This window comes from Siphateles boraxobius, unplaced genomic scaffold, assembly GCF_051911475.1.
Source record: "Siphateles boraxobius isolate OS27281-9 unplaced genomic scaffold, OSU_SipBor_1 19, whole genome shotgun sequence".
Classification (NCBI taxonomy): Eukaryota; Metazoa; Chordata; class Actinopteri; order Cypriniformes; family Leuciscidae; genus Siphateles; species Siphateles boraxobius.
The window spans coordinates 27,891,107-27,952,684 of record NW_027508799.1 but is presented as its reverse complement, the minus strand read 5'-3'; the positions used below and the strand labels follow the sequence as shown (position 1 = coordinate 27,952,684).

The 61,578-nt window shown below is 37.3% G+C and overlaps 2 protein-coding genes and 2 long non-coding RNA genes across 5 annotated transcripts; 3 read left to right on the top strand and 1 right to left on the bottom strand.

Annotated features, from left to right (window-relative positions):
• The first annotated feature begins 1,091 nt into the window (after window positions 1-1,091).
• stab2 (stabilin 2) lies at window positions 1,092-35,901 on the top strand. Of its 2 annotated transcripts, none has more exons than XM_077234663.1 (68): window positions 1,092-1,286; window positions 2,017-2,144; window positions 3,173-3,279; window positions 6,847-6,932; window positions 7,020-7,086; window positions 7,178-7,273; window positions 7,360-7,482; window positions 8,298-8,494; window positions 8,611-8,741; window positions 8,839-8,972; window positions 9,811-9,893; window positions 9,980-10,127; window positions 10,324-10,463; window positions 10,604-10,666; window positions 11,071-11,187; window positions 11,269-11,322; window positions 11,413-11,493; window positions 12,023-12,175; window positions 12,910-12,969; window positions 13,161-13,256; window positions 13,383-13,469; window positions 13,550-13,661; window positions 13,748-13,925; window positions 14,694-14,787; window positions 14,865-15,023; window positions 15,507-15,602; window positions 15,707-15,802; window positions 16,013-16,060; window positions 16,877-17,013; window positions 17,131-17,239; window positions 17,351-17,428; window positions 17,675-17,764; window positions 17,875-17,982; window positions 18,085-18,216; window positions 18,305-18,433; window positions 18,514-18,576; window positions 18,976-19,071; window positions 19,200-19,395; window positions 19,474-19,569; window positions 19,699-19,744; window positions 21,209-21,288; window positions 21,383-21,502; window positions 21,667-21,743; window positions 23,223-23,294; window positions 23,586-23,705; window positions 23,784-23,828; window positions 23,912-23,992; window positions 25,896-26,048; window positions 26,122-26,262; window positions 26,403-26,462; window positions 26,649-26,825; window positions 26,920-27,009; window positions 27,118-27,264; window positions 29,647-29,706; window positions 30,640-30,763; window positions 30,947-31,096; window positions 31,175-31,279; window positions 31,400-31,507; window positions 31,596-31,789; window positions 31,898-32,039; window positions 32,737-32,870; window positions 32,971-33,136; window positions 33,229-33,335; window positions 33,572-33,688; window positions 33,852-34,001; window positions 34,092-34,340; window positions 34,593-34,706; window positions 35,278-35,901. In XM_077234663.1, the coding sequence occupies exons 1-68, from the start codon at window positions 1,200-1,202 to the stop codon at window positions 35,335-35,337; spliced, it is 7,644 nt and encodes a 2,547-aa protein (XP_077090778.1). In that variant the 5' UTR covers window positions 1,092-1,199; the 3' UTR covers window positions 35,338-35,901. The 2 variants fall into 2 exon arrangements, with proteins under 2 accessions (XP_077090778.1, XP_077090779.1); XM_077234664.1 differs by having other exon boundaries at window positions 1,121-1,286; window positions 9,980-10,123; window positions 10,320-10,463.
• A 3,588-nt stretch (window positions 35,902-39,489) lies between these two features.
• Window positions 39,490-41,500, top strand: LOC143742035 (uncharacterized). Its single transcript, XR_013205326.1, has 4 exons — window positions 39,490-39,690; window positions 40,322-40,405; window positions 41,346-41,377; window positions 41,408-41,500. It is a non-coding gene; the product is annotated as an uncharacterized LOC143742035 (long non-coding RNA).
• Window positions 41,501-41,772: 272 nt separating this feature from the next.
• On the bottom strand, window positions 41,773-57,719 carry ppfibp1a (PPFIA binding protein 1a). Its single transcript, XM_077234662.1, has 25 exons — window positions 57,540-57,719; window positions 53,278-53,359; window positions 52,161-52,366; window positions 51,095-51,184; window positions 50,822-50,935; window positions 50,583-50,693; window positions 49,937-50,029; window positions 49,411-49,528; window positions 48,504-48,565; window positions 48,195-48,279; window positions 46,450-46,526; window positions 46,082-46,158; window positions 45,730-45,781; window positions 45,033-45,189; window positions 44,802-44,931; window positions 44,576-44,707; window positions 44,331-44,481; window positions 44,105-44,216; window positions 43,846-43,934; window positions 43,421-43,540; window positions 43,199-43,324; window positions 42,920-43,108; window positions 42,642-42,800; window positions 42,445-42,510; window positions 41,773-42,347 (listed from the first exon to the last, which is right to left on the bottom strand). Exons 2-25 carry the CDS (start codon window positions 53,339-53,341, stop codon window positions 42,270-42,272), a joined length of 2,658 nt encoding a protein of 885 aa, XP_077090777.1. The 5' UTR covers window positions 53,342-53,359; window positions 57,540-57,719; the 3' UTR covers window positions 41,773-42,269.
• Window positions 53,252-55,100, top strand: LOC143742036 (uncharacterized). The gene is made up of 2 exons (XR_013205328.1): window positions 53,252-53,380; window positions 53,612-55,100. It is a non-coding gene; the product is annotated as an uncharacterized LOC143742036 (long non-coding RNA).
• Window positions 57,720-61,578: the final 3,859 nt, after the last annotated feature.

Here is a 61,578-nt window from a genome sequence, read left to right as displayed (position 1 = left end):
AACATACTAACCTACCTATATCCAAATATATGCAGTGCACACACATGTAATTCCTAAAGTTCTGGGACTATGAAAGGAAAGTCATGATGCAGCATTACATACAGGAAGTGTGTGTGTGTGACAGGGTATCTTCACCTGACCACTTGGCTTATTTATGAGTGAGGACATCCTGTGATTCTTCTGCCTTCAGTTTTATTTGTTCAGTTCATATAAACACATGTTTTCAATGCTTCTGGAAATCGGACCAGCTTCTTCCCAGCCTTCTACTGGGTCAACTAGAATTCAATAAACCTATTCAGCAAAAAGTTGTCATTTTGTATTCAGAATCGTAAACGTGTTGCACCAATGCCAAAATCATGGTGTTTCTCTCTTCTTGATGAGACACAAATTTCATGCTGCAAAAATCATGGTCTTAATCAGCATGTTTTTTTCTGGCATTTTCTGGTTTTCCAGTAAAAATATGTAGACATCTTTCAAATTAGATTGATTATACTTCAAACTCATAAATGTGTATTTCTTGAACTCATTTTATTTTTTTCCCCTATTGTTTTCCGCCTCTCTTTTTTTTTATAGTACCATAAGCCTCACTATATTTAGCTAGATTGTTAGAAAAACAATATTCTTAAAACAAGAAAAAAAAACTATTTACGACAAACATTAAACCATTCAAAATAAACTTAAGTATATATTCAGAACAACACATTAATAATTTAGAGGGGGGAAAAATACCAACAACAACAACAACAACAAAAAATCCTCAAAGAACTGCAAAATAGGCTATTGATGCTGATGCTTTGTAACCTAGAAATGAGGAGAGTATGAAGGTTAAGAATGAGATAATTGTTCTGAAAAAAAAATGATATAATATTTTATTTTATTTTATTCTTCATCTGCAGTGCACTTGACATCTCAACACAACATCATATCAAATCTTTCTCTGTTTAATGTCTTTCTCTGGTCTACGTGTTAATGAAAGAGTGAAGGATTTATTTGTAATGTGAAATGGATTTAGGTAAGTGTCCGAATTTTTAGGGGAAGGTGTCGCCCTCTGACTCTCATGTTGCTTGTGGTACAGGAAAGAGAGAGGGAGGGATTGTTGAAAAGGCAGAAGGCCAGCATGTGTGGCCACAGTCTGGTGAAGGACCTCAGAGAGCCAGAAAGAAAGAGTGAGTGAGACAGAAATAGAAAGTATTAATACCATGAAGTTGATCTTAAACTCAATCTGTGGAGGTCTGATTCTACTGCTGGGGTCTGAGATACTCTGGGTGGCTGGTGCAACATCACAGGTGAGATTCGCACATACTCGTGCAACTAATATGTGATTGCTTGTAAATATCTTAGTGTAATGTAACATTTTTAACAAATATTTTTGAAAATCAAGTATTTTGAAAAGGAAATATAATTTGTCTATTTTGGACTACTTCCTGTTGGACAATTTGTACTTATACATGTGCTTTCCAGGGTTAATCGGTAGAAAGCTGTCTCATTTGGGATTATCAGCTCGTTCTACTTCCCTTTCCTGTTTACATATAGTAGATACCACTCAGTCTACAAGCTGGCAGAACAACATAAACATGCAGTTTGCTTTGATATGAATGTTCATATCCACGGACACTTTATAAGAGAATGTTTACATTTCTGTGGTTGCAGTTGAAAAATGTTCATGTATTGCTTTAAGATGCATGAACTAGGCCTATATAAGCAAATCTTCAGTTAAAAATTCCTTGTTTTGACATGTATCTTTTGGCATGTCCCGTGGAATGCTGGATAAAATAATCCTGAGAATGTCAGAAGCTGTAAAGTCATGAACGAATCAGGTAAATCTCCTTGGAAAATCAGTGGCAGGTGTTAAGATCCAGCATGTTTTCCAGCTTTACTGTTTAAAAAAAAAACGATACCATATTTAAGAGAACAATTGCCTTTCTGTGAGAGTCGGCACTGAACAGTCTTTTTTTGTGAAAACTAATGTGCTATGGATGTGTGTGTGTGTGTGATTGTGTTGGTGTCTGTGGTCAGAACCGTTGTGATAAGAACATCCAGGTGGTGACTAAATCGACCTGTCATTCCTGCTCGATAACGCTTTTGGTGAAATGTCCCAGTGGCTACACCAAGAAACCACCAGGGAAAAGCACAAAAGACTGCAGGTACAGTATATTATGTTTCAATCATGACGACTCATTGAGTGAGTTATTTAGTTTGCATTTATTGGCATGGGGAATGGAATGTTCATATGCTTGATTTTGGCGGACGAGATCTGCTGAGCAAATACAAGAATTTGTTCAGCTTATTTAAAATAACAAACATAAAGGTCATGCTGCTGCAAGATTATATTAAACGCCCTGTGGCAGATTTTTACAGGTGGCGCTGGGGAGAAGGAGGGGCAAACAGACGTTTTCATAATCGTGCAGCAGGGCAATCGCAGCCTGGGGCATGAAATATATGCTTGTGTGGATTTACTAGGAAGTATGTCTAGATGGTGATAAGGGAACCAATCAGCGTTCATGACTGAAATATTTATTTGTGTGAGCTACATTGTGGGGACCAGCCAGTCACTATGAGGAAAAAGACACGATAATAACTAAATAATGTCATTACGGGTATCTCAGTTATAGATGGAAAGTTTTGACTTAAGGTCGACATGAAACGGAAGTGGCGATAGTCTTTTCTTCTCTATTATAACGTATATCTGAGTGAAACAGCTTCTAGAAAAAAAACAATGTGGGGCGGGTCTTGATTTTGTCCTTTGGGAACTGATTGGATCGTTAGATCGTAAAGGAGTAAAAAGTCTTTGAATTATCCTACATTTTTTAATTGTAATTTTTTTATGTAATTAATTTTGTGATTTTAAAGAGTTTTAATGTAAGTCTCTTATGCTTACTAAAGCTGCATTTTTTTAAATAAAAACAGTAAAACGGTAATATTATGAAATATTATAATTTTAATATATTAAAAAAAATATTGCCTTCAGAGATCCAGACAAAGAATATTCTGCAATTTGTGTCAAATCTCTTTTAATTATCCTGAATTAAATACCATACTTTGATATCAGACCAAAAAAAAATTTAAAAAATTTTTAACGACAAGATTAGGTGTTTCCCTTGTGCATAAACAATGATATATAGCATGAATACAAAGGCAATAATTACATAATAATCTCTCTGTTTGTGTCTAGGTATGAAATCACACCTAATTTGTCTGTGGCGGGCTGTTCGTATGAGTGCTACAAAGACACGGTGGAACCCCAGTGCTGTCCAGGTTACTGGGGCAATGACTGCGTTGGTGAGTTTCAGGTCTTTGAAGAGGAATTCTGTTTTGTGTAGAATTGTGTTTGAATTCTGTTCCATAGAAGATGGCGTCAATAACCTCTTAAACCAGATAAATATGGCCCAAAAGTCATTGTTGTGTTCTTATCTGATTATCTAACACATTTTAAATGGCATTTGTCATTTCCGTCATTCTGTGAGGGAAGATGCACTGAGGGAATATTTTGAACGGATGAGTTAGACAGGAACTATCTTTATGTGACCGCAAAATCTGAAACGCAAGTAAGGGGAAGCACGGCTCCTCTTGGAGAAAGAAGTGGAAAAACATAACTTTAATATTATCATTTCTTCTTCAAAAAATCCCAAAGGAATGCTAATAAATGTTTATCATAATTGTTTTTTACGACGATTCATTATAATTCTGTCAAAAAAAAAAAACAATCACAATGTGTTGTAAATAGATAAAATTACCATTAAAAGCGGCCATCCTCTAAAAATAAAATATGATCCTACTGGATTAACTGAACTTCCAGAAGAAATAAACTAAAGAGTTGGAATTTTAGTTAATCCAGCAGGATCTTATGTGACTCTTGAAGAATTATTATTTGATCCCAATAATACCCTTTAGGATTGCTTCCAAATTATGATAGAAATTCTATTAGCATTCTTTTTGGGAATTTTTGACTAGGGATATAAATCCTATATGCATGAATGTGACCTTCCACAGTTGTTGATATTTTGGAGTCACACTTTATCCATTTTTAACATTTTATGTGGTTATGAGACCATGACGGTCTTGTTTCTCACAGTTGTTTTTCCTGTGGGAGCTGTACAGTCAATAAGCTGACATGTGACATATTATTGTCTTGTCACACACTGTGAAAGGAAGTTTTGAGCCGCTGTGGAACAAGGAATTTATGTACTTCCTTCCCTCTGAGAGGGATATGGCAGACCTGTGCCTCCGTACCAATGGAATGTGCTGACCAACAAGCTGTGGAGGTCTCATTTCCAGTGTTTCCTCTCCCTGTCAGCACTTACACAGATACCACAATGAGTTTGCTGAGTCAAGCACTTAAGTTACCAAGCGTTGTCTTGGTTTCTTTGGTCTCTTATCAGCAGAACTTCCTGCATTGTTCTTTGAGAGTTAAATGATTTGACCTTTGCGTCTATGAGACGGGTCAGCGGGGCCGGATATAGGCATGGGCAAGGAGGGGCAATGCCCCCCCAAATGCCGTGACTGCCCCCCCAAACGTGATGGCATGCAAAGATCCCAAATTTAAAAAAGATTTCAAGAAAAATGGTCAGAGTGAGCGCTCTCTGCTCTCTATCCCTCATTCAAAGTAGCTACTGATTGGTAGATGCATAGGGAGGGCGTGGCCGCTTCTCCGGCTTGTGGTGAACCTGCTGAGCTTCACGTCTCAGTCAGTCACTGCAGAGCGGAGCACGCAGACACACTGTGACAGTGACAAACTTTCCAATGAGATTCTTGTCGCAAAAATTATGTTGGAAAAATAATTCAAAAAGACTAATGATGATGAGAACGTAGAGTTTGTAGACCTCTCCACCATTTGCACATATCTACACGGGTATAAGAATGCCTTGTGATTGGAATATCATCTGCATCATGCGAGAGCTCTTTCTCCACTTTGTCTCGTGTTCTTACCCCCTTCCGCCGCACTATGCTACATGAGAAAAAAAGAAATTTAGTTATTCTGGCTCACGAGAAGGCCATAACAACAGGTCTAGATATGGACGCATTTGTTAGGACTTTTGCACAGAAAAGCAGACGACTGATGCTATAATGACTGATATAAGCCATGCGGTGTACAGAGCTAAAAAAAAAAACAATTAAAAAAAAAAAAAAAAAAAAGATTGAAACAAAAAACGAAAGGACAGACAAGACAGACAGACAGATAAAAAAAAAAAAGATAAATGTAGCCTCAACAGGGCACAAGCCAGTGTCCTATTTGTGCCGGTCCCAAGCCCGGGTAAATGCAGAGGGTAGTGTCAGGAAGGGCATCCAACATAAAACCTATCAGACAAATCAAATACTGATAGCTGATAGCTTTGAGCTTATAGATTAGAGCTGGGCGATATAGGATTTTTTCATTTCACAATACATTTTTTCATTTCTGGCCATATCGATATATATCACAATATAAATCAAATCACTATATTTGTCAAATTTAAATGTTCCGTTAAATGACTTGCCCCCCCTGATATTCTACCTGCACCCCCTAGTGGGGCTGGCTGAATCCGGCCCTGCGGGTCAGCATTATGAAAGCTTGGTGAAGCAATGCATTTGTCCCTGTATCTGATTTCATATTTAACAAATCCAGAACTCGATTTATCTGAATGGCAGAAGGCAACATTTTTCCAGAGATTTATATTGAACCTGTTTATTTGAAGATTGTTACTTAGATCTACCAACACAATATCATGGTTCACCATTGGTAGCTAATTCCTGTGAATTGTACGAGCTCATTTTTACTTTTTTGTTCGATCTGCTACTCCCCAGTGGATAACGGGTGAGGTTTGGGGAGGACCTTCATGCTTATTTTTTGCTAAAAATCATGCATTTTCGTACGATTCACATAGTATGAATTCATACAAAATCACCACCTGTTAAAATAGTTACGTTTTCCAATGAGATTGAATTGGATCCACCCACAATTTCTCAAAATTCAACAAATGGGACCTTATTGTAAAGTCTTACCAATTTTTCTTCAGAGTAAGTGCAGAAAATGTGCAGAAAATGTAAATTTTACAAGTGCTGAAAGGGGGCCTTGCTCATGAGGAACTGTCTGCATATGCTGGCTGCTAGTGTGATTTTCTATTTGTGTTGACACGTCTGTGCATAGTGTGTCAATGTGTGTGCTTGGCCGGGAAGGATCTGATCCGATGAAGGGGTTTTGTCAGGCCTAAGTGGTCAAACTTACAATGGCGGGAAGGAAAAGAAGAGTGAGGGTCAGTGGAAGAGACGAGGGGCTGTTTGAAGATCAGAGGAACTCTGCTAACTCATATCCTCTTGTAGAGACCCTACCACCCCAAACCCACTGACCCAAGATCAGTCCTAGAAAACAGAATGATCTCAAATCCGTCTCACTCAAACTGAACACAGAACAGTCATAGCAAACATTTGCCCTCAAATCAGGTTCACGCAAACTCGCTGATCTCAAATCAGCCTCAACAAAGCTCAAAACTAAGATGAACTACATTAGAAAAATACTGCTTCTACAGCATTTGTTAATCTTAGTTAATGTTAAGTTCTACATTTACTAATACATTTTTTAAATCAAAAGTTGTATGTTAACATTAACTAATGCACTGTGAACTATAAATTAATAATTGTTTACAATAACTACTGTTAACAAATGAGACCTTATTGACCTAAGTGTTGCCATTTTTTCCATTAATTCCCTGGGAATCAAATCCATGATCTATGAGTTATTAATGCCATGCTCAAGTGGTAAATGTGTGATTGACATCTCCAAATTGGCCATTTTATCTGATTGAAACAGAAGTTTAAACAGATATCTTCACTTTAAAAGTCATGAAATCTAATCCTTTATTCTTTCTATAGAGTGTCCAGGATCAGCGGCGAACCCATGCAGAAATAATGGAGTCTGCTCTGATGGTATAGGGGGCAATGGGACATGCACATGTGCAGTAAGTTTAATTTCCTTCTCTTTCTCTGTCTGAATCAAGCACGTAGTTATTGAGCAACCCTTTGAGACTTTTTGGGTGTTTTTGCAGCCAGGGTTTAAAGGAACAGCTTGCGAAGAGTGTAAAGAGAACTTATATGGACCCACATGCAACAATGGTAAAAAGCCCCGCCCCTTTTATTCTGTAGCAGGATTAATTTTTGTTTTTGTTTTTTTGGTGTTGATACCATGCTCTCATGTGCTATTCAGTGTGTAGCTGCAAGAATGGCGTATGTGACAGCGGCATGAAAGGCGTAGGAGGGTGCACATGTCTGTCTGGATACACTGGCATAGACTGCGACCGAGGTAAGGCCTTGTATTATTATTGTGTATACAATACATGTGACATTGGATATTAAAGCTGCATAAGTGAATGTTTTTTCTCTCTTCAGAGCTCCCAGCATGTGCTGCTTTGCGGTGTGGGCCAGATTCTCGTTGTGTTGAGGACATGGGCACAGGGCAGCTTATGTGCAGATGCAAACCTGGTTATCAAGGTGATGGAGTCCAATGTACATGTAAGTACTGCACAAGCAAACAAGGGTTTGTAAAGCTTGATTGATGATTGGGTTAGATGTGACATTTCATCGATAGTTAGTTATCTATAAAGACCATTTGAAATTAGTCTATATGAGATATATATAGTTTCAAAAGTTTTATAGTTTCGTAAAGATTTTTATAATGTTTTCGAAAGTCTCTAATGCTTACCAAGGCTGCATTTATTTGATAAAAAAAAGTTAAAGAGTAACATTGTGAAATACTATTTAATATAACTGTTTTCTATTTTCTATTTTAATATATTTCAAAATGTAATTTATTCTTGTGATGGCTAAGCTGAATTTTCAGCATCATTACACCAGTTTTCAGTGTAACATGATCTTTCAGAAATCATTGTAATATGCTGATTTGGTGTTATTAGAAGTTATTTGTAACAATTTAAAAGTCTTCACTTTCACTTCTCACAATCTCACACACACACACACACACACACACACACACACACACACACACACACACACACACACACACACACACACACACACACACACACACACACACACACACACACACACACACACACACACACACACACACACACACACACACACACATATTAGTTAACAGACTACTAAAAGCAACACAGCTCTAAAACTCTTTATTTTGCACGGCACCAAGCTCAAATATTTTGCACCAAACCGGCAATAAACACTATAAACCATCTCAGTCTAGCATAGAAATGTATTCTGTACTGGTTTAATCTGTTCATTTCAGCAGAGGAGGCCTTGTGATCTCACAAAATCTATTGTTTTCCTTTGTTGCATTGTCTATGCAGCAATTAACCCCTGCTTGAGAGGTGTGTGCCATGCAAGTGCAGTGTGTGCGCATACTGGGCCTAACAAGCATATCTGCACGTGTACAGAAGGCTACAGTGGAGATGGCCGTGTCTGCGTGCCCATCGACCCCTGCCAGACTAACCTGGGAAACTGCACATCTGGTTCTACCCGCTGTGTGTATGACGGCCCTGGAAAGGTGTGTTTGTGTGTGTGTAAACATTGTAACACGCTTTGCACTTATGTGAGCCACTTAAATGTACCGATTGCTTTGATTATGGTTTGCAATCTTCACAATACTGAAGTTTTCCACAGGCTCACTGTGAATGTTTGGAGGGGTTTGAGAAGTTTGTTGAAGGGGTGGGCTGCAGCATAAAAGAGATGTGCAAACCAGACTCCTGCCATAAATATGCCACTTGTGCCACAGTGGAACCAGGAACAGTCGAGTAGGTGAACATTTTCAATTGTTTTATTTTGTTATGGATTTTGTTCACACTCTTTCTCACATATTCAAAACCACGGCTTCAATTCCAAACATTTTAGATGTAAGTGCCTTGAAGGTTACCTTGGAAATGGAAATGTATGCTTTGGGAACATACTTCAGCAGTTGCAAGACTTGAATTCAAAGCCAGGAGGGGAGTGGACGGGTCAGCTCTCCAGTGCCATCACACTGTTCAGTGAGTGACTTATTGGGTTTTCACAAAAATTTTTTAGGGTTATTTTTTTTAGGGTTTCGATATTAGCACAGAACAACTTGATTTGACTTGCACTGACTTGAAGCACTGCGTGCCGCTTATAAACTTGATTTGAGATGTCACTGATGCCATGTTACTGGAACGTATGAAATCAAAGTATCGCAAGAGCAAATGAAGAGCAGTTAGCTGGCTCAGTCAGCACAGCTTCTTCAGAGTAGCTGCACGAGCTCTGATGACAACACAGCTGTTTCACGATTGGCTGGAATCACCAATGAGAACACTGACGTGTGTTTTATGTTTTTTCTGACACTGTTATTCTGCTAATGCACACAAATCCGTGCTTTTATAACAGTAAAAACTCTTTTCATGTAATCCTAATGTTATATTGTGTCATGGTTATCAAAACAAAACTGACAAAATACATACACCCCACTTTATTGGTATTTAAATAATATAGGCTTATGTTGAACTTTATTATTTTTATATATATCTTTAGGCATTTAAGAAACACTGCATGAATGCCATTGCTTTAGATAATAAAATATGAATCAAAGTGGGATTCATTTGGAAGACAGACAGCACAAACACACTGTTTAAGCATCTAATCCACTTCATTTGGGATAAAGTATGCAAACACTACATGAGATTTCAACTCCTCCCCAGACTGCAAGCAACAAATCTCGCAGATCGGTTAAATCCAGTCGAAGTTGAACACTCCTAGAGTATCAGCATTACCTGAGATGTTCCTTGGGATGAATACAATTAGACACAAATGAGGTAGAGATGCAGTATAGTGCTAATTTTATTTCTACTGTTTCAGATAAAGTCATGTTGTGGCCCCTGACCTCGCTTGGACCGTTTACTGTGTTTGTGCCAGTGAACAAGGCTTTTAAAGGCACATCTGTAAGTTAGACAACACAAACACACCCACATATGATACGTCCATCTAATACATTCAAACAAATGCTAAAATCATGCTTTTGTTCCAGGTGAGAACCCTGCTGGCAAACGAGATGAGAGCTCGCTATCTTGCTAAGCTGCACATGGTTGCGGGAGAGGTGAACTCTGACTCTCTGAAGAAGGGAATCCTCGTCTATACTCTGACCGGCATGGCTGCCGAATCACTGACAGATGTAGGTGATTGAACCCAGGTTGTGTGTGCGTGTCCCAATTGTTTTCAAGGATGTGCAAATGCAGATTACAAGAGTGGAATCATCATATCCTGTTTCATTCCCTAAACTCTTTCCTGCTCATATCTGTTTATGTTTCACTATGTGTGTGTTTAATGATGACAGAAAATCATTAGATTTTCAAACTTTTATTATAAAGGCAGAGCAGGTAAAAATCCGTCTCCATGGTAGCCGTAAGAAAGGAACGCTTGTGGAGACAGACATCTTTGCCTCAAATGGAATAATTCATTTGGTTGATAAGCTGATGGATGCAGTTCCTTCTACTGTGATAAGCGAGAAAGAGGTTTGTGAAGCTGAAGGATTTCTTGGAAATTTGCGCTATATAAATGTCATACACTAAACAAAAACAACTCCCATTTGCATGTTTTATCAATGTTGTTTTTGTTTGTTAGGCGTGCCAATTTATTTATCTCTTATTTTCAGGAAAACTTGTTGCAGATTCTCTCAGACAATGGAAAGTTCTCCCAGTTTAAGTCTCTGCTTGAGGTAACAAAGTTTTAAAGTCAATTAAACCCTAAATTCATGCACTTTAAGACATCTGACCAGCTCTAGAAATGATTTTTATAACAAGGGTAAATATTTGCTTACAAGATTATTGTAATGTTTTCGGAAGAGGTCTCTTAAACTCTCAAAGGTTGCATTTATTTAAAAAGAAATACAGTAAAAACAGTAATGCTGTGAAATATTATTACAATTTAAAATAAGTGTTTTCTATTTGAATATATTTTAAAATGTCTTCAGTCACATGATGCTTCAAAACATTTTTTATTATTATCGGTGTTGAAAACCATTGTACTGCTTATTCTTTTTGTGAAAACTGATATTTTTTTCAGGATTCTTTGTTCAATTTGTAAAAAATTGCTGACCCCTTTAATATTTCTGTTTCTCAGAAAACCAATGTGGCAAAAGTTTTAGAAGAAGAAGGACCTTATACACTATTTGCTCCAACAAATATAGCCTTTACCCTCCTAAAGCCGGGCTATTTAGACTTTCTTACTTCTGAGGAGGTACAATGCAAATATATCATTTAATGATGTTCTGTCACAAAACCATCACTTTACATTTTCTTTTCATTTCTCCCAATTTAGGGTAAGACAAAATTACTTGAACTGATGCGCAATCACATAGTGTCCACTTCTCAGGTTTGTGTGTGGATGTGTGCGAATATATGTGTGTTCAAATCCATTTCTAGATCATCATTGATTAGGTTCTGTCTCTTGTATCGTGTACAGTTGAGTGTCAGCTTCATTGTGTCGAACCCTCGCGCTGTGACCATGGCGAACCAGGTCCTGACATTTAATGTGACGACTGCTGTGAGTAATAATCATTCATTAAATAGAAAATATTTGTGCAATGCTCAGACATACTCCTAAATCCACATGTGTCTTTAATGAAGTAGTAGCATATTTCAGCAAGTTTATTTCAGTGGCCATCAAACGTATTTGTGCATTTAAGAAACACTGCATGAATGCCATTGCATTAGATAATAAAATGTAAATCAAAGTGGGATTCATTTGGAAGACAGACAGCACAAACACTGTTCAAGCTAAATAAATATGTTGCAAAATAAAATTGTACTGTACTATTACAAAAGGTAACACAAAAATTGTACCTATTTGTACACATTCTAGTGGTCAAACGATGAAGGTTAATGTGCATACTAGTTAATGTGATGAACTACACCTGTGTTTACTCCAATAAGACACCTGTGTGAATTTGAGAGTAAATGAGACCACTAAAAATAATGTTACTGAAAACAATGCAATGAAATTCAGACATTTTAATTGTGATTTAGGGGTCAAAATGCTTGTATTATAAAACCACTGATTTTGTCTCAAATAGGGGCAGATCCTGGTCAATGGGGAATCCGTGCTGGAACTGGACGTTGAGGCAAAGAATGGCCGTCTTCATTCACTGGAGGGGCTGCTGATCCCTCCATCAATAGAGCCCATCCTACCTCACAGGTGTGACACCAAAGAAACCAATATTTATAAGGTAAGCCGTATCTCCACTTGTGTCGACCAACCATAGCTGTAACAGACACACATTTCTGTCTTAACGGTATTTCTATGTCAAAAATACACCAATTTATCCCAGTTTTATGTATAAAGACATCTACAAATTAGCCATTCAAAGGATGATTTGCTGTAAACACTGTGGTGCTACTTGAACAATTCCAGAGGGGGACAGTGTTCAAGAAACCTCTTAGGAAACAACAAAAATCACAAACTTCGTCTTTAAAGTTGTTGTTTGCACTTTTACATATAAAATAGATAAGCCTTTCATTTAAAGTGATTGGTTGTGATCAAAATCACATACTTTCTTACTATATATAGTACGTAAAAAACATTGTGACAAGAGTAGTATGATTGTCCAAATTCACAGGACTCATTAAAGAGTAGGCAAAAAGTACCTAGATGACCTGCTTCTGAAGTGTGCATATAATGAACACTTTACTATCCTTTGAGACCATGGTAGAGTGGCAGTGAAGTGAGGTAACTGACACTGGTCGGTCACATGAGATTGACAACATGGTGAATGTAGTATATCTGAATTACATTCATACTACACATATTCATACTATATATAACTATATACTTGTTTAATGGTCGCGAAGTAATGACTTAATCAAAACGAGTACCTACTCGAGAGTATTGAATTTCGGACGCAGCCTTAGTTACCATACTGACACGAGAGTGTGTGTGTGTCTTCTCTTCTCTTTGTCACAGGGTTCATGCGTTAGCTGTACACTTGTCTCCAAATCTACCTGTCCAACTGGTGAATCATTGGTAACCTGTCACATATAATACTATTAATGCATGCTATAATTTAATACAATAAAGCTTAAGTTAAAAAATGTAATCTTCCTAACTTTTAGTCTCATTAGGGCTTTGTATCAGGCTGGCGTTAAATTGGAGTGAAATTGTACACTGATTTTTTTGTTTTTTTGTTGCTCTTTTTTTGGACTTCTCATACTCAGGATATATTCTCCAGAGGCTGTGTGTTTAAAAAGAGTGCTTTTGGCATGACCATACCCACCCACGGCTGTGCCCTCTTCTGCAATGAAACAAAGACTGTGAGTATTTGTTTCTCTATATGTAATGCATTCAAACCAGAGTATATGACGTAATTTGCAACTGCATCTAGTTTTACTGGTCAACCTGATTAGCCAACCAAATTAGCCATTATTTGTCTTCACCAGACCCCTCGCTGCTGTAAAGGTTTTTTTGGACCAGACTGTTCCCAATGCCCTGGTGGTTTCACCGCCCCCTGTTCCTCTCATGGGAAGGTAAACTGCACGCACACAATGCTCATACTGTACAGGTCAGCATTTTTCAGTTGGCATAACTGTATTTCTTTTGTTGTTAGTGCTCAGAGGGCATCGATGGAAATGGCACGTGCCAGTGTGAGCCTAATTTCAAAGGATCACGCTGCCAATACTGTGCCGACTCCAACAAATATGGCCCGTTTTGTGACAAAAGTATGAATTTATTTTACAGCACAATGTTTGAGAATAATTCAGATGTTTAATAACAATATTTACTTTGCGTCCCTCCCTTATTCCAGCTTGTAGATGCATCCACGGAGTGTGTGATAACCGTCCAGAGGCCAGCGGTAAATGTAAGCAGGGCTCCTGTAAAGACGGTTATGCCGGAGAGTTCTGTGAGCAGCAGACCCAATCGTGCGGGCCCAACCAGCCCTGCCATGCCCACGCCAACTGTGTGTCCAATAGGGAAGCGTTCATGTGAGTGTTCTACATCCTTCCATGTTTTAGAGGGAGACAGAGACAGAAATCACCTGTCCTTCATTTACTTATTACATTTTATACTTTAGTCATAGAGATTTCAAACTGGCGTTTGGAGACCCCTGTGGTCAAAAGGGGGCCAAAAAATGTAAAGAAAATGCTTTAGACTGATTTTTTTATTCTAAAAAAAAAGTGGCATACAAATAAATAAATAATTATAATTATTATTATTATTATTATTATGTCCAGATTGAATTATTTCATTATTAATATCACACTGTTTTTCTAACACATTGAGTTTTTCAAATACAAAAAAAAAAAATTAAAAATGTAAAAAGGAAAAAGACCATTTATTGTGAAAAGTTCTATACAAATAAATATCATAAAAATATTATTATGTAGAGATTTAATTATTTCATTTTAATAGTACACTGTTTTTCTAACACATTATGAGTCTTTTAAAGAAACAAATATTTAAAAATGTAAAAAAAAGAGAAAAAGTTACTTTACACCAATATTTATTGTGAAAAGTGCTATACAATAAATTATGACAAATATTATTCTTATTTCCAGACTTTGTTTAATTTTTATCATCACACAATAGAAATTAGTCTTACATGTATAGCTGTTTTTTTAATTGTGGGAAGGAAGTCCTTTACAAGGCGACCATCATATTTAAAAAAAAAATTGCAGAAAAAAACTAAACAAATTAAGAAAGGGGAACGCATATGCTATATGGCTTATTCTTGTTATGTTGTTTTAATTTAGGTGTGTATGTAAGCCTGGTTACCAAGGGGATGGATACATGTGTATTGAAAGTGATCCGTGCGCTTTACCACATCGCGGAAGCTGCAGCGTCAATGTAAGTCAAATGCATCAATGTGCTTGTGTTTTATGTAAGCATGTCATGATAACATGTTTATTCTCGCTTACTCTCAGGCCAAATGCATAAAGACCGGTCCAGGCACACACACATGCCAGTGCCTGAGTGGTTGGAGGGAGGATGGAGATGAGTGCCAGCCCATCAATAACTGTCTGGATCCATCCAAAGGAGGGTGTCACCCCAATGCCACCTGTATCTATGTGGGCCCAGGACAGGTGAGGGGGTCGTTGTGATTCCCAAACCCCGTCTTCCTAGATTTAGTCAAGTCAAGTCACCTTTGTTTATATAGCGCTTTATACAATACAGATTGTCTCAAAGCAGCTTTACAGTGATAACAGGAATGCATTTATGCATTTCGGCTGTTGTTCGGCATTGTTGATTCAATTCTATTGTAAAGATCATCAATAATTAATTTATTTAATTTAATCTTTAAAGCAGTTCTGGATGATGTCATCATCCAGCTCAGTTCTCATACAAAAGCATCAGTTCAGTCCGATCAATAATATTGTTGAATATTAAGTGTCCCCAAGCAAGAACCCAAACTCCACTGGTGACAGAATGGAGAAAAAAATCATGTGAGAAACCAGGCTTAGTCGGGGGGCCAGTACTCCTCTGTCCAATAAATGAACAAAGTGTGATTATGAATCAGGCTTCATCAAAATATTTATAGTATTTTTGATGATTGATATTCTCCCTAGAGTGATTGTGCTTGCAAAAATGGTTACAATGGAAACGGGAATCAATGTGAACCTGTCAATCAGTGTGTGGATCAGAAGGGTGGATGCCATTTCCTGGTCAGTGTTCGAACAAGTCATCACACACCTGCACAGATCTTTACATACAATGTATACATGTATGCACATCAGCTGCTTCCTTTCATTTTGCCGTTTTCTCATAGGGTGCATGCAAGTTCCTGAACCCAGGTGGATGGCAGTGTGTGTGTGAGGACGGCTACGATGGTGATGGAAAAATTTGTTATGGTACCCTAGCACAGGTATCGTATATGTTATTTTAGGACTGCATGTTATAGTTGGATACTTTTTGATGTGGTTATGCAGAGGCACAACTAAATAAAAAAATCTATGCAATTTTTGTACATTTTAAATCATCAAACTGTATTTGTATAAGCTATTTACTTATTTGTAGAACCTATTTGTACTTAAGATTTGTATAATCATAAGTATTCTTAATTTTTTTTTTGAAGGAGGTGGCAACAAACCCAAATCTTCAAGAATTCAACCTCTGGATTGCTGTAAGTTTTACATTAAAGTGTTCTAAAAGTATTTATGCAACAGCTAGTTCAACTTTAATTGGTCAAGCAGAGACTGCTGATATTTAGTCCTCGGATATGTTTTTTTATTTTTTTATTTTTCACTGTTTGAATCACTCCACTTCACTGTTTGCACATTCCTGACAGACTGTTTACATTTAGTGATGGGGAGTTTTTCTGCAGGTTACATCGTACACCAGCAGCTGGTGACAATTGACTCTTTATTAGTGAGTCAATGAATCATTCACTCAAGGGATTTGCTTAAAAAAACACTTCCTGCTTCTGAAATCGCATACTATCTTGCATAGGTAGTTATTAAAAAAAAAAAACTTACTTCATTAGTGCTAAAAAAGTATGTTATATATAGTGTGAATGTAATCCAGACATACATTCACTATGTTCTCATTGTTAGTTGTCCCTTCACTGTCATTCACTAATCCTCTCCCATGGCCATAGGGGATAGTAATGTGTCCACCATATACACACTTCAGAATCTCACCTGAAGTAGTAGGTCATCCGGGTACTTTTATGTCTACTCTTTTATGTCAAATACTGTTTTTCGCCTACTACATAGAAGGGAAGTATGCTATTTTGGAGGTATCCACTGATTCATTCAGAACCTAAATGAGTGAGTCATTTAATCATTCACTCCTTCAATTCGTTCAGACAAAAAGAAAACTGATTAATTCAGTAATGTCACTACCCTAAAATGTGCAACAGTTTTGTTGTGGCTTCGTTTTGGAGCAAAAACAGAGCAAAAATGTTTGATTTCCTAATAAGTTCTGAAATATTCCATAGCGAACAGATCTTTCTCAGCTACTGTCAAAGGCAGAAAATTTCACACTCTTCGTGCCATCGGCTCAAGCCACAGAGAAACTAAATAAAGAAGACAAAGACTTCTGGATGACCCGCAGTAATCTTCCTAGTCTTGTAAAGTAAGTGTGGTCATGCAACCACATCAGCTAATTTGTCATTTGTCAATATTTTTGGTTACAATTAATGCTTGTTTCAACTCCTTTACTTTAATACATGTTGCTGTTTTTTTCTCACAGAAATCACATGGTTTCTGGGATATTTGCTCTAAACGATCTTCGTTCCTCCCCATCCCCACGACTGATTTCCCTTTTGAAAAGGACACTTCCTGTTTACACAACCAATGATGTGAGAAGGAAACATCTTATGTTTACCATTAGTCCCAGTGCAATTTTGCCTGTCTTTGAACTTTGCTATGAGATATTGTATATTATTCTGTGTTTCTCTCTTTTTTTTCAGACAACCAATGTTGCAGAAGGAAATATAACTTTTGGAGATATGGCAGCAAAGAATGGAGTTATACATCTTATTGACAAAGTAAGCCTCTAGAGTCTTTCAATTTTGTTCTCAAATAAAAACACATACAATTTTAGTTGTCATTTACTACAAATTGTATACAAGTTGCCAATTATGCAAAACGTGTGTGGTTTCACATTTTTATCCTAAATTAAAAATAAAGGGCAAACTTATTGTTGTACTGATTTTGTGTGAATATGAACACGCAAATGCAGAACAAATACATATGCACAGATTGAAGAAATGTGCCACTGTTGTCCTCTCCAGGTGTTGATTCCTGAGCGCCAGATGAGTGAAGGTTTACTGGAGGTGTTGAGTCAGAGGTCTGATCTCTCTCTCTACCGCAGCTCTCTCTTGGTGAGTGTCCATTCTTGTAGGCCTGCCGCACCTCAAATGACAATAATCGTACTCTGCATATGGCTTGGACTATTGTGAATTGTGTTTTTGAATTGTACTTATTTTGCCAGAAACATAACCTCACTAATGAAATGGAGGAGTCTACGGGCTATACTGTGTTTGCTCCGACAGACACCGCAATCCAAGAATACCTCAGAAGAACGGGCAAGGAGTCACTGGTATTATATTACTTATAACCATTAAGGCTTTGTATATTTGTCTGTTTGTATTACGCATATAATATCTCATTCTTGTGTGTGTGTGTGTGTGTTTATTCCCAGGGGTTAAACGTTACCCAGTATCACATTATACTGAATGAGACTCTAAAAGATGGAGATTTGGTGGATGGACTGTATAAAGATACTATGCTTGGCTTTTCGTACCAACTGGGAATTTTCCGGCAAGATAAGAAAGTAAGTAATGGGTAAATTATGTTGAGTCAACCTGGTACAGTAAATCAAATGCTCCGTCATGGATATATAATGGATTTCTCTGTCATAGGTGCTTGTTAATGAGGCTGAGGTGAACGTGACCGATATAGAGACCAGTAAAGGGGTAATCCACACAGTGTCTACTGTCCTGAGCATCCCCCACAACCGCTGTGACAGAGCTACCTCCAAAATCTTCACGGTGCAATATATTTATTTAGCCTGGTCATTTTCTTCTTATCCTTTAAATATCCATTTTAAATATGTATATTGTGTCTGTAGGGACGCTGCATGGACTGTTTCCAACCACCTGAGAACTCTTGCCCTTCAGGAACAAAAAAACTGGTGTGTGCACGCTTAAAGTGGTCCCAAAAATGCTTATGTGAAGATTTCATTTTAAGATATGGTCATTTTCACGATTCACTTTTATACCTAAACTTAAAAAAAAAAAATCAAATCTGTTATTTTTTTAAAAATGCATTTATATTGTCTGATATCGGTTTGACTGGCTGAGACAGTCATATAAATTAATACATTTGTTCACCAATACATTCATTTAATATTGTTATTTTATTAGGTCAATTGTAATCTTTATTTGAAATATTGATATTTTAAAAATGAAAATTATTTTCAAGTAACTTCTGTTTTATAGATTTAGCAAAGCAGTAGAAATCTGTCCACATTCCTCTTTGTGGTGCACTAACTGGGTGAAAATAATGTTTCCTATTAATTGTTTTTCCTCAGATGAGGCCGAAGACAAGATGCATGTACACTCGAGTGTATCATGAAGAGACACTGCTGACCATTGGATGTAAAGTTTTTTGTGAGAAAGTCAACATTGTATGTACATTATACATTCTCTTTTCACATTTATTCTTGCATTATTCCCAAGCGCCAGGAGCTTTTTGGAGTTTCAGAATGGAAGAAATGGGTTTCAGTATGATATCACTGTTTCTCTCTGTTTGCAGGAAAGAAAGTGTTGTGCAGGGTATTATGGTATCAACTGCGAGAAGTGTCCGGGGTCAGAAGGTCAGCCCTGCTTTGGCAATGGTGTGTGTGTAGACGGGATCAACGGCACAGGGGTCTGTCAGTGCAACAAGGGTTTTAACGGCACTGCATGCGAATCTTGCCAAACTGGCAAATATGGAATTCACTGTGATCAAGGTATCAGAGATTTAAAAGCTTATACAGCATACTCTGTGAACAGTTGTCTCATACAATATGCACTATCTTTCTGTTTAGAGTGTAAGTGTGTTAACGGACTCTGCAAAGACAATGTGGATGGAGACGGCAGCTGTGCCTGTGATCTGGGCTGGAGAGGAATAAACTGCGCCATTGGTATGATTCTCACCTGTCGCAGTATTCACTGGCTTTAAGTATTTGGATGCCTTTCACCATAGTATATACAGTATATATAAATATATTGTAATATGTAAATAAAAATAAAGATATGTTAACTATTTTCAGCTATTACATCAGATATGTGCGGTGGAAAGTGCCACAGCAGTGCAAAGTAAGTTTGCTTTCAAAATACCTACTACCAAACAGGTAGCATGTTAAAACCATATTATTTTGAAGTACCTTGGAATAACATGTACATACCAAAGTGTAGGAATATGGTAATCATTCAGTACCATGGTTTAAATCGAAGTTCTACAGTACTGCTATGGAGTCTTTTTTATTCAATCAAACATACTGTGTTTGAGAGTTAAACTAATTATTTTGTCATTTAAAAAAAAAAAGATAGCAAAAAATTCTTCTTAAGGCTCAAAAATAAAGTTGATGATAAATTAAGTATTTAAATGGGAAAGCATAAGTAGAGAATAATTAATTTACTTGTCACTGAGTTTATGATATTAAATCAGAACTCAGTAAACAACCTGTTGCTCGACATGTTACAAGTTCACTCACTGCTCTCTCACAGAGTGTCTTTCCCAAGGCAGCAGCGGGAAAACGAGTTGGGCGTGTTCAACCTGTCATTTCGATCCAGGGTGACCAATAGAAAATGGCCTTTAATCCTGGTTGATAGAGACCGCCCACTGAGACACAGCTTCATTCGCAAGCAAACGATTTAGACCCCCCAAAAAGAGAGCAAAATCTGTGTGTTTGTGATGAAAAAGTGTTTGAAATGCACAAATAAATCAAAAGATCAAAGATTTATACGCACTGCAAATCATTTTATCATCAACTTGTTTATTTTATGGCTTAAGACTTTTTTGCAATCTTTATTTTATTTAATAATGTATGTTTGATTGAATAAAAAAAGACACATAGGAAACTCCATATACTACTACTGTATCTGCATTGACAGCATTCTTGGGTGAATCTCATGAAATCTATGGAAAACATGTCATATCAAAATTTTAAATTGTTATTTCACAAAGTCTTAAAAATTAGAATTTATCTAAATTTAAAATAATTTTTCTGTTTAAATATATTTGAAAATGTAATTTATTCCTGTGATATCAAAATTGAATTTTCTTCCAATCATGATCACTTCAGAAATCTTTCAAATATGCGAATTCATATCACGTATTATTTATTTGGAATGGGAATCTTTTGTAACAATGTAAAAGTCTTTGCTCTGTCACCAGGCTTTTGCAATTTGGGGTGAAATGTGACCTCTTTGAAAAAACAATATTCACTCTGCAGACATAAACTTGAGCTTTTTTCCTTTGAATATGGTTACAGATAACTTTTAGAGGAACTGCTACAATTAACAACAGGTGCACCCTCTAATTGAGGGAGTGGTTTGAAATTAGTCAAATTGGTATCTGAAAAACTTTTTTTTCTAGACCTGCTTCAGAAGAGGTGTACACCTATTGCCAATTTTCCTCATCTACAGTTGGCTGACCACTTGCTTTTTAATGTTTTGTGAAATGTTCCCCCCACGTTTTTGTGACCCATACATTCTATGGACTTTAAATATTGTATTTACATTGAACTTGAGTTGACTTGTATTTGATGTGGGTTGTAGCTGCTTGCTGAACGTAGTGGACAACACATATTACTGTAGTTGTGCTGCAGGATTTCAGGGCAATGGCACGTATTGTTCAGGTAAACATCTCAAGAAACCTTCAAACGCTTAACTGTTGTAGCCAATGATTTAAAATGTTGATTTAATATAATATATGGTGTTATCTCCAACAAGCGGTGGATGCATGTGCAGAGAAAAATGGTGGTTGTTCTGGCGTGTGCAAGCGTACTGTCCCAGGACAAAGAATATGTATGTGCCTCCCTGGTTATGCAGGCGATGGAAAAGTATGCGTTTGTAAGTGTGCATTTAATACTCAATTTGTAGACTAACGTACTCATAACACCACTGTCCTAGGTTTAAATGTCCAGAAAGACAAAATATATTGTGAAAGTACTGTTGTGCATTTCAGAAGAAAGGTAAACAATTATATTTATGTGTCAATGTGTGTGTGTCTGAAGCCATCAATCCATGCCTGGATGGTAATAACGGGGGATGCCATGCAGATGGTGACTGCATTCATACAGGCCCTAATAAGGTAGGAGGCTATATGCAGGCCATCCACTAAGCCAGTAAACATAATTGTATAAATGAATCTCACAAAACCATGTCTACAAATTTCACTCAAATACAACCCCTCCCCCCCAAGAAAATTGCACCTTGAAGGCCACAGTGCTGAAGAGTTTAGCACTAACACACATGCAGTTTAAATTTAATGTCTTGATTGAAGGCAGCACAACATACACTACCATACTGTATAAACTTAATACATAAAAAAATAAAAATCCCTTTAAGATAGGAAATCAACAGTACGACTTTCTTCTGTGGAAGACAAGATGACAGAAATATCACGGTTTTATGTATATACACAATGGAAGTCAACGGCCATGAGAGTTTGGTTTCTAACACTTCTAAATATCTTTTTACAGGTATGGGGGAGTAAATGACAAAAAAAGTTATGTTTGGGTGACGATACAAAACTGTAAAAAAAATAAATGCCTCTCCAACATAAACATTTCTAGTGACCCTTTGCACCTAAAATTTTTAGTTGGCCCAATTTAAGTTGCGGAAACCAAATTTTTGTGATGTGCTGACTACCCCTGCATGTAGACTGAACTTGAAATAGAATGTTGTCAATTAAATATTTTCTGTTGACTAAACATAGCTTGTTGGGTTTGGCCAACTAAATTTAAGTTTTGAAAATCGATTTAAGCCACCATTATGGTGATCAGTATTTGCTTTAGTTGGGCTCGTGACCCTTAAACTGTTAACATTAGATTTTGTTTGGCAGTTGTATCTGAGTTATAACTGGCAGATGATCAAAGACAAAAGATGTGACGATGTTGCTTATGTTTTGACATTTATTACTTGACTTGCATCACAAAACTCATTTAGAGCCTAATCTCTGACTTTAAATGTATAATGTCGATTACAACATCACAGTGATTCTACAGTACAAGATCTAGAAATTTCTAAACAATCCAAAGGATTTCTTAAAAGTTGTTCTAATAAAAAAAAGCTCTTTTTAGGCACAGCCATAAAGAATCAGTGTATTAATCTCAACAATGGTGACAAACAGAATATTCAATTAGGAAAAGGATATTACTAATACATTTCAGATCATAATTTATTCATACCGCAATGCATGATGGGAGCCATGAATGACTTTTGATTAGTGGCACCCAAAATCCACTGCAACATGCTTTATTGTCACCATTGTCGAGATTCACAGGCTGATTATTGATGTCAGTGTGTCTAAAAAAAATTTTTTTGAGTGAATGGTTTGACTTAATTCAGCTTCAAGTAATAATTAATACTACCATAACTTATATACAATACATTTTCATTAATTTATTGCATTAGTAAAGAGAACGGGACAAAGTCTACATTCGTATGACAATTAAGACCATTAAACAAAATATTAAATTTGATTTTGGAATGTATAAAGACCTGGATATGATTTTGACAGACTCACCCTTAGAATAACTTTGAAGCAGAGTTTCTTTTTTTCTTCCAGTCAGCATGCTACTGCAAACTTGGCTTTTCTGGGAATGGAAAGCAGTGTGAAGCCATCAACGTCTGTAAAGAGGTACATGCCGTTTTTGATAGCTGTATTAAAATAACTATTAGTTCTCAACTGGTTTCACTGCACAACCTTAAACGCCAATCATCCTTTAAGTCAAATTATTTAATCTATCATTGGTTACTAAAGGTTAGGAATGTCAGTGGTTTGACTAGAATGGGCCCACTTCCTCATTTATTTCAGAGTCAGAACCCACCAGTTTACAACCACTGTATTACATAAACTTGACATTGCGGCAGCTTACAGAATAGCATGGATAAGATGGCACAATGGTCAAACAATTACTTGTTTTGTCAGAAAAATGGAGGATGCCACAAGAATGCCTACTGTACCATGACAGGACCCCAGGAGAGGAACTGCACTTGTAGGCTTGGCTTTATTGGCGATGGAGAGAGTTGCAAAGGCACCCTGCAGAAGGTTAGAAGTACAGAAAAACAAACAGGCACACAAGTGAAAAATACCTTAACAGTCAGTGCAACTAATTTTTCTTTTTAGGAGATCCGAAACAGAAATTTAGGAGAATTTTACATGGGACTGGTGGTAAGCTGAATTTGTCATTTACACAATCTTGTTTTTTACACTGAGATTGTGATCTGACTGACTTTTTTTTTTTTTTTAAACAGAGGAATAATATTCCTGAACTCGGAAGTCGTGGCCCTTTCACTGTCTTTGTACCCAATTCAGAAGCTTACAATTTACCACCGGTAAGACTGAGTGCTGCAATATAATGGCAAGAAAGTTAGTGAACCCTTTGAAAAACTGCCTTCTGCATTGATGACTCAAATGTGGTCTGATCCAAGGAAGTTCAAGACAAACAATCAATTAACTTGCGCACAAACAGTTGATTTCTATTCTATTTTAGACGTTGATAGGTTGGAAAGGGTTACAACTTCACCAAAAGCTAATTGGATTCAATTAAGGAGATGACTGAACATGTGGTTTACCCTGCCCTTTAAATAAAAGGCACACAAAGCCTGGTTACTTGCAGATCTGTTCTTAAAGATCGGTTAGAGGGAATCATACTGTGATCACAAATGCTTTCACAGGATCTCTAGACCTTGAATGGACAGTGACCCAAAGCACACAAGTAAATCAAAAGAACGTCTGAAAGAGAAGCATCTTCCTAAGTCCTGACCTTAAGCCAATTGAGATGTAGCATTACCTAGAGAGTTGTGCCATTTAGACAACCTAGAAATATTGATAACTAGAACACTTTTTGGAAGGGACAGTCCAAAACTGGTTGAATCCCTTAAAACGCTAAAAAAAAATTGTCTAGGTTTTGCAGTTATAAAGATATTTAAAATCACTAAATGCAAGAGCTCACATACTTCAGGGCGGTCCAATCCTGCAGAGTTTCTCAAACCCCAATTAAATACCAGAACAATATAATCCAGGTCTTCTGGATTAAGTGTGTTAGGGCAGGTTGAAGCTAAACTCTGCATGACTTTGGCCCTCCATGAACAGGAATAGACTTTATACACTTTGCAATGTATTCAGTAAAAAAAAAAAAAAAAGTTTGTCTATAATTTAGTTACAAACCAATAAGGGTTCACAAACCAATGAGACCATACAAGTGTTGGGAGCTTAATTGGATGACCATTTTTAAAAATATTGACTTATAATACACTTAAAGAATGGTATCTTAAAGAATGTCATTTACTAGACAGTTTTCGGCAGACTCGGCACCATTGACTTCCATAGTTGGAGAAAAATACTATGGAAGTCAATGGTCGCCATCAACTGTCTGGTTACCAACATTATTCAAAATATCATCTGTGTACAACAGAAAGAAACTCATACAGGTTTGAAAACTTGAGGGTGAGTAAGTAATGACAATTTTTATTTTTGGGTGAATTATACCTTTAAAGGCTTTAAAGGCTTACCATTAGCAAATGCAGGATATCACAAGCTAAAAGAGATAAGAAAAAAATTACCTCCTACGAAGAAAAAAAAAAAAAAACAGGGGAAAAAAATTGAGCTTTATTGATGATTCAACATTTTAAAATAGAGATGGAAAAAATCCACTTACTTGAAGCAGGTCCATGAGCAAGAAAACTGCTCACACACTGCTGTGAACCATCTTACAGTGAATGCCTGAAGCTGGCTATTTAAATGGTAGCAGTATTAGGAGCATGCATGCTCATTGGCTGAAAAATGACGTGCCTATTAGCTCGTTTGCACAGGATGCAAGCTGATTGGCTGGCAGATTACAAGTAGATGACCTATCAGCTTGTGCCATGACTGGCTGAAAGATTATAAATCAAGTGCCATGTGATTGAACATTCATGATGTTTCATGAAAACAAAAGCTCCAAAGAATATGTCCAGAAAAATCCAATGAGATTGTCAGTGAGCCAAATCCAAGAATAGAAAAGAAAAATATGGTTAATTGTCATTTAAAAAAAAAAAAGTCCCAATTCTCTTACAAATTCTTTGGAATTTAAACTTAAATATGACCTGGTTATGGACAGGTTTTCTGTGATTCACCTAAATGGCCTTTGACTGTACATGATATCTGTCTCTAAATAAGTGTCAAGAATAGTAAGAGGATATTGTGATGTGGTAGTGGGTTTCTTTAATGTTACTGATTAGTCCTGCTTTTATTTAGATGACGGACAATGTAAAGCGGACACGCTTTGAAAACGCCAGAATCCTGAGGTACCACATAGTGGCCTGCCGTGCCCTCCTGCCAGAAGATCTCATGCAGCCTCGTAACCTGACCACACTTACTGGTGACATCCTCACCATTACGTACTCAGAGGTACAGTGTACCTGATGCACACTCAGTATGATGACTGCATAAGATATATATTTAATTCATTATTTGTTTCCAGGATACTATTTACATCAACAACAAAGCCAAGGTGGTGTTCAGTGATCTCGAAAGTAGCAACGGGATTTTCCATGAGATTGATAGTGTCCTAGTGCCTCCCAGTCTCAAGATTCTGAAAGACAGGGATCAAGACAGCTCACCGGTATGTCCCCACAGAATAACTCTGACAATATTCATAATTTATCTTATGATTCATGCCAGTTGTAATAAAGCAAGCATAAAATAATTAAATGACAATGACAGCTTTTTATTGTCATTTTCCTTTTTTTTCTTTTCTGAAAGCGTAACCTCTCAGAAGTGGTCAATATCCATGGCTTCAAGACATTCTACAAGCTTCTTGAGGTAAATAATCAAAAATATCCTTTTTTTCTACTTTTCTAAATGCTTTCCAGTCCACACAAAACTTGGCTTGTTCTTTGTATGCCTTTTTTGGAATATTATATTACATGAATTGTTATTTTTAAGAAGAACCCTTTATTTTCTAATGAAATCCACCAAAGTTTTATATAAAGCTTTGTTTGTTTAAAGGACACAGATACATTGAAGTTGGTGATGGACCCAATTCATCAGCCTGTCACCCTGTTCATGCCCATGGACACTGTAATGGCCGCCCTGGCCCAAGAGCAGAAAGATTTCCTGTATGCGATGCATAACCGTGATCAGCTTGCTGAGTATCTTAGATACCACATCCTGCGTGACACCAAGGTTGGACTCTATCCAGTATATTTAATTTGTTTGGCAAGACCAAAGACTAGACTTGTTGACTCACTAATGCATCATTTAAATGTGTGTCCACTAGCTTCTGCCTGCAGAGCTCGTCCATGCCAGCTCTTTAAAAACACAACAGGGCTCAGATCTGTCAGTGGCCTGCATGGGGGAAGAGCATATAGTGAGTACCTTTTGAGATAAAAAGATTTGTCTTGGGTATTCACATATCTATTTTAGTTCATTTATTTTTAATTAACCATGCATCATGTTATGCATATTTATCATTCAGGGGGAGCTTTATGTGAATGATAAAAGCTGTCGGATTGTAAAGAGAAACCTTGATTTCAACGGAGGCATGATTTATGGCATTGACTGTCTGCTGAATCCTCCAAGCCTTGGGGGGCGCTGTGATTATAAGCACACACTTGTTTTCACTGTGAGTCCTAAAAAAGTTCAAATTATTTTTACTGTTTACATCTAACAACATTGACTGCATTTAACTCCACTTTTAGTTATGCACTCACAAACATACGGAGCCCAGGAAGTCACCTGTGTGAAAAAAAACTATGAGTGGCGAGGGTTTTGCAATCTGTTCCCTCAGTTTATAAACCGTACTCACAAATTCTTAAACTGTTCCCTCAGTTTAACAAATCATGCCCATGGATTAATATATCGTACCCACTAGTTTCTAATCTGCACTCTCAGATTTGTAAACTATGTGAGATGCATTGCATTGTGTTTAAACTTTATTTTTCAAAATGGATAATTTCCTGAAATAAAAAAAAAAATAAAAAAAACTTTAACTTGCATCTTTTAAAGTCCATTTTTTGGGGGGGAAAGCTCAATATAATAGAATGAGCAAAAAAGACTTCACACTATAACACAAACACATTAAAAGGTTTATCAAAACTGTAAAAGGTTAGGTTATATAAAAATAAAACATTCACAAATTATTTTATGATAAACATATTACTGTCTTAAGTGAACTGCATTTATAAACGCAAATAATAATAATAATAATTATCATTATTATTATTACATTTAGGCTACATATTTAGAAGACGCTTTTATAAAAAAAAGGAACAAAAAGCAATTCGTCAAATGTCAGTCATAATACAGGTTAGACAATATTAATAAAAGGCTAAGATTATCACAAATAAACACAAGATCTGGGGCCTGTACCATGATGGTAGTTGAACAAACTCAGGGTTACAGGATTAGTTTAGAGTTGACAAAACCAAACCAATCCAACCAGGCTTTGTTGGTACCATGATACTGATCATCAACTTTCTCTGTCAACTCAGGCTTTGATCCTGAGTTTAGGAGTTTAAGTGTGACATCAGTAGCGAACAGCCAATCACATGTTGAGAAAGAGTGAAACTGAGATTAATTTCTCGCGAGAGAAGCAGCGCAATTCACTTATTAAATAAAAGTATTCAAATAGTAAGAATTTAAACAAATTTACACACCAAGAAAATAGCTATCTATGAAAGAGGACAACTAAAAGAAAAAGTTTCGCTACTGTATATCAGTGCAAGTAAAAGTTGTGAAGTTATTTTATACAGCCGATAAAGGTATAGAGAGAATTGAACATATAAGCTCACATGTAGTCATTTTATAGCTTCATCTATTGATGCTAAAGCATATTTATATTACCTTTATATATTTATTCATTTAAACTGCGTAATAATAATTGATGAACTAAAATTGTACATGTGTGATTGATAAAGGGTATAATAATTACATAAATAATATCTAAATCATACAAATGTATTATTCTAAATAAGCATCACTAAAAACCAGACGATTTTGTCTTTAAAAATCATTTGCTATGTAGTGACCTTTAATTTGGAGTAGAAACAGGTGGAGTGACTTTATCGCATCAGACATCTGTCACTTTGCTCACAGCTGATTGGTCCAAGTTCAGTTTGCAACCTCTTACCTAGAACATAACCTGCCCCGGACCAGGTTAGCCGTGGAGCGTAAGTTACTATGGCGATGAACACTGCTAAAAGCCAAACCACTTTCATGGTCCCTAAAACCCAGGGTTGACGCAAACTAAACTGAAACATAGCTGGCTAGCCACCTAAACCGGCTTCATGGTATAGGCCCCTGGCCGCATATCCAAGGGTTTGTGCGGAGTGTGGAGCTGCATGGCACGGATGCGTCAGCGCGAACAATTGCATTTTCCTTTCAACAGTTGAAACAACTTAAAATACTCCATTTCTGGTCATACAGAAAATAATAATACATCATTCGCAACTACTTTTATTTGTGTAAATTCACAATAACAAGAAAACGTTGTGCTTTTTTAAAATAAAAGGCGCACTTTCATGGTCTCCGTGAACTGGAGCGCGTCTCATAAATAAACAGAAACACAGCGTATACCTTAAGATGACCTTTTTTACACAGTTTCATTTTCAATTGTGTAATTTTTTATATTTTCTCCAACAGCCCAAGCATACATACAGGCCTATAGAATGGTGCATAAAACAAATTCATAAGGGAAAAAAACGTAAATAATTAAATCAGCTCCATAGCGGATGATAAAGGGCATTAGGGCGTTACATTTAAACACATTGCAAGAGTTCCGCCAGTAGTGGTCACTCGTGCAACGTGAGCAATGACATACATACGAGAGATGTAGGGAAGTTAACAAGGGAGAGCATAAAAATGGACTTAAACGCAGCCATCGTAGTGCATTGTATGATTTGCATAATATGTACTGTGCAATTTGCATCAATGCTAATGTGATCAGTTTAAATCAATCTACCTTTCTTCTTTTTGGTTTCTTGAAAAATTTTTTTTTTTTTTTTAGTTGGCTTGCAGGTATTGTGGTCGCCCTGTGTCGGATTGCCCGCTTGGAAGCAAGCCAAAGGTAATTTTCATCTTCATCTGAAGCTAAACCTTAAGTTAGTATATTATGGAAAGAATTTTAAGAATGTTTACCATAGTGGTAAACCATAATTTACCATATACGGTATCTAGTCAGCTCCTATTAATTGTCATGGATTTATTGTAAAACTCTGTACTAAAAGAGCATTTTTTCCTCCATTTATATATTTCCTATTTAGGAAGTTAGAGCAGGACATAATGAAGGACTAGTCCCTTGTTTTATAAAAAAAAATAGCCAATAGCCTTTAGTTTTGGGGGGGGGGGGGGGGGGGGGGGGGGTCATTCTCAGACTGGAGAGCTTTTTTTTTTTGACTAAAATTTGATATTTTTGTTTACTAAACTAAAAATCATGAGTAATCAGTTTAAGACAAGACTGTCCATTACAGTATAAATGGATATACACTACCGGTTAAAAGTTTGGGGTCAGTAAGATAAAATACTTCTATTCAGGAAAGGATGCATTAAATTGATCAGTGACAGTAAAGAAAATACACTTTTTTTCTTTTCTTTTTTTTTTACAATGTTTAGAATCTTATAAAATATTTCTGCTTCAAATAAATGCTGTTATTTTGTACTTTATATTCATCAAAGAATTGTGAAACAAAATGTATTACCACAAAACAAAACAAAATCCCACAAACATATTAAGCAGCACAACTGTTTTCAGCATTGATAATAATGTTTCTTGAGCAGCAAATCAGCAAATTAGAATGATTTCTGATGGATCATGTGACACTGAAGACTATGCTGAATATTCAGCTTTGCCATCACGGGCATAAATTACATTTTAAAATATATTAAATAGAAAGCAGTTCATTGTACTAATGTTTCACAATATTACTGTTTTTACTGTACTTTATAGTGAATGTACCTTTGTGAACATAAGAGACAAAAATCAATTGTGCTTTCAATCTAGGGAGAACAAAAGTGTGTCCTTCCAGATTTGATGATGTCTAGGTATCCAGGATGTCAGTCAACGTGTAGTATAGTCGTATGGAAGCCTAAGTGCTGTTCAGGGTACTACGGCAGGGACTGTCTTGGTAAGCAGTGTCTCGCTGTACTATTCACAGTAAACTGTTGTCATATATCCCAGGTTGAACTATTGCTATATGCAGATTTTACATCTCAAAAACCTCTTTTTAACTGGGTGTGTAGACTTGTTCTAGCCACTGTATTTAGAAAAAGTTATTTTGTCAGTTGATGAGCATTATCCTGTTCTCCAGCATGTCCTGGGGGTCCAGGATCCCCTTGCAGTAACCATGGCAAGTGTGACGAGGATCATTTAGGCAATGGCACCTGCACTTGCGATGCTGGATTTATAGGTGTAGCCTGTGAACTTTGTGTGGATGGCCATTTTGGACCGGATTGCAAAGGTAAACTTTTTCAAAACAATTATATGTATATGTTTGTGCGCATGTATGTATAGTTGGTTTATTTCTTCTCTTCCTTAGCCTGCAACTGCACAGAACATGGGTCATGTGATGAGGGTCCTAAAGGTACCGGTTCGTGTTTTTGTGAAGAGGGCTGGACTGGTCCACAGTGTGAGAACAAATTAGGTTTGGACCTTCTCATTACTCTTTTTGTTTTGGGGTTATATAACAGACTACTGAAAGACAAGCATTACTTTATACTGGCAAGTCCAGTTCACTCCAGTGCATGTATTTCTGATGTTACAGCTGATGGTCCTGTTTGCAATCCAAATTGCCATGAGAAGGGCGTCTGCATGGAGAATAATACCTGTGTCTGTAAACCCTTCTATGAAGGAGATGGTATCACCTGTACAGGTACATACATGATGATCTCAATAGCAATAGTAATAGTGATCATAAAACAAGAGTAGAAACTGTCCACTAACTTCAATCTGTTCTGCAGTGGCCAATATGTGCAAGTACTGGAACGGCGGCTGTTCTAAGGATGCTAAGTGCAGTCAGAAGGGGGAGAAGGTCAGCTGCACGTGTTTCAAAGGTTACTCCGGCGATGGGTTTGTGTGCACACCCGTCGACCCCTGTGCGGATGATGAAAATGGCGGGTGTCACGAACACGCTACCTGCACAATGACGGGAGCTGTAAGCAGAACTTTCTCTTTCATTATAGCTCTTTAAACTGAACGTGGTCTTTATAAGTGGGGTTTACACATCTATAAGCATAATTATGTAATGCGTGTTGGTCACCAGGGCAAGAGGAAATGTGAGTGTAAAGACAACTACATCGGCGATGGGACCGATTGCGAAGCAAAGCTGTTACCAGTCAATCGTTGTCTACAAGATAACGGACAGTGCAATTCAAATGCTCAGTGCACGGACCTGCACTATGATGGTGTGTATTCTGCATATAACTCCTGCTTTTATAAAAGTTACTTTATTTTTCATTTAAAAAGCTTAATTTTCAGCATCATTGCTCCAGTCTTCAGTGTCACATGACCCCTTAGAAATCATTCTAATACGTTGATTTGGTAATAATATTATTGTTTATGCTGCTTAATATTTTTGTGGAACCTGTGATACACTACCATTCAAAATTTGGGGTACGTGTTTTTTTTTTTCTTTTTAAAAATAAAACAAAACAAACTTTCCAGCATTGATAAATCATTATTAATAACATCAATCAATTCTTGAAACTTGAAATTAAATGTAATAAATGTGAATTATTTTACATTTTAAAATAGTTATTTTTAATAAAAGCTTTTCCAATACTGAATGACATATTTATAATCATATTTCTCTCAACCTGTATACCATATTCTCGACATGAAGGGATGTCTATGAAATTAGCCTAAACAAAGTACCGTATGTTTGCGGAATAGACTTAACTGGGTGTGTAGACTTTTTCTAGCCACTGTATTTAGAAAAAAAAACAGTTATTTTGCCTGTTGAAGAAAATGATCCTGTTCTCCAGCATGTCCTGGGGGCCCAGGATGCAGTAACCATGGCAAGTGTGATGCTAATGCCTGTTGTCTAGGTAGGCAGCTCACTGGGTTTTGATACAAAGTTAATGATTTTTTCCCTTTGTTTAGATAAAACATTAGGGGTTTTCCATTATCGTCCCTCAAAGGGAGTATACAAACTCAACTACACAATGGCGCAGGAGGCCTGCAAAGAGGCAGGAGGAACTATCGCTACCTACACACAGCTGTCATATGCCCAACAGGTGCCGCTCTTAAAGTAACACAATCATTTTAGGCTGCTGTACATAAGGGCCTATTGTATGAATATTAACGTGTGTCTTTTCTCTTATGCTTGTCCTGCAGGCAGGTTATAACTTGTGCGCAGCAGGCTGGCTTGACAAAGCGAGGGTAGCGTATCCCATGAGCTTCGCTAACCCAAAATGTGGCTTTGGACATGTGGGTATTGTGGACTATGGTATTCGCAATAACCTGAGTGAGACGTGGGACACGTTCTGCTATAGAGTGAGAGGTAAAAGTCCTCATGGGATATATGTGAAGCTGTTCTATCAGTGTGTACAGACAGGGACAAGCTTGGGTTTAGACAGATTGTGTGTTTTTCAGATGTTAAGTGTGAGTGTAAAACTGGCTACATTGGGGATGGATACTCCTGTACAGGAAACTTGCTGCAGGTTCTCTCAACCAGACCAACCCTGTCTAACTTCTTTTCTGTGAGTAGAGCTTCAGCTATTGACAGAATTACCTGTAATTATTTTGACTAAAAAAAAAAGTAATAATTTTTGCTGTAATGGACTTACAATGGAAGTCGATGAGGCAAAGCTTTATTGAGGGTTTAAAAGCTGAAATGTGAAGTTTGTTTCTTTTTTGTTAAATCATAGAAATTATTTATTTCTTGGCATGGTGAATCTTCTAGGGTGTAGCTATCTGACTGCTCTGCCTTTTTCAGCAAATCCTGAATTATTCAACTTCTGCATCAGGAAAAGAGTTTGTGAATCGTCTAAGTAATATTTCTATCCAGTCCACTCTGTTTGTACCTGATAATGATGGCCTCTATAACAACCAGGTGACTCACACATCCACCTATTATACTTTTTAATTTTTGTCACCATTCGTTCTAAAATTTACAGTTAAATTTAAATGTAAAATTCACCATTTAAACAAAATGTAATGTAAATGTAAAAATGTCAACTCTAAAATTTGGTTAATGTCCCTCATGTGTTCAACAGACTTTGAGCGGCAGAGACATAGAGCACCATCTACTGGATGGGAGGGCTTTAGTACTGCAGGCACTTATTAACATCACTCATGTCCGAACACGACTGGGACAAAGCCTGACCATCACCAGCATCCCGGATCTCCAGAACCCTCAAGTAATGGTGAGGATATAAGTTACTTCATTACTTAATTTGAGTTATATGGACACACTCTCTTTGATCTGCTTGTCATCACTCTCTTGCCTTCTTTAGACCTCCTCAGGATACATCAATGACCGTTATGTCATAGACTCCGACATTTTTGCATCCAATGGGGTCATCCATGTTCTCCAGGGCCCATTAAAAGCACCTCCCCCTCCACCTCCATCTATCCACCCGGCTCATAAGGCTGGGATGGGCATCGGCGTCCTGGGGCTCATCATCCTCATCGTAGCAACTGGATTTGTGGGATACAAATTCTACACACATAAAACAAAGCCATTCCAGTTCCACTACTTCAAGGTAATAATTGTTTATGCATTGTTTGTGTTCACGTCTATATATTAAGGCTGTCAAAGTTCACTATATATGGAAAAAAAAAATCGCAATGTTTAACAAAATTATTCTACTGAACATTATCCACAAACATGATTTTGTGTATTAGAATAATCGCGATTAAATATTTAAATTGATTGACAGCCCTAATACATATAGATCATTTTTGTCTATATGTGGTGTGTTTATATATAATTATTTTAATTATGATAATGTTAGGAGGATGAAGGGGAAGATGTGAACACATCAGAATCCAGTCCAAACATCAGTAATCCTCTATATGACTCTGTACCTGCCACAAAAGAACAAACTCCGACGGTCAGTGATTCAAACGTAAGTAAAGCAGCTTTTTACCCAGAAGGAAAACAAAACAAGGAACGTTCCCCTAATGTTTCCCATATGGTTCCCGTGTTTTTGCGGACAATATAAGAGTGTTCAGGAAGCATTCTCTGTAGGTTACAAAGTAGCTGGGAGGTTTTTTCTGTTGTAATATCCTAAAATTAACCTATACATAACTTTCTCTAATGGTTTTTAGGTTCTATTTTTATGACCATAAACTAACCTCCCCAGAACCTTGCAGGGAGTTTGTGTGTGTGTAAAAACCTCAAAAGAATCTATACAGAACATTCTATACTTGTTATTTATCTATATACTTGTTTTTTGTTTTGTTTTTAAATAACTTAAAAAGAACACATACAAAACATTCTCTAGTGGTTATTTTAAGGTTGAAAATTATGTTCCCAGAACATTTTGGGAACTAAAAATTGTTTGCTGGCTATACGTTTATGGTTGGTTAAATGCTGGTCATTTTAATCAGGTTTTACAAGAATATACTTTTTCCTTGAATAAATGTGTTCACATTGATGTTTATTATAAAATAGACCTCTTTCGTCTTTTGCAAAAGGGTAAAGACAAGCATCAAGTGATTTCCAGTGGATCTTATGACCTTCTCCAGGACAGCTGAAATCACAAAGCCAAGCATATGCTAATTATTTAAATCTCCACCAACAAAGCAGTCGGAAATTCCTGGTGCAGTTCTCTTTGAGAACATGAGAGGACACTGTGAACTCCACGTCATGGGACAGTGAAGTGCTCATGTAGACAATACTGAGGTTGTGTATGCATGTTTACTTTTGGATGAGAGAGAGTAATTGAATGTGTAAATGTTTTGCTCTTGTTTCCTAGGAGTCTCTTAATTATTTTGTACAACAGGCATTAATAATGTCCAACACACAATGTTTTAAATAAAAAGCACAAATGAAAAAAAAGAGAATATTTTGGAAATAAAACAAAAACTGTGAAGGTTCTTTCTATGTATTATTTGAAAAATATTTTGGGGTTACAATCTTTGACACATGCTTAATTATCCAAAGCACCTTAAAGTACATGCACCTGAAAATCATTTTCTGTTAAGTAAAATGCTAAGAACTTACATGCTTTAGGGGACTGCCTATGTGAAAAGTTTTAGTTTGCACTCTTGACAAAAGTTGTACACTTTTAAAATAAAAAGTGCATATTACAATAAAAAGCAAAATCTCAAAAATCATTGCCTTTGAACCAGACGCCTTGGAAGAAGGTAAGAGTATGCTTTAAGAATTGTGTGAAGATTATCTGTTATACATGATTTGGGGTGCAACTACTGTATTGTTACCTTTTTTTATGCCAGGCCTCTCTACTCACACTTTGGTCTCTTCTCTTTCTCAAAATGCCTTAAGGGATGAAAAAAAAAATACAAATTTACACTTTGGCCAGGATGTGACTGACTTGAACACATCATCAGACATTGTATATGTAGTCTTACCCCATCATTTGTGAGCTAATTTGGACAATCTACTGAAACTATGCTGTTAGCTGGTCTTCACATACATGCATTTAAATCTCAGTCCTCCCACCTGACTAACCACCTTGGGTTTGTCGTTTCATTTAATGATGATGATATGCTAATTGACCACAAGAGGGAGCTGACGATCATCTATTTGTTACACGTGTAACATAATGAATATGGGCTTTTGCTTGAGTATGAAAATGTTAACGTGTCGTTTCGGAATATAGTCAATGAGCCCAATTGAAGCAACTTTGAGTCGGTTGGTAATGGTACTATAATATACGACTCTTGGTAGAAATTTATATCTGCAGTTTATCATCCGCTCCACTAGGCGACAGAAGCCGGATTCACTTTAACCCAGAGTCCATTCGAATCTACTGATCGGATGTAGTAGATTAGAACCATTAGAACCTTCAAATGCTACACACAGATCATGTCCATGTGAGTCATGAAAACACTACATTTCCACATAACGCGTTTATCAAAAATGTGTTTAAAGACATGTCACATTAATCAGAATGTGGTTTCACCCTCCTTAACAACCAAACTGTGTATTTGTACGTGGCCAAGAGTTACAACAGCAGTTCCTCGCTTTGAAATGTTTAATTCAGGCTGTTTCAACTCCTATTGAAATAAATGATGCCTAAAACATTTATAGAGTAGAGTATAAATAAGAAGCTTCGTAAATATTCATGATGAAAATATCAGTGTATATATTTGGTAGACAGAGAAAACTTGTCATTGTGCACAATGTGATCTAAAGTTCTCACAAAACGCAGACAGTTATCTTTTAATCCACTTTGTGATGCAGGGGAATGTTTTGTAAATCAATCGATGAAAAGATGGTTTTGGTGGGTGTGTTTACGTGCTGTCAAACAATGTGATCGATTGCAAATCTGACCAATGAAAGTTGAGAATGGCAACGCCTCTCGTTCCGGATTCGTTTGTTTTTCCCTAAAGGGCGTAATTTTTTTTTAAATAACCAATGGCAACGCAGAAAAGAGAAAGCAGGGATTGTTCGTTTAAAGTGCGCTTTCTCTGATCCGAAACAGGATATGTGTCTTGTCCATTTTGTAATATTTATTTGCACATATTTTATTAAATGTATACATGATAAACCATATAATGTGCTTTTAAGAATCCTCTTTTATAATTTTCTTGTCACTTTTTCCCCACAATTGTTTTTACAAAAAGTTTGCATCTTTCTGTAAATAAACAAAAAATATATAAAAAGTACAAATATTATGTCAAAGTACTACCTCCTTAATTTAAGAATTTCCGCTTTTTTCCACCTAAACATTTTTAACCACCACAGGACAAATTTAAATGACTTTATTCTAGTTATTTTGTCTATACGAGTGTCATATCATTAAAACACACAAATGTCAGTCCTCCAATATCACTGGATTTAAACCTATCTTTAACATATATATTGCCCTAATTTTTTGCATCTAAATTATATATTTTTAATTAATGTATATTATGTTTTATTATTGAAACTGTACATGTAAAGTAATAACTGTGTTTATGTTTCCTCTACAGAATACGGGATGTGTTTGGAGCGTCCAGTCATCAGAAGCAGAGCTCTGGGACGTGTGGACAGACATTCACTGTAATGATGGACTTCTGCTGATGGAAAGGTAAGACTTGTAACGTGTGAATGTTGTTGTTTGGCACTAAACTTGTAGGTTACCATCATTTTCTTTTTGGAGGGTCACCCCTTTAAAAAGCAAATGATGGGAACCTAAATAGGTGGGGAAGGGACGGCGGGCCAAAATTTTGAGTCAGCTAAATTTTTGTTTTCATTTTATCAAGAAGCATAACCACTGCTGGACATTGTGACAGGGTTCGGGGGGGGGGACCCGAAACATCCCCGCCCCTTCATACATACAGCATTCACTCGTATCGCGGAGATCTGGCTGGGATCAAACCAACAACCTCTGAAACCATGAAGCAGCGCTCTTACCTGTGAGCCACAGATCTCTTGCTGAGACAAGTGCTGGAACTTATATTTCACTTTTCACCTGGATGACCCGTGATATAAAAGCTGAACTGGGGTTTGAACCTTCATCTCTATTGCAGCCTCATCACCAGTGTGTGTGATTAGCCACTGCACCACTGTAGCTTTCACACTCAAGGCTGGCGTTTGTGGCACTTTGTTTGTTATAATGACATTAATTCAATGTAAACAATAGTGGGGTTTGAACCCTCATCTCTATCATAGCTTCATCACCAGAGAGTGTGTGTTTAGCCACTGCATCACTGTGACTTTCACATTCAGGTCTTGCGTTTCGGGCACTTTATTGATTATAATGACAACAATTTAATGTAAACAACAGTGGGGTTTGAACCCATGCCTCTATCTCAGTTTCACCAGCAGAGAACATGTGTTTAGCCACTGCACCATTGTGGCTTTCACACTCCTGTGCCTGTTATATTAATCAGGAAATAAAAAACACAAGTTTTAGTTGTTATAGCAGTGATTAGTTTGTAGATTACATATAATGCATGTCAATTGTACAGGCTTTAATGAAGTATATTTATTTAATCAAATAACCAATAAATGCATTGAGGGGGGATCAATCCCACTGACCAGCCAGTCGTGGCCAGCCACGGTTTAACCTGTGTTTAAAAAAAGTGAGATTTGTCTTTCTATTTCTTTGTAGATCAGTTAGGCTGACTTTACAACCCCCTAACATCCGAGTGGTGAATATTTTCCCCTGCTCACTGTCGCCCTCCTCCATCCATAATAAGCCAGAGCTTCAGATAGAGACTCAGAGCAGGACGTGCATGAGAAGCGCTCAGTATCAGATTCTCCTCAAGGAGGAGCCGGTGAATCCATCTGATCTCCTGCTGTGATAACATCCAGTTACAAGATTTAACTGGAGACATTGAGAGCTGATCTGGTTAATCTGCTGAAACTCATAGACCCGTGTTTCTCTGCTGGTCGAAGCCCTGACGATACATTTGTTGTAAAATACATTAAATTAAATCTCACTCTCACCTTCGACTGGCCGCCTTGTTCGTCGACTCGTTTCATTTATTCATGTTGATACACTTGTTGACCACAAGAGGGAGCCTTTGGTAATTTGCCTTATACACATTTAACACAACAAATGGGGACTTTTGCTTTAGTATGAATATGTTAAGACCAAAGTAGTTTTTCGACCAAATTCGAAACAACTTTGAAACTGCTGGCATTAATTCTAACACTATTTGTGTGGCAGAAACTGAAGCGCAGTTTTCCACCGCTCCACTAGGCGTCGTAAGCGGCTTCACGTTCAGTATGACACCTCCGGATGTTTGACGACATGACGTTTGTTTTGTTGCAACAACATATTGAGTAGTAGACCGTTTTAAATACATATCCCGATGACAGCTCTGTGACAGTGTTTTAATGCCACTAAACACCACATATTCCAGCCCATCAACAAATAAAACCGACACACGCTGCGATAAAGCTGCAGGAATCGAGTGACACGCGACTCATCTGTAAGTAACTGAACTAGCAGCTAACTTACACAGTGCACTGCGTGTCTTTTACATTATCCTTAATAAGTCCTTATTCTTTGCACTTGTACTTGTTATTTAGTTTTAGTTAGGAAATTAATCATACGTCATTCTGTCTTGTGGGATGTTATTGCAGGCCTCTGTGCGTGTAACGTTATTCATGTTATGACAAATTCAATGTGTTGTTATTTATGCGTTTCCACGCGAACACTAAAAGCCAGATTTCCAGATAATGCTGTCTTTTACCTAAAATCGTGTTTTAAAAGGCTGCTCGCTAAATGACAGTTAGGCATGAATGAAAACAGTCGCAAGTTTATCACAGACTTTGTTTACATGCTGCTCTTTTGCTGAACTCACTGGCAGCTTTAGAAGAAGAAATGAATTGCTGCTTTAACTTTATAAGGGTTCAAATAGTCACCTGCTGATGTTCATATTATGAAATAGATCTTTGATGTTCGTGCTGTTTGTTGCTGTGTGCAAAATATTTAAATATGTCTGTTAGGCAGTGTTAACATACATGTCATCTTATGTTTATCAACTATAATTTAGACTAACTTTCAAATTCTGTTATTTAAAACTTAAAGTAATAATTGTGTTTATGCTTCTTCTACAGAATACGGGATGTGTTTGGAGCGTCCAGTCATCAGAAGCAGAGATCTGGGATGTGTCGGCAGACATTCACTGTAATGATGGACAGGTAAGACTTGTAACGTGTGAATGGTGTTGTTTAGCGCTAAACTTGTAGGTTACCATCATTTTCTTTTTGGAGGGTCACCCCTTTAAAAAGCAAATGATGGGAACCTAAATAGGTGGGGAAGGTATGGCGGGCCAAAATTTTTAGTCAGCTAAATTTTTGTTTTCATTGTATCAAGAAGCATAACCGCTGCTGGACATCCTGACAGGGTTCGGGGGGGGACCCGAAACATCCCCGCCCCTTCATACATACACCATTCACTCGTATCGCGGAGATCTGGCTAGGATCGAACCAGCAACCTCTGAAACCATGAAGCAGCGCTCTTACCTGTGAGCCACAGATCTCTTGCTGAGACAAGTGCTGGAACTTATATTTCACTTTTCACCTGGATGACCTGTGATATAAAAGCTGAACTGGGGTTTGAACCCTCATCTATATCACAGCCTCATCACCAAAGAGTGTGTGTTTAGCCACTGTACCACTGTGACTTTCACACTCAAGGCTGGCGTTTGTGGCACTTTGTTGGTTATGACATTAATTTAATGCAAACAATAGTGGGGTCTGGAGTAAGAGGATGTTTTGTTTAATGATAGTTTTGTGGTGCAATGATAAACTTAAACAGTTGTTGGATATGATCCAAAACTTTCATTTATAAAAGCCAAACAATTCTACTCTAACCCCTAACTCTAAGTTTGTGAGGTATTTGAAGGATCACTTAGATTTATTTCCTGTTGGCTATCAGCCTAACAATGTACAGGTTAAAGAACATGAACCAAATATTTAATCTACATGTGCATGGAATAACTTGCTATTCTGCATATAATTAATTGAAAAACATTCTTGACCCACTGAGCCAGAGATGGCATTGTCATTTTATGCACGTATTGGTAAAAGGAGGCTACAGCATCTGGTCCTTATATTCTCTGTGACCTTTTTTTTTCAGGTCTGCATCGCCGTGACCCTACCCACTGTAGGGTCACGGCGATGCAGACCTGAAAAAAAAAGCGGTTTGAAGAATGGATTGATGGATGTCTCTCTTACATCCTGGCTTAACACTTAGACAGGTATAACAGTTTCACGTATTTGTCTGTTCTTCCACATATGCCAGACCTGAGTTCAAATAAGGCGCCACATGTAAAACACTAAGCCTGAAACTTGTTTTGCTTTTGGAAACTTCGAGACTTGGGGATTTGAACCAAGACTTTTATGGCACAAGCTTTTATTTTTTAGATACTCCAATTGTTTTTGGCACATAAGCAGTGTAAACGGCAGGACAGTGAGCAGATGCAGAGATTCACAGATCATATTCTTCCATTTGAGTGAACTTGAAACAAACTAACTTGCATCATCTAAAAAACAGATTAGATTAAAAAAAAAAAAGATTTTATTGAATTTTTTTGACACAAACACATGCATAAAACAGTACATAGTACATGGTATTCACTGACATGGTTATAGCATAACAATATCAAGAGTTTGCAGGCAAAATAAACAACTTTTCCCTCCCAATAAAATGCAACCAAATAGAAAAATGGTGAAAACATGCAGCAAATGGTCACATAATAATAGCCTAGAGTATAAAAGACAACATTTTTTAAGAACTAACCACTGATTTTATATGTAGTCTTTGGTCTAAGCTTGGTGAAACACTTATAAATACTGTTTGAGTTACAGCATATACTGCAGATCCTAACTGAATAAATCACATTCCATAAGACTTGTATACTACTGCATTTAAGGTGTAATTTCACTGTGAGTGGAGCTCATTGCTTTCATTGTAAAATCAGTGTCTTGCTGGAGGGTTTCAGCTTGTCGGGAAATTTCACAGCTACAGACTTGAGTGATGATTGTTATTTTCATAACATTCTTAGTCTTCATCATAGGTGCTTGTTTCAGGTGAACGGGAGTATGCTTCCCTGAAGGATTCATCCTCTTTTAGCATACTCTGGAGTACACAGGATATGAGTGTTAGGAGGAACTGAGGTAAGGGCAAGAGAACACAACAGATACAGTAAGCTGCAGTATTAATGTGATTGTCTTACAGTCAGGTTGTTGATTCCGTCCGAGAAGGCACCAATCTGACGCACTGTGCCCTCAGAGTCCTCTATCTGCACAGAGATACACAACATCATTTAAACAATAGCAACAACATACAGCTATGGCTGCCAATTTAAACAGATTTGCACTATTATTAGCAGTTTTATCTGCATTGCATCCTGGTCAATGGAATTGCCTATACCTGCTCCAGCTGATCCAAGCTCCCCTCATATATGCAGAGGCCTTTATGAAAACTGCTGCTCTGAGGCATCTGCACATCCATGGGGCAAACATACTCTTCTGTCTCCTCCTGCCGCTTCCTCCTCAATGTCCCGAATCCTCCAAATGACAGACGTCTTGGCTAAAAGAGGTAACGATGGGAAAGGACAGGTAAAACTTCACAAGTTATCAAACAGGTATTTATTGTTGTATTCCATATATAAGGGAAGTTCAGAGGCAACCTCGCTTACAGTTACTTACCTTAACTTTGGCTGTGGCTGTGAGGACAGCGTAATCTGGGTTTTCGAGATACTCCTGTTTCAGGTTTTGTGCCTCTGAGCCGATCAGGAGATGGAAGTGAGTCGCAAGGTGTCGTCTCAACAGTGTTTTGTTTGGTGGGATGTTAAGCAGAAGAGCCATTGTCTCAACATTGAAACGAGGCTCTAAAACCTGAGAAATGAAAGTAAAAAATAAAAAAAAAGTAGTATAAAGGAACTTGAATAGAAACTTCCTGCTCGTTTTCTTTCCCTCTGTATATACCATTAGACCTCCGTGGACTCCGCTTCCTCTCAGGTTGGGTGCATACTCTGCCAGATCTACTGAACGAAGCCACTCCATCACTCTGTGATTGGTCCACTGACAGATTTCCGCTGGTGTGGCATTATTCTAATCAAAAGCAAATAAATGGAGCAAGAGTCAAAGTCATATTGTAAGCGAATGGAGCTAAAGTGTGCATGGTAGCACGATGTCAGGGTGTGCTACCTCTGTCGGTCTGCGCCGGAGACAGTCAGGGTCGTAGCAGTTGATACGTAGCACCTGGATGGCCCTCTTAATACTGAGATGGTGAAGCACACTGCCTACTTTCAGACCCAGCAGTTCATCCTAACTCAAGAAATGTTGAGAACCTTAGAATTGCAGGTTCCACAAAAATGTTAAGAAGTAAAAATTGGTTTTCAACATTTGTAATAAGAAAAAGAAAAACTGTTTGAGGAACCAAATCAGCATATTAAAATGATTTCTGATCATTTGACACTGAAGACTAACATAATGTCTGCTAAAAAAATAGCTTTGACATCACAGGAATAAAATGAATTAAAATATATAAAAGAAAAGAAACTAAGAACATATATTTAAATAGGAAACAGAAAAGATTATTCCAAACATACACACACGTATTCGACACCTACCAGAGTCATATAGTGAAGCATGCGCCCATCCACTCTGCCCTCGTCAAACTGAGATTTATACTGAGGCAGGCCGATGTCATCCAGCCATCCTTTTACAATAATAATGTTAGTACTCACACTCTGTAATAAAATGTTATTGGTTCATCCCTACTACTAGGTCTATCAGTCCTAAAAAGCATTTGTAATTAACTGCATTCAAAGACATAAGGCTTAATCTTTTTAGTTTAAGCAAATGACTGATTCTTGTAACTTAACTTACGCGTAACCCAGTTGTAGTCCAGTTTACCCATGGCATCTTCCTCCTTTGAGCCCAGCGAATGAAGAGCCAGTTGCAGTTTCTTTCTGTGTAGAGGATTTCTGATGGCCAGTTCCTGAAGCACAGCGACAAATATACAGCACACAGAATAAACTGAAGTTACATATCAATAAAGAAATTGTGCCCAAAAAAATTTGCAAATTTAAAAATGTAGGGCTGTTCAGGAGACCTTTTCCAAATCATGCTGAGACGCCTTGAGTAAGGTCTGTCCAGAGCTGATCCATTGCTGAGCATGATTTATATACAAGCCCAGTCCCTGTTCCTGCAGCCACTCGCACACCTGCTCTTTACTCCAGCGTGAAAATGGGCTGTCCAGCTCGCTGAGAGAGACGTCAACAAAACAGGTTATCCTGCCTCCTGAACAAAAGAAAAAACTCCAATAATAACTTCCTTAAACAAACAAACTGTATGTACTTGTTATTGCTTCGCTGTGGATCACGTGACCACCCCAGCCTGGGTCCCGCTGTAGCTCGGACTCCACCTCTCCTAAACTCTGACTCTGGAGAATCGTCCAGGTCAGAGGACGTGGACTGGCTTCTCTTCATCCTGATGCAGGGATTAAGCATGTGCATAAGAGTTAATATCTTCATAACCAGTGAAGCTTATTGTCAGCATATCAACAAAGACATTTAAAAAAGACCTTCCAAGAAACTTCATTATCCCCTTTGATTTCTTCTTCCCTTCAGGAGAGAGTGTCTCTAATGCTTTCGGCTTCTGAGTTTGTGCTCCCGCCAAATCCAAGTGCTCCGTCCCCTTGCGCTCTCCTTCAACTGCCAATAATTCATGAATAGGGTTATTATTACAAAAACAGTTTACTGTAATGTGAAAAAAATGGCTATAAGGAAAACTTTATATAACACTTTATACTCACCCAGATTGGGGGCGCTGGTTGTCTTGATTCCTCTGCTTTTGAAAAAGCCACGTCCAAAAGAGGAACGTGTTTTTTTAGAGCCAAAACTCTCACTCCCCCCTGAGCTGGGCTGAGTCGGGGAGACAGATGGAGAGCCCCCATTTTTACTGGATCCATCCTAAAACATTACAAGCAAAAGTTTAAAGGTCTTGGTTAAGATGCTGCACATTTTGTTTTGACAATTGATTTTAATAATAATAATTATTATTCTACATAAAAACGAATTAGATGCTTCGTAATCAGCTTCATTCGTAAAACGTGTCCAATGCAGTCAAGTGGTTTATTTGTTGTAAATATCTGTTTTTGTCATACTCATGTTGAACTAATTTCATAATGAACTACATTAGTCAACATTTGAAGTGGATCAAGTTAATCAAAGTTGTCCTAAGAACGGGTTTTGTTCAAAATTCATGTATAATTTTGTTGAAAGGTTTTGATCCACTTCAAATGTTGACTACTGCAGTTAAGTAAACTTGCTTGTGTCATGTATGGTGAGATGTTGTAGGGGGAGCCATTTTGCTCAACAATGAGGATGCTTTTGTGTGCAAAAAAAGTTTTAAACAACAGGTGGCACCAGAAAGCTGAATATGCAGTCTACAACATTTTTACAGACATTCGTAATATACACATTTGATCATTTCTAAAATAGATTTAGTACCTCATTATTGCTTGTCAAACGAGAACTTTCATGCTGATGTACTCCAGAGACACTGAAAAAGAAAAATGGAAAAATTAATCTGGTCAAACATTAATTATATATGAATTTGATTCAAATACAAAAATAAAATAAGAATAGGGTACATAAAGGTATCCCATTACTTTTTGAATAAAAGCACTAATTCTCCTTGAAGATCATACTGTACTATGATGATTTTTTTAATTGACTAATTTTGAATTCTTATATTTACCTTAGATGTATGTTTTTAATTATTTATGTTTCAATCAACATATTAATTCTTTTTTGTATGAACACACTTTGGATAAAAGATGTGTACAGCAAGTAAACAGACCTGTCTGTGGGTCCGAGTGTGGTCACTCCGATGAGGTGGACTTCAGGGAGCAGCTCTGAACATGGAATGAGCTGAGGCTGTGAGAGAGACAACAACACTGATGCACAGGAGAACAGCAGCGAAGAGGATTTTCCCTGAGGACTCAAATTTCAATGAACAAGAGGAGCAGGCAGGGTTGAAATGGCCTGGAATCACAGGATGCTGCTCCCAAACAAAAACAACAGAGACGTTCCCCCGTCAAAGGGTTATGGTTAAATTGTTATTCTATGTCAGACCATCACAATGAAAATACTGCGAGAAGGGGGTTTAAAGGGAAGTCTGAGGAACATCCTGTGATCATTACTGAGTGTGTGTAAGACCCTTCATACTTCATCGGTTTCCTCTGTGCCTCCTGTAGAGACTGTCTCGGTGTCACACTCTCTTGTGTCCTCTTCCCTGGGTTTGTCTGGGAAAACAGCAAAGTCATGAGACAGGGTAAGTCAGTCAAGCTATTAGACTGGGATGTCGACAAAAGCTTTCTCGGAAATATTCTGAAGAGCTAAATAATCTTTTGCTTAAACGTCATAGACACACCAAGAAAAGTAGATGCGAGTGATACAAACAGCAATTTCACATCACTCTAGACCAGTTGTTTTCAAACTTTTTCAAGAGGGACCCTTTTTCTTTTGACGCGACCCATATGCTTGTGCGCAGAAAAAAAATCAGCTCAGCACTTTTAACCACTTTTGATGATGCACGTGCACTTTCTGATCCTTGACGCGATTGCAACGCAAAGTCGATTCTGAAATAATTTGATCAAGCTATAGGCCCACATACAGGAATTTTAACCAATTAATAGCCTATAGTTTGCTGCATGCTTAAAAAAATACACAAAACCAATTCCACAACAAACTCTTTAAATGTAATATTCAGAACAACAATTTCAAAAAATACAATAACTAAACAAGCCAAAACGAAATAATTTAAAGCTGAAGTAAGGGGCATTATGCTCACGTAACACTCATTAGAATCAAAAATGTTTCAACATTCGCGATGTATTTGATGGCAAACTTCATTATTATAGGCTTTGTAGCAACTTCATAAAATCATCCTTTTCACATTCACTTTGTTCATACAGGACATCATTCAAACTGCAAAGTGTTTATTTATATTTGTGTACACTCGCAATAAAACACAACATTGTGCTTTTGTCAAACTGTAAACTCTTATCAAACTTAACCTACACCTGTGTCACCCAACCAAAATCACACACAGTTTAAAAGCAAACATATTTATAAATCTAATGAGAATAAAGTTAGTGTTGATTACAATTTTAAGGAAAACAAATATATTGATCTGAAATGTGTGTGTTGCTGCCAATGGAGCGAACGAGAGTGTGTTGCGGAAGGAACGACGAGTGTTTGTGTGTTGCTGCCGATGGAGCGAACGTGTGTGTGTGTTGCGGTGCAGATGGAGCTAACGAGTGCGTGTTTATATATTAATGAGAAGGATGGGCCTGCTTATTCAGCATAAAATAAATTCATTACGGGCTACTAATGTCACGGTACCAAATATTTTCATCATCTCATGGGAAAAAAATAAAATGGCTGCATATCAACAAAACTGTGCACAAAGTTTTTTGTTTTGGTGTTGCCTTGGGCTACGTAACTGTTAGGTCGGTCAGCCGGTCAGGTGACGTGGATTTATTTTGCATGAATTTGAATGTTTTTTTAGTGTACTTCTAATCAAAGCTATTATTAATGATATTAATATTATTTAGAAAACAGAATTTTTTTTTTTTAATTAAAATCACTGGCGACCCATTTTTTTATTCTCGCGACCCAGGGTTTGAAAACCACTGCTCTAGACCAGTGCTTCTCAACCAGGGGGCCTCAAGATTACTTAATTTTATTTGTCAACAAGCAGTTTGCTTCATGACAACGGCTGAGTAACACTGTACAATAACACTTTAAAGGTAATTTCAAAGAAAAAATATAAAGAGCTGATTTTTTAAAATGTTACTAACAAGTAACTTGTAAATGGTAACAGGAGATTCAGTGACTGAAGACCATTGGTTTCACATTATACCCAAAGGAAATAATGTATAATCAAAAGAAAGCTATGGAAACCTCACCTTTCGATACCTGCAGAGACATAACCATATCCTGAACTCTATTGTAACGGATCAGAGACTGGTGCAGCTCTTTTATCTTAAGATCCTAAAAAGATTCAGATTAAAACAACAAGAAACTTATCAAATATTACTAAATTCTATGTATTACATGATAGTGTATATAACATTCTACATACATTCATCTATACAAATAGTGTTTAATTAGACAGATTGTGGACATGGTTTAATTAGAAATGAAGTAATCTGTATCCTGGCAGGTGGTTGATGTGATCGTCACAGCAAAATAGCAGGACATCATATTGTTTATACCTTCTCTTCATTAGCTGCCTTCAAAGACTCAACAGCACCCCTCATTCTCTGCACCTCCATTTCTGAACACACACAAAAACATCATCTTATGTCATTCAACATGCTAAACATTTCAGAACACGACTGAAGCCTTTGACAACATTGTTATGCCTCTGGAAGCACTAAAATTAACACCCCAGAAACTGCACTGTTGTTATACCCAGCCTGCTGGAAGTAAAGATGATTTGCAGTGTTGGATAAATATTGTGAGACAATGCAAGCACAGTTAAAAGAGCAGGAGTCTGCAGCCAAAATCAGGTCACCATCAATCAAAAGGCATGTCTAGACATGCGTTATACAAACCTTCATACTTCATACATTCCAACACAATGTGTTTTTTTTTCTTACAATAAGCAGGAATAGTTTCTCCTTTATTACGCTAACATGTTTTTGTTTCTGCGTCATCCATTTAAAGTGTATAGCCTCAGCTGCAAATGGATTAATTAACTGTAAAATGTGTCTGTACAAGGCTACATTACAGTGGGCTACAAAAGTCTGAGACCACACGTTTTATTTACTTTATCTGTTTTGGTCATGTAACTTTGTTTGCACATCCACTATATTTATGTCCATCAGCAGGTCAAAATAATGATTACGAATACAAAATCATGAACAGAGACAGTAAAAAAATATGTTGATCATTGGATTTGATTCATACCAATCTCAATTTAGCAGAGAATCTATATATACACATAAAAATGCATCTCTGTATACAGAAGACAGTGCATTATTGGACTCTTGACTATATGGAGATTGAATATTTGTTATTAATCTTCTCACTCAGGGTTAAATTTGATTTTGAATCCACTCTAGTTACATTCCAAATGAACGTCAACATGTTGTCGATAGCAGTAGGTTCATATTGTACCTTTTTCTCTTCTTTGTGACTGTTCTGTGTTTGGGCTTTCTGGGAAGGCCTGGTCCTGAAGTCTTCTAAGTGCCTGCTCTTTCTCTTCCAACTGCTTTTGTAGTGATTTCAGCTCCACCTGATCAATCAAAACCCAAATTAACATCTCACAGCACATCCAATTTAAGAACTAAAAATAAGCTCACTCTGTGCCAAACCCAAATTGACTTAGTTCTCGATTTAAAACGAAGCACAGAAAATGCATTAACTAGAAAAAAATGGGTAACTAATGTAGTGTGAGCAAATGCCATTTAAAGGGTCTAAGAAAAAAAAGACATGATTTTATATGAATTTGTCCAGCTTTGAGCATAGGGATAACGTTCATTAGCTTGGCACATTCCAGTGGCTACTCTGTAAGGTCAGGGTGAACTACACAAGGATTTCTCTTTTGTGGCCAAGTGACTCATGGACAAGTGCTAGCTGTTACACTTCAGTGGTGTTAATCTTATGTTGTGTAAATCATCACCTGACCATGAGGCACTCTTACTTTTGTAGAGTTGAGGCTTCTCTCATGTTCTTGTCTCTCGTTCTCCATTGAAGTCAACTTAAGATGCATGTCTTTCACATCCTCATAAAGACCCTGAAGAGACCGAAGTCAAAGAGGAGTTCTAAAAAGAAGAGTTTTGTATACAAATGGACAAGCTAAAAGACTAGCTAAATACTTTGAGTTTTGTTTGAAAGATGGGCAAAATATGAAAATATTTTCATCTAACGTGGTGGAAACCTATCCAATTATTTTGGTCCACCGTGGATTTTTGGTTTCTGAAACTGAATCTCCCCCTGGGCTCATGCAAGTAAAAGAAAGCTGAATGAGACCAGTGTAGTCTGAACTGAAACGGGCAAAAAACTTTTATTACAGGAAATGGTTTAGGCACTTAAGAGTTTCACTCTCACCCTGAACCTGGAGGCTTCAGCAGCAATGATTGCCACTATGGAAACCACAGGGTGGTTAACCCATAATAACTAGGTTTAATTTCATTAAAATTTCAGGTTGTCAGTACAGTTCATTCTGTTTTGCATTGAGTGCACTTTTAAGGTTCTGATAAAATTACTGGAGACAGTAATTTATTAGGCCAGTGGGACTCTGTACCTGAAATTTCACAGTGGCAAAGGTACAAATGTGTGCTCATTACCTGACTTTCTCTGCAATCCCCTTCTGCAGCGGCTAGCTTTAGTTTCAGACTCGATATCTCGGTCAGCAGTTCCAATTTTTCCGTCTCTAAAGCACTCCTACTAAGCAGCTCCTACACAATTCAAGTTAAAATGTATTTCTTCAATACAGACCCCCCCCCCTACAAGAAATTGCTTAAATGCTGTGCACTTTTGTTATTGGACATAGGTTGTTATTGCATAAGATTATAAAACCACACACCTGCTGTAATAACTCTTCTGTAGCACTCAGTTTCATGCGGTGTTCCTCAAGGCTCGAGTCTAGGTCCCTTATTTTTTCTCCTTGAACTTCCACCTGGTCAGTCAAAACACTTACCTGAGGGATAAGAGTGCATATTTATTTATTTTTTGTAAAAAAAAATAGTTTTGTGTGATGTGTGACATTTAGAAACCAAAACGGCTATATTCTGACTGACAGCACAACCAAAATCCCACACAAGCCATAAAGTCTCTCGACTTGGTTTTGACGACACACCTGGAGCACTAGACATTCTTTGTCGCTTTCCAAGCGAGAGAGTCGCTCCTGGTAGACCAAATCCCCTGCTGCAGATCCATGGCCATTGGTCTGGAAACATAAATGCTTAGTGTTAGACAGATTTATTCTACATAAAACATACATAGAAACGCACTTCCGAATAAGCACACCAGATTTACTGATAGTCTGGTGTGCACCCTTGAATTAGCAGGCTCTAAACAGTCAACAAAACACAGTGAAATGAACTGAAATTACCATAAACAGAAAAATGCCAGTGGGACCTGGAAAAGAAATCACATGATGCCATCTGTGAGTCATGTGGGGTTCATACGGATGATACTCTGCTATATGGGATGCATGTGAAAGGTTTTCACATTGCAAGATTTTGAAGCCCAGGAGTGGACATTTTGTAAAGCAAGCACACTTCAGGTTGTAAATGGAAAAAGGGGCTGGGGAGCTAAAATATGATTAATCCCGATGAATCATGGCTGGAGTAAAGGACGGAAAATGCAAAGGGAGAAAAACGTCAGACATGCAGACGAATACATTTTATATTTACCAAAAAAAAAAAAAGGTCATTGGTATTGTTCTTTTCAGAGCAAGTTTTTGGAAAACTACAGCCAAGAATTGCAACACTTATTCTTAAAATAAAAATAAAAAAATACTCTATTAAAGCTTTTTATTTTAGGTCATCTCATTTGGATGCAAATAAAAGACTCACAAGTAACAGATGATTCGAGCCTTCAGGCAGACAAATTAGCACTGACTTTGTACAACACAGGTTATCTGTCGGTCAGGTACTATAAAGGAGTACACATTTACCAAATTTTATTAGTTATGAAAAGAGTGAGGGGGAATATTCAAAATATCATATGTGGACTCTTCAATGTCCAGGTCAGGACACGGTTTAAGAATCAAGAATTTTGATACAGTACATCATTTTTGTTTCCACTTCAACCTAAATTAAATTGTATATTAAAACATACAAGTCAACATAACTGTTAAGGACTATATTTGTAGTAGCACCTAACAGATTTATCTTTAACAAAATCTGATGGAAACGCACCAGTAGTCCTTGCAGCCACTCCATCAGACCCTCAGCTGTGGTTTCAGAAACCTGACTGCGCAGACTCTGCTTTTCCTCTGGATCCATAAGGTCCAAAGCAGCCCTCAGGTCCTCCAGGAGATGCAGCACCCGGAGGCTGCCCAGGAATGGCGAAGTTGGTGACTGACAATCAAACAGGCCATTCGTGTAGTTCATGGCCTTAGAACCTGAGGCAAGTGCAGAAATTAGGATCAGTAAAGTGAAATTTGTTGGGCAGTTGATGATAAAAATGAATCTTTACCGAGCAATGACCCTCATCTTATTTTATTATGGGAAATTTGAATAAACAAAAAAAAAAAAAAACAAACATTTTAAATTCTAAAGTAACATCACTTGTTTAACCGAACGTCATGATGTCAAGCCTGCAGTATTAGGCTAGCAGAATACTAGATGAAGATTATCAGTAATTAATGACTGAAATTTCATTGGATCACACAGAGCTTTTGTTAGAATGTATATTTTTTGTGTCCTTTTTGGAATGTATTCAATCAATCAAGTGGAAAAACATCAAATGTAAAACCTGGGGGAAAACCAGCATATTTGTTTGAAACAAAAAATGAAAGTGAGTAAATAAATTAGTTTATGCAATTTTTGGGAGTCACCTTTAAACTGCTTGTTTTTCTGTAGCCACTTTTAGCTCTCTCGTGTGTAACCGCACAACTCGGATGGCTTATCGCAAGATGATGTAAACAGAGGGATATCCACTGCCATAATTATGGAGTGAATGGGAAAACATAACCTTCAAGGTTGCTCCAAGCAAAGACATTCATTTTCTCTGATATTCCCAGAGATGGACAGTATTGTGGTCGCACACTGAATAAGCATTAGATTTCATCAGTGCTGAAATACTGGAAAAAGCTTGTAATGTAGCTCACTACGCATACTCTGTCTTACAAATCTGCAGAATCACTCACAGTGCAAATGCATTCGCTTCGTGGGTTTATGTGCATTGTTCTTACAATTTTTAATATACATGATCACAGTTGATTTCTGTGTAAAGCTGCAAATAGTACACATAAGAAAGAAGAGAAAGAATCATTTTTGTGCATAGTATTTTTTTCCATTTATTTAGTTGTACCTGCAATGATGCCATCCATCTGCTCCAGTGCAGCTGCCAACATTTCACTGGCATCACACATCATGATCACCTTCTTTGAAACCTACAAATGAGACATTCAAAGGTAAGCAAGGACATGACTCTTCAAATGGCATTAGTAGTGCAGAAATTGTATATACAGTAGCCTATATATATATACACACATTTTTTTTAATTAAAAGTTGATCCCTAATGCGGCACAGTATATACTACATTTTAAAACAATTTCAGTAAAAGATAAGGGAACAAATCCATCTATCTGATGTTCTCTCTCCTCCCTGGCACCAATATGAGGAGTTTCTGTCTTACTATGCAGAATGGCGGGACTAAGTGTGTGGGATAATGGCACGATTCTCCCAGGACTTTTCTGCACTGTGTGTTGGAATGCTTGGAATTCCAGACCATCAAACCAAAGTCCCACAGCCTTCATGACCAACATGCCAGTGCCATTGGCTTACAGGCCAAGCTTCACTACTCCGCCCAAGAGATTGGATCCCTGAATGAATCATGAAATCACAATTTCACAAGGACTTTATATTAGCAAGGCAAATTAAAACTAATAGATGGATATGCCTCACTTATAATGAATCTTAAAATCTGTAGCAACAAATGTCAAAACATGTTGCTCACATGTGCTAACAAGTAGCATACTAACTTATTACTACGATTCTTAAGGTATTCAGGACAGTGTTGTTACACCCCCCCCCCCCCCTTATTAGTTGCATTGCATTTGTATGGTCTTATAGAAGGAAACAGAGATGCAACTCTATGGCCAAAGACGTCCTTCTAAATGTGTATGGATGTTACAATGGTGATTTAAAGGGGGAGTGAACAACTTTTCAGAGAGTTTTACCATTCAAACAGCTAAAGCTTAGAAAAAAAAGAGAGAGAAAACTTGTTAACCACTATTCAAACTATACTGGCCCATCCCTATATACAGCAGGACAAGATGTTGTACACTACCTTCCTCAAAGACAAGCCAAAACAGAATAGGGTAAAAGACACCAAATTACCCTTTTAATTTAGTTACTGACTGGGCAGGAGAGCTGAAAATCTCAACAACTAAACACTGAAGTCTTTGTTTGTCTGTTTACCACCAACCCCCAGAGAAAGAGAACAGATACAAGCTACATTCTCATTCTAACACGAATCTATTCAGTTATGCACTTATCTGATCAACAAGGACTGCAGAAAGGGCAAGACCGGCCCACGTCACTGACAGTTTTTATTTAGCAAGAGAAGTTGGCCAGGGCGTTGTTTATGGATATCAAATTTTATTAAATCAATGAGTCCTTTGCTTACAATGCTTGGTCAAAATACACGATATGGCGAGTAGCTTTTTTCTAAACAAAGTTGTTTTAGAGCCCACATGACATAGTCAAGCTTCTGACCACAAAGCAACAACTAGACTAAATCCTCACCGAAACTTCACTGATTAATATGAAAAAGTGCCAAAGTTATGATCTACTGGATTTGAACTGACATCCAGTCCCATTACCACCTGTAGAAACACTGGCCAAAGTGAAGGTCCGCCCCAACTTGAAATCCACGGCTTTTCAAGTTACTTTTGGCTAACGGAAAACATTCTTCACATCCCTGGAGGGAAAAGGAGCTGTATTTAGTCAGCTGCCTGCATCACTTCCTATGGGGAAGCCCTGGACTTCTGGCAGCTTCTCCAAATAGTGCAAGGAGAAACTCTAAAACACTGATTATTTTCTTCAGAAGTTATATTATAAAAATGATCAGGGATGTAATTCGGCTAGTTTAAGAATACAAAATAAGAATTCAATACTACATGAAACCCAGATGCTTTTTACCGTGTTTTTTTTTACCTACAATTGTGTTCGGTATCTTCTTTACCTTCTCTGCATTCACATTCTGACCCAAGTATGACCCCATATTGTGTTTACATCTCTGATGAGAACCAGCTCCATTCTGTTCATCTCATGGATATTTAGATTTACCATTTTACAAAGCTTGGACGGAAAATCATATGGATTAAACTCAGCCCCTCATGATAGTGTGGAGAGATCTTTGGCTCCAAACAACCTTTTGAGCAATACTTTCCATTAGTGAACGCAGCAGATTTTAATCACACACAAATGGAGTGAGGAATTACATTTCCATACGGAAAGAAGGGGGAAAAAAACAGTCGGATTGACTTAATTGGCCATAGCACTAAATGTTTTGTTTCAGTCTTCTTAACAGATTGGGTTCACCACTCTCTATAGGAGTACCATGCACCAATCGCTCCATGACCCAGATGACCAGCTCCATCGAGACCCTAACCCTCCCCCTTCTCCCAGATGCCTGAAAAACTCCTCCAGATGTGCACTCCCTCTCACATACCTTCACAATCAGCGCTTCCTCTAAACATAGATACCATACAGTCTGCCCTCAGGCCAAATTACTGTCAGATTAATTCACATGCTTTGCTAGTAAATCAGCAGACCGCATATTCCCTTAAAGGGTTGTTAACCAAAGCACTGTAGGAGGGACAGTAATGATTGGCTCAGTCCCCAGACAGGCCTATGCGTACAAAGGTAGAAGTCGTTTTTATTTACTTACATACACTGACGTTGGCCAGATGTGGAGATAGGGAATGGAGAGTGGGGGTAGTCTGAAAGAAAAACAACCCACTGCCCATGCTGTTATCCAAGCTGAGCCTAGTCCTAAATACAACCAACCTTTCAGATGGGTTGTGCTACTGAGCTATATAAACACACAGATGTGACATGTATTTGGCCTTCAGCATTAAAAAAAAGCTCCTAGTGTTGAGATCCCATTCGCTACTTGTCATCGACTAGATGTGGGAGTGTGGGAGTTTAGATTTCTACAAAGAAAATCCTATGCTCTGAGTTCCTGAATGCAAGTAAAATCTCATCCCATCTCTTATCACTTTGTTTGATAAAGTGCTTTAAAGGAAAGGAATGTTAGCAGCATCCCTCTTAAAGAGAAGTGAGCTGTCGGCTGATGAAGAGCAGAGACACCTCACTCACCGTGCTTCAACCATTTAGGTCTTGTCCAACCCACAGTCCCGTCAGTAAAGCCCTTATTCCACGATACAGAAATGCATTCTTATTCAATGCGGGATCATTTAGCATTATCATTAGCCTAATATTATTAGAAATAGAATAAATAATGGGGGTAAAAAACATATCCACACACAAATTTATAAAACGTTATATGAATAAAAAAACCGGACAAAATTTGAGTTGTTTGAATCTATTGTAGGTTTAATAAAAATGTATACTACCCTTAACTTCACACACGCACACTGCGCTTCTGTGACTTGGAGAAGTGATGTGATCATGATGGCGGACAGAGCTTTTCTTTCAATCTCTCACAACAAAGATTTTGAACATTACATATGGCTTTGATTCTGACATTTTGTAGCTGGTCTATCGTTTGTTCAAATGAATACAAGGAAACATGTGGAGGACAAGATAGGAAACATCTGACCCACACTTCAAGCCTGCATGGGAGCAATTTGGGGTCTTTTATTTGAAGAAAAAAAAAAAAAAAAGTCCCTGATGTCATAGCTGACCTTTTTTCACCGTGAAAGGCCACAGTTCCACCCTGGAAGTCACAGTAAACACAGGATATACACAGACTCCAGGTTTAGAGTATAACCCAGAGTAAGACAGCGCTTTACTTTACTGTGCGCTCAACCAAGAGTCACACCCACAAGCAAATTCTGATCTGCATTCACAAGTTAAAAAAAAAAAGTTCCTCTGGCTCCTTCACTCTCAGAAAATAAAATCATACCTTTATGGGTACAAGAGCTTGTCAGTGGGGCAGTAACCATAATAACCCATATAGTACCTTAAGGTAAATATTGCTACTCAAGGTACCAATATGCAACTTTTAGGGGTAAAAAGGTACAAAGACGTTATTTTAAGGGTGCTGCCCCTTGTCAGTACAAGTTATTGTAGGCTTCCCATAAAGATACAATTTTTACAATTTAGAGAGAGTTATAGCATTAACTCACAAAACAAGTGGAAGATCTCTAGTCATCACTAAGATTTTTAGTTTTGTACGAATGCTTTTATAAAATAAGTGCCTTAAAATCTTTGCAACACATAATTAGGTAAGATAAAAAGAAGACAAAGAGTGGTTAAACAACAAAAGCATAAAAACATCATTCTAACTATCTTAAAACGAGCAAACGACTCTCAGGTGCGATACAGATGACGTGCCCTATTATTATTTAATCGCTTTTTCAAATATCATAAATAACTTACCTTCAAATGTAACGAGGGGTCCTAAAGTTATTTGAAATTATAAACTTCCTTCAACAGATATTCCCCAGCGTCACTCATATTAAAGTGTTCATCTGAGTTGAAACCGCGTCTCCTCACTCAGAAGAAAGCAGAAGTGGAACTTTCGGACTTGACTGGAGAGTTGTGAGCTCGAGTGCGCATGCGCCTGGCCAACCAATCACAACCATAAACGACCCACCGTTATTAATTACCTCTGATTACCTCCAAAGTATTTGCCATGTCGATGAACGTTTTATTTTTAAATAAATTAAATTATTATTGCTGAAGCAATCGTCTTATCACGTGGTATCTGTTTCCAGAGCTTCTCAGGCGTATCCAATAAGGTTTTAACACTAATACCTTCAACAAGACAAAAAGCGTTCTGAGATTTAAATGGAGCTTAACGGGGGTAGGCCTACAAATTGAGTTCAAATGAATGATCCTTACATTATTATCCTTATCCATTTGGTTTGTTATAAACAGGTTGATATTTTTGATAGCCTAAATAAATAAAATAACAAAATTACCTGGACCTTTTCCTAATTAGAACTTTCCTCCCATTTTGTTAGTTATTACATTTTATGCTCACACAAACAATATTCCTGTTAAATCCATTTTATTTACTAAATGGTTCACTTTATAATAATTTTCATAAATAATTAATTAAAAATCATTCAATGCTAGCAATCAAAAAGTCACTTATTAAAGTAAATTAACATTTTTAACTATTTGAATATATACATTGTAATGTTTTGTAATGCTAATGAAAGGTTACAAAAAGTTTCCAGAATGATCTGAAATCGACACAAAGTAGCCTATGACCTCCCGACAAAAAAGGTGAACGTCGCCCTCTTGTGGATATTGAAGGAGTTGATCATTTTTCTTTTTTCAATAACAATATGCTCAAAAATATAATACAGAATATAGAAAACAGTGCCACAAACTTTTGATACCGAGTTGTTTGATTAGGGAAATCTAGCGTCTTTGTAGCGGAATTAAAAAGTCTTTGAGATTATGGTACTTCATTTTCCTTATTGCTGCCTTCATTATCACAATATACTATTATTTTCAAACATTTCACACTAGATGGCAGGCAAATGCAAGCTTTTTACAGTTGAAGTTTGATGAAACAACTGTTTCTTTCTTTCAACTTTACACATATGTGACTGCTATTGTAATACACTGAAACCATTAGCCTATTTACTATATAATAATTTCATAATAAATACATTTTTGTATTTAATGTATCCATGTGGTAGTTATACCTTGGATACTAAGGGTGCTAAAACATGACCTTCCGTCACCACTGTTCAAATATTTTTCTTCCCAGACAGACACATGGTTTTAGGATCTAGAGATTTGATGTTCTCTCTTTGCAGTCTGAATCCAATGATTTATTGTCTCAAGTCATTGAAAAAAAGCCCACGTGAATTTACTTCCACTAACCTGTAATGTCTTTTTTCTCTGCCTTTTGGATGGAGACACTTCTGTGTCCATGGCAACTAGGCTTAGAGGGAATAATTTTTAGTGGTTCCTCAATGGCACAAACATTGCACTTATTTAGCTCACAGGGGCAAGAGTTTGTACCCTGTCTGGGTCAAGTTGTCACTTTCGTAACAGGAGAAAATGGACCATCAAAGCACAAAGCAAATGAATCTGGAAAGAACGAATACGGGACTCATATCTTAGCATTCAAAGTAAATCCCATGTGAATCCCAGCAATTTTGAGTATAGGCAGAGGTATTGCTGAATTTAGCCAAAGCGATACTGTTGAGGCAGATACCTAAAATATTTAAAATCCTCAATAACAAAAAAAGAGACATTTTAAATCCATCTCTGAAGGAAACCAGCGCCTCAGAGGAGTCTCATTACAGAAAACATCCCACATCAAAACTGGAACATAAAGGGCTTTTTATGTAATCATCTTTCTATCCGGGTGTCACAGTCACAAATATTATTTCATTCATTGTGTCTAAGGACACAGCATGTTAATTAACGGGAAGGAGAGCAGCAATCTCTTCCTCTCACCTGGGCAACTGCACTCACTGCGCTCACCTCAACGCATGCAAGAATGTCATTCTCACAGAAATAGAACACTTGTCCAATGCATGTGATTAAAAATATATACACAAACATCCATGCAGTGCACGAGAATGAAGTGTGCAGAAGTCATGTATAAGCAATAACTTTTTTATTTGTACAAAATAAGCTACTAATAACAGTTCATTTATTTTATAATGTTACATTCAATTAGATTCTTCAGTGCTGCTCAAGCATCATTCTGGAAACAACAACAAATTGATTTGAGCAAATAAGCAACTTAATTATTTAATTATTCATTTTAATGATCCGTTTTTTTTTTTACAGACCTGTCTTTAAGGGAAAGCCCAAAAATGAAAATTCTGCCATCATTTACTCACCTTCATGTTGTTCCAAACCTGTATGAAGTTCTTTCTACTGCTGAACACAAGAATATATTTTGAAGAATGTCAGAACCCAAAAATGCTTTTTTTTTTCCCATGCTATGTAAGTCAATGGGGTCCATCAACTGTTTGGTTACCCATATTCTTCAAAATATATTTTGTGTACTGCAGAAGACAGACATTCAAGAAGGAGGAAAAAAATAGTCATCAATTATTCACCCTCGTGTCATTCCAAATCGTTCGTTCAATGTTTATATATGAATAAAAGCCTAGATTCAATCTGTTCATCATATAAAGCGATCAAGTCTCTTCAGAACATCTGGACTAAACCATCAATTCATATGGATGTTTTATGATCTCCTTATGACCTTTTTGAAGCGTCAAAGTGGTAATTGCGTGGACTGTCAATGGAGGGAAAGAAATCTCTCAGATTTCATTTATAATATCTTTTTGAGTCTCGATGTGAACAAAAGTCTTGCGGGTTTGGGACGAGATAAGGGCGAGTGATTGATGACTGTAATATGTAATTGATTTTTTTCATTTTTGGGTGAACTTTAATAATAATTCACAAAGACATGAATAAATGACCGATGCAGGAAGTGCGTTAAAAGAAAAGTTCTGTCACCATTTACTCATCCTCATGTCATTCCAAACATGTATGACTTTCTTTATTATGTGGAACATAAAATATAATTTAAAATGTTGTTTTAGACCTCAATGAAGTTCTTTGTCTTCAGAATATGTCCTTTTATGTTCCACAGAAGAAAGAACGTTTGGTACGCCATGAGATGATGAGGCTATATATAGTGATGCATTGTAAACGATCACAGAATGTTCTTTCGTGGGTGAAATGAAAAAGGGAGAAGTCTACAAATAGCCTTCCATAGTATGGAAGGACCTGCAACTTTCAGTAATTATCTGTGGTTGCTGGAAGCAAGAAACAAGGAGTCCATGGATCAGCAGGGGAATCTCCATAGGGGAGCCACTTTGTTACACCTAGTAAAGCAATGGCCATAAAGTCGCTCTTAGTCAGATGGATGAGTTGAATCTTGTTCTCCATAAGAGAAACACAGTTAGATTGCTCTTTTTGAGTCAAGGTTCTTCATATCCCAGAGGGTTTCAGTTCCATTATTTATTCATGGACATGCACACTTTTGTTTTTCTCTCTAAATATTCTCGAAAGAACTTTAAATGCTGTAGAAAGTTCTTAGAAAAAGATGTTTTTATCTCATCAATGTTATTTGTTTGTCGTGAGCGCGATGGAGACGGAATTGCTGATAATAAAGACTGTGTATTGATGGTCATTCAGATTAGTTCTAAGATTTGTTCCAGCTCTGAATGACTCAAGCAGTGACTCATGCATGGATTCATTTGCAGAGGACTTCACCATGGCAAATGTAAAAGCATCAATATCTCTCTTTTTTACCATTTGAAATATCATATTTACTTGTTTTTAAACAAAACAAAGGAAATTACTATCAATTAATCATGCAAACTGCTCTATGCAACTTTCACAAAGTAGCTCAACAAGGAAAAAAAGAGACAATAATGGCAGTACAAATTATATTCAGTCTCAATTTTCATAGTTTATTTGCCGA

Bases quoted from the DNA above. Each gene is read 5' to 3' on its own strand.
- stab2 (XM_077234663.1), top strand. From the start codon at position 1,200: ATGAAGTTGATCTTAAACTCAATCTGTGGAGGTCTGATTCTACTGCTG. The intron at 8,495-8,610 runs GTGTGTTTGTGT...AGTTTTCCACAG, and splicing joins TGTATGACGGCCCTGGAAAG to GCTCACTGTGAATGTTTGGA. The intron at 30,764-30,946 runs GTAAGCAGTGTC...CCTGTTCTCCAG, and splicing joins CTACGGCAGGGACTGTCTTG to CATGTCCTGGGGGTCCAGGA.
- ppfibp1a (XM_077234662.1), bottom strand. From the start codon at position 53,341: ATGATGTGTGATGCCAGTGAAATGTTGGCAGCTGCACTGGAGCAGATG. The intron at 45,190-45,729 runs GTACTAAATCTA...GTAATGTTTTAG, and splicing joins GTTTGACAAGCAATAATGAG to GATGGATCCAGTAAAAATGG. The intron at 43,325-43,420 runs GTAGCACACCCT...GCTTTTGATTAG, and splicing joins TCCGGCGCAGACCGACAGAG to AATAATGCCACACCAGCGGA.